Source organism: Melitaea cinxia, chromosome 9 (assembly GCF_905220565.1).
Source record: "Melitaea cinxia chromosome 9, ilMelCinx1.1, whole genome shotgun sequence".
In the NCBI taxonomy this organism is placed as follows: Eukaryota; Metazoa; Arthropoda; class Insecta; order Lepidoptera; family Nymphalidae; genus Melitaea; species Melitaea cinxia.
Window position 1 is genome coordinate 10,889,890 of NC_059402.1, and position 72,089 is coordinate 10,961,978.

At 33.2% G+C, this 72,089-nt stretch overlaps 1 protein-coding gene and 1 long non-coding RNA gene across 2 annotated transcripts; one reads left to right on the forward strand and one right to left on the reverse strand.

Annotated features, from left to right (window-relative positions):
* Positions 1-11,468: 11,468 nt before the first annotated feature.
* Positions 11,469-26,607, reverse strand: LOC123656321. Its single transcript, XR_006743518.1, has 2 exons — positions 26,515-26,607; positions 11,469-11,959 (listed from the first exon to the last, which is right to left on the reverse strand). It is a non-coding gene; the product is annotated as an uncharacterized LOC123656321 (long non-coding RNA).
* On the forward strand, positions 20,231-28,826 carry LOC123656320 (protein hairy-like). The gene is given in 5 exon segments (XM_045592022.1): positions 20,231-20,260; positions 20,956-20,969; positions 27,197-27,290; positions 27,611-27,905; positions 28,148-28,826. Coding segments are annotated over 5 exon segments (714 nt in total). The 3' UTR covers positions 28,429-28,826.
* Positions 28,827-72,089: the final 43,263 nt, after the last annotated feature.

Below are 72,089 nucleotides of genomic sequence, written 5' to 3' on the forward strand. Positions count from 1 at the left end.
GTTATTGTTAGTTATCTCGATTTCTCTGAGATCCCGTCATCAAATCCTGGTTTTCTTATCATGGTACCAAACTAGGAATATCTTCGTTCGAACAAAAAAAGAATTATCAAAATCGGTACACCCAGTAGAAAGTTACGCGGTATAATACAACGTAGGTCGACGAAAAAAGCGTCAAGTAAAAACGCATTATTAGATATAACTCGAAAAGTAGTTGTTAGATCTCAAATAAATTTAAATGGGACCAAATACCACACACCACCTTTAGATTAAAAAAAAATGTCGAAATCGGTCCACCCAGTCAAAAGTTCTGAAGTAACATACATTAAAAAAAAATACAGTCGAATTGAGAACCTCCTCCTTTTTTGGAAGTCGGTTAAAAAGTGGGTCTATTCTGTCCCACATTGTACGTTATGACCACAGACTACGGTAAAAAAATGTTTACTATAGTCTGTGGTTATGACGAACATAGAATGTACAAACTAGAGACAGAAAGTAGAATATTCATAGGTGTTCACTGTAATAAGGTTGATATTTGCTTGCGGAATGATTTGATCATCATTCATCATAGTGGACTGTACAAATGCACGAATAGATAGTTTCTTTTTAAACATGTCTATAGGTATACAACACAAAATTTTAAACTATTTGGACAATAGGCAATAGATAAAAAAATAATAATAATAATATTAACACAAGATATACTTTGGATTAGAACTTATATAAATAAAAAGAGTAAAGTTATTGATAGATGATGCTAACTAATTTCACAGAAAAATCGTCTCTACAGTAAAAGTAAAACTGCAGGTACCTATTAGGACGCTACTAGCTCATAAAAGCAAGCTACCGCTATACAATCTAGCTTAGCTTTTTGAAACATGTAATTGAAATCGGGTTTTTTTCTTACACTTGATTCATTGATCTATAAAAAACTTGAATATAACAATTTTCATAAGCTCCCTGTTAACTTAATAGTGAACGTTAAGTTAGTGAAAAAAGCTTATTGTATCTTTAATATTCTTACATGATTGATCAAATAAAAAACAAAAGCTGAAATAGTTGAACACCGTCTAAGTTGCCTGGTACACAATTATGCATTTAAAAAGTCTGATTATGTCCGACTTCTTCGAATGCCGGGTAACAGAACAGTACCATGATGATGATATGAAAACAGTACAATATTGACTTCAAAAATTTTTCTTCATACATAAAATTTTAAACTTTTGCGAAAAGTAAACTTTCATTTTAACATTTTTAAACTTATATGTGAAGTTGTAAAGTACCTCACTTAACGTGCCTAACAAAAGTGTTATTGACGTACCCTTGCATTTCTCTGCTAACAATACAATTCATCGAGTTCGGCTCTTGTTTGCAAATACATTGAGGCGGTTGTCCTTTTGTTAATTTGTATCCAACCCGTCATTTTTACAGCAAAATTTTGAGTTAAAATTTTAATGTCAAGCATAAAAAAAATTTATGACCCAACAAAGCTTAACGACATGTCTGTTTATGACATTTTATGACTCTATTTAACAGCGTCTTACAATGTGTTCATCTGTTTCGTATTATCGCGTATTTGTCTATTGTGCTATGTTAATTGTACAAAAAAATGACGTTTATTCTGTGGCCAAGAAACAAAAATTCTTTCATCCCTGGTTTCCAACTCTTTATTGTTGATCTGTCGACAAATAATTTGTAAGAGGGTTTTTTGTAATTTTCGGTTAAGTATAATAGAACGCTACCTAGAGGGATATATTAATATCGTGGTACATCTTAGCATATCAAAATTTACTTATAATGTTTCTCGACAAGATAATGGGATACCAGTGTGTGTAATTCAATGAAACAAAAATGTGTAACTACTCAAAATGTAACTCTTTCCACTAGAGGCGGTTCTTGACATATTTTGATGGGGGACATAAAAAAAAGGTTGTGTGTACTTATTGTACGCATGTAAGAAGTTATATGTACTTCATTCGCTAGCTAACTAAATGTTGGGTTTTTGGGACGGTGTGCGCGCGCATTCATTGGCTAGATTCACGTTGCTAACTTCTTCTTCGTTGACTAGCTAACTTCAGGGTGTCGATTTTTTATGACTAATCATTTTTCCCTAACGCGCCAAAAGAAGTTTAACTTCAATAAACGAAAAACTAGGGCTTACTATTTATTTCATTTGTACAGAAAATCCATTTAGTCCACGCCGATTCACCACCACTGCAGGCCAGCGCCAAACACCAGACACGCATTTTTTTTATTGATGTAACCAAGAAGTTTTGAAATATTGTTCAGATTTAAAAACACGCGTAAAAGATTTAGTTTTCGTACTACATTTTTGAGTAAGAACAATTTCAGTTCGAGGCGCATTTTGAGAGTCTTTTTACGTTGTATATTAAAAGACATACTGTATTGTTCCATTTTTAACACAATGTCGCGCATAAACTATTTTTTAATACTTATTTAAAAGAAAAGCTGCAAAATAACGGCCAACACAAACAGTTCGTATACATAAGAATTGCAACAGCGCATTCGTATATTCGTTCGTATATTCTCGTGGCACACGGCCGCGGTTCGGTTACGTCGCACGTGAGCCGCGCTGCAAATTAGGCTATTTTTTAATACGAAATTTTTTGTTTCACGCGTCGGCCTGTGTCGATATTTCTCTTTCGTTCTCATTGAATACAGTACTAGTAATCGTACTAAACTTCGTTTCATAGGTGCGCAATCACTGGCGCTTCATTCGTTACAACTTAAATGTACGTAATCTAATAGACTATTGTATAGGTATAGTAAAATAGAAAGGATGTAATGTAAGGAAGAGCCGCCTCTGCTTTCCACACAGTCTAGCTTATCTATACATATAATAAAATGGTGGGAAAGTCAAAACTGTACATTAAATATTTTTTTAAAAGAATACTTGGGGTGTGATCTACAATCGATACCGAATCCAAAAATATGGTTTTTAGAATTTTAATGTTATATCGCCTTGTTGTGGACAAAATGAATGATGTTTGTTACCATATAATCGTCTATTTATTACATAAAGTATCTAGTTTGTCCACAACAATTAATTTCTATGTCGTATTTGGATTTTAAATCATGTTGACATTACTTATTAGTTACATATCACCTTATCACCAAACTATAAAAATAAATAAAATTGGAGCTCCTGTTTGTAAGCATATGGATGTATACACGTTACATATACCAAAATAACATTTTTTACAGTTTTTGTCTGTATGTCTGTTTGTTCCAGCTAATCTCTGTAACGGCTGGACCGATTTTGACGGGACTTTCACTGGCAGATAGGTGATGTGATAAGGATAGGCTATTTTTATTTTAGATTTTTTGTATAACTGCAAACTGAACAATAACTATTTTGTTAAATTCCACGCAGACGTAGTCGCGGGCACAGCTAGCTACTATAGTCTATAAAAATATTCAATGTTCGCAGATTTTTAAACAATTTTTTTTTAATATGTATAATGTATATGTTATGCATTGTAAGGAGTCTGGATAATAACATAAAAACTAAAGAAACTAATGTCTAATTCACGTAGTTTTCGTAATTTAGATACTTCTTCTTCTTAAAGTGCCATCTTCTCACGAAGTTCGGCGATCATTTTGGCAACTTGTATTCTTGATACCGCAGCCCTGAATAACGAACGGGTGCTTTTTCCAAACCATTGGCGTAGATTTTTTAGCCAAGATGGTCTTCTAGATGTTCTCTTCTTCGTAGTTTAATTAAATTTAGATACTAAGTATATTTATTTACATTTTTGTGTAAAGTACTAGGTATTGAAGAAGAATAAATAAACTATTACAGAAGGAATGTAGAACAGTGATAAGTAACGGTCCAATTTTTAAAATATTGCATGGGATTTACCGCTGTTTTGTAACAATAAGGCTAAACTATTTCAAATATTTTGACTATTTAATATAGAACAAATGGCGAAAAAGTCTTTTGTATGCTTTCTACAATTGTTTTACAGTTTTTAACGGTATGGCTATTCTAAAACATTACTTTATGCAGTTTTTTGAAATTGCTAAATTCTAGTTAATGATAACAATATCAAACATGCATAGATTTTATCGAAATAATATGTAATTTTACAATAAATGGATTGCTATAATAATTGTTTATACTATTTTTTATGGGAAACCTGATTCTCCTTTTTTAATATAAGTGTTAAAATGTTTTGGGCTAAAGACTTATAAAGGTGAGAAGTTTATTATTTTATTTATAAATGATTTATTAGGCTATAAGAGTGTATTATACTGATTTAATTTAAGTTAATTTGCTTATAGCATTTATAAAAATATCCGTAATGGGGATCGTATTTACTAACATTACTATTTTAAACGTCTATAGCAAATATTAGATTACAATATTTTATTATAGACGAGATTTTATGATTAGATGACAAACTGGCGTTTTGTCGGCTACTTTGATCTCAAATAGTTATTTCCGAATTCCAAATTCAAATTTATACAGCTATTTACTCAGGCATTTGCGTTTTGAAAACCGTAATTCATTTGTTTTTTCCCCTTTTGTTTTTCATTTTTGCGTCACTGAGTTTACAAAATGGAAAACTTGAAATATCGTGTTATTTACGAGTACGAGTTCCACGTTCCAAGTTAATTATGTGTATAGCTGCGGTATCGCAAAAGAAAACACGTGCGTTTTTGGTTCTAACGTTTTCGTTCTGGAAATTTCGACCTGCAGAACAAGCCCCGTGGACGGCCGGAGACCAAAGTTGATAATGAAGAATTGAAGGCGATTGTGGAAGCGGATCCATCACAACCAACCGGTGTGTTTGTGTGCGGTGCGGAGTAAAACAAACCGACAAACGCGTTTAGACTGCTGCGTTACATTACTCAACCGGTACAATAAGATGAAGAAATTTTAAGTCGAATCATTACATGTGATGAACGATCGTGTAGGATAATCGGAAGTGCTCATCGCAGTGTTTAAGCCTTGGCAAGCCAGCCAAATCCTGCATCAGGCAAAAATTGACTAAAAAAGTTACTTGTGAGCTACTTACTACAGCTTTCTTAAATTTGGCCAGACGATTCCGGCAGATATCTTTTGTCAGCAGCTGCAAACTATGAGGGAAAAGCTAGCTGCTAAACAACTGATGCTAGTCAATCGCTCTAGGCCACTGCTGCTTCAGGACAACCCTAGACCACGCATTGCACAACAGACGGCTACCAAATTGCAGGAGCTTCAATTGGAGTGTCTAAGACATCCACCGTACTCCTCGGGCCTTACTCCAACAGATTGCCATTTTTTTCGAAATTTCGACAACTTCTTGCAAGGGAAAAAATTCAACTCCGATGGGGCAATCCAACCCGCCTTCAAACATTTGATTGAATCCCGTCCGAATGTTTTTTTAGTAAAGGTTTCAATGAACTACCTATAAAAAGGTAAAAGTGCATAGATAGAAATGGTACATACTTTGATTAAATAAATATATTATTACATACAAAAAACTCCCCTTAATGTTTCGACAATACAAAACGCAAATTTCATATATAAGAACCTACCTATATGGTTAAATATTAACATAAACATCGTTCACCTTTTTTTGACAATACTTGTTACCATTATCGTCTCATTTTTAAATGTATCTGTTTCACAGCATTCCCGTTTTAATGTAATTTATTCAGTACAATTGTCAACGCGGTGTTTTAAAAGTATTTTTTTCCGAGACTGTCTCGGGTCTGGAGCTAATGACTGTCTTCGTTACATTGTGTTCGGAGACAAACCGTTCGCTTCGGTCGACTCACTACCTCGACACCAATTGACTGTTTATTTATCTTCAATATATTCAGTTACAGCGGTTGTGTGGCATTTCAAAGAATTTTAAAATAAATCCTTTAGTCTTTCCGTAACTTTTATTGCCACCGAGACTGTATTATTATTCGAACTCTTTCAAAAGTTTCGTTGTTAACGATTGCTAGGAAGGGTAACTCTTGTCAAATTACAAAAAAATAATTCATCACATTGGTTACGGATGTTAAAGAAAAAGTATCTTTTATCTGAGAATTTTTTGTAGAAAGTATTTGCTTAAATAAAGAAGAAATAAACAATATTTCTGTACGCTTTCTATCGAATTTTTTCCTGTCTACTTTACAAATTAGTACTGAATTTTAATTTTTCACTCGAATGCAGTTAGAGAACTTGATAATAATAATTATAATACCGTAAAACATGGCAACTTTGCCCTAAAAGTTAGAATATTTTTGCATTAGTTGAGTTATTTTGGAAAACGTATTTTTATTTCATATAATGTTTGTACCACACAGTACAATATGTTCATGTTTCGATATTTATTACTTAAAATATCCTGAAAAATGTATGTGTGTTCGTACAATTACAATTATACCTACGTGTTAGGCAAAAAATCATAAGTTCTTGGTAACTTTGCAAACTTGAAATATCTCTGAAATTATAAACCGTATCATTATTTTAAAAATGGCTAAATGTAAATACAGGGCAATGTCGTACAGTATCAAATTATGAAATGAATAAACACATTTGTTGTCTTTCAAAATTGAGTGGGCAAAGTCAAAAAGCCACTTAGAACATTTTTCGTATCATACTGATCAATATCCAAAAGCTGTCACCATTGAATAAATGCTACATTTAAATTCTTAATGAAAAACTTTTTAATGTGGAATATTTTATTGATTCTCCGTGGTATATCAAATTATTTTTCGGTTTGTCTACTAAAAATATTTTTTTTCTAGATCTAAAGCTACATCCAACACAGAGACACATCCAACACAGAGTAGTTTTGTAATTTCTGGATCCTAGTTTCTTTCTGTGTCTCTTTTTCTTTCTCTTCGTTGTAAAAACAATCGATTGATTATTATATTTTATCCTAAAAAACAAAAACAATAAGAAACTGTAAAGTAATAATGTATAGCTTACAAAACACGGCATCATATTGTAACATGCGTACAATACAGAAAGTCTACCGTATGTCATATACCACTAAATAGCAGCCACTGCCATATACATATAGAACATAACTATTTTTAATCAATAATTGTGTTTCCAGGCAAACGAAGAAAAACCGACTTCAATTATATCGACAAGTAATACAACGTAGGTAGACGAAAAAATAGTCAGGTAAATATTCATTTTCAAAGATTACTCCAAAAGTTGTAATCAGATCTCGATGAAATTTAAATGTGACCACATGATAAACATCGGTTTTCGACTAAATTAAAAATCACCAAAATTGGTACACCCAGTAAAAAGTTATGCGGATTTTCGAGAGTTCCCCTCGATTTATCTGGGATTCCACCATCAGTTCCTGGTTTCCTTATCATGGTACCACACCAGGGATATCTCCTTTCCAACGAAAAAAAAAAAATATCAAAATCGGTTCATAAACGACGAAGTTATCCCTGAAAATATATATACAATACGGTCGAATTGAGTAACCTCCTCCATTTTTTTTGAAGTCGGTTAAAAATAGCAAGTACCTTCCAACTTCCAAAAAAGGGGAAGGTTCTCAATTCGAATGTATTTTTTTATGTACTTTGACCATTTCCATGTATATTTTTTATGTACTTTGTGACCTTTCGACTTATATTTTGACATTAACTTTCGACTGGGTGATCCAATTTTGATGTTTTTTTTTTTATTGAAAAAGTGGTGAGTGTCATGTAATGCCATTTAAATTTAATTAAGATCTGACTAATACTTTTCAGTTATATCTAATAATGCATATTTACATGACTACTTTTACATCAACTTACTTCGTGTTAAACAGCATAACTGTTCACTGGGTGTACTAATTTTAATAATTATTATTTTAATTTAAAGCTGATGCTTATCATGTGGGGCCCATTTAAATTTGATCAAGACCTGATGACTACTGTTTAAGTAATCTTTGATAACGCGTATTTACTTGACAATTTATTCGTGTTCCGGCGATACTTGTCGATGTAATTGAAATCGTTTATTTTTTTCGTTTGCAAGCAAATACAATTTATTTTGCAATTCATCAACCGGAAGGTATGAGCAAAATAAATTTTAAAAATTACAGGAGACAACTTTACGAGAAAAAATTTGGAGGGCAATGTCGTCAACAATGCTTAAAAACATGCATGTGACTTTGCCCACTAACGTATTTTACGATTTTATAAGATTTATTGCGTATAGTTTTAATGCATATTAATCATTTCATACATACTAACGGTGGCAAAAATATTAGCTGCAACTTTAATTTTTTGGCAAAGTTTTTATATTGGTTTTTGGCTGCGTTTTTGACTACCAACTTCTACAAGTTCTGACAGGCAACTTAACTTAACATCCACTGATAATACCGTCACTTAATATTGTCAAAAAATAATGAAGTTTCTACTACAGACATAAAAATACTTCTAACTACGGACACATTAGCTATGTGTCTGTAGTTAGAAGTATTGCTGAAGTTGGAGTATGCTGTCGAGTTTATCAAAAAATACCCACTTGGGCAAAGTCAAAGCTCAAGGGCAAAATTGCCATGTTTTACGGTACGTACCTATCTACTTAAGAAAAAGAATTCCTCCTACTATTACTACTTTATTACAAGAACCTACCTACCTACTTTTATTAAAGTAGTAGAATAACTTTTACATTTCAATTCCTATTCATCGCTAGATACTATGTTAAAAAACTAAAAATAGGTTTGTGATTATTGAAAAAAAACTTGCCTTCGTATAGTTTCGATAAGAAAAAATGCATTTAAGCAAGTTACAGTTATAACGGCTTTTCAACAGTTTTTTACGGTAACTGCTCTATTTCAAATTGTAATTTTTTTGAAATAGGCCAATTCCTTTGTTTATGCAAGCAGATGTAATAAAAAACAATATGGTCAAAAATTGGGTCCGTTATAACCGTACAACTTTTTACTGTAAGAAATATTGTTTAAATTTTTGTTAAGAATTTTTTGTAAGAAGTTCCTAATATTTTAACAAGGTTCCACAACCACCTTGGAACTTAAGAAGCCGACCGATGGCGGGATAACCATCCAGCTGCTGGCTTTGAAATACACAGGCCGAAGACGGGGCAGCAGCGTCTTCGGTGCGACAAAGCTAGTACTGCGGTCACCAACCCGCCTGCCCAGCGTGGTGATTATGGGCAAAACACATGAGTTCACGTTATTTTTGGCGTAAACTTGTGGAGGCCTATGTCCAGCAGTGGACTGTATAGGCTGTAATGATGATGATGACCTAATATTTGTGTAGTTATAATTCAGGTACAATGTATGTACAATGTATAATTAAATTACCATTCATTTTTATAGCTGAATACATAATAATCATTCAGGTTTATGGTGGGTCACGGTACGAAGTCATGTATACAAATAAATAAAATTGGAGTGTCTGTTTGTAATGCTAAAATTACCGCTTTTAACTAAATGCATATACCAAAATAACAATTTTTATAATTTTTGTCTGTCTGTCTGTCTATTTGTTCCGGTAAAATCATTCCGTTTCCGTTCACTACACAGAGATTACTCTGAAACGGCTGGATCAATTTTGACGGGACTTTCACTCGCAGATAGCTGATGTAATAAGGAGTAACTTAGGCTTCTTTAATTTTAAATTTTGCTTTTTATAACTGCGAACTGAACAATAATTATTTTGTTAAATTCCACACGGACGAAGTCGCGGGTACAACTACTGTATAAATATAATTTATGACAAATTGCTATTTATCTCGGACTATATTTATATAGTTTATACTTTGACATTTTAATGATAACAATCTTTTATGAATGAGAAATTTTAGAAGATCAGAGTTAGTACCATATAGAGATTATATTTTCAGGTCTAGGTTGGGTATTGATTTCATAAAATCATATTTTTGAAGGTCGATCAATTTACGTTTAGTGTAAATTTACGGAAATGATATGAACGTATTCAAAACATGAATGTACGTACAAATATACGCCTACACATACAAGTACATAAAACTACTTGTTATAATTGTGTTTTAATTTGAATGAATTTTATTTTTTAAAAAGGTAACTAGGTACTTAGACATATTTATAATATCAATATAAAATTTATAATCATCAACGCTCTAATGATGCTTCTGGTGTTACAGGCATCCATAAACAATGGTAACTATTTACCGACTAGGAGGACCGTACTCTTGTTTGCCACCATAGTGATATAAAAAAGAATATAATAGAAATAGGGCAAAGTCCCGTTTTGTAGATAGAACTACATTAAATTATGCGTAACTGTCCTTTGGATACTTTTTTAACATGCCATAAAATTATTGAAAAAGAGCAGTCATATTGAAAAGTTCTGCCGCAATAAACAAAAATCAAAATTAAAAAGATCACTGTATGGTGGACTAAACTGTAACATTTTTTACGTAACCATGATGGCTCATTTTTTATCATAATATTATCTTTAGACTGTTCATTGTAACTGAACTGCTCCGCCAAAAGAATTTATTGTTGTGTGCAATGGGAGGTCTAAAAATGAAAGGTTCTTTTTATGTCTGACAGTTTTGTCATATGACTGTACCTTCATTAACTGAAACTGTGTAAGCATTTCCACGACTTTATATTGGTGAGGTCGTAATCGCAATAAATAAAAATAAAACGTAGTTATAATTTTACCAATATTTTTTAGTTTAAATTTAAATTAAGTACCAAACTAGGGATATCTCCTTTTACCGTAAGTAGAACCGTTTTTTATGTTTGGTACATTTTTTATTTTCGTATTTTATACATTGTAAAATATTGATACAACATATTTTTTTTATATCTTATGATATTACTGATGCTGATTGATGTAGTTGAAGTAGTAGTGTCAAATGAACTAAAAGTAGATTTAGTCAAATAGTTGATCAAAGGAACACCTGTCTTAAGTAAAAACTGGAATGTACAGTATATTTTTTTCTTTTCAGAGAAACCTACATTTTGTTTTGATAACGTGATATTTTTTTAAAAACTTAGTTTATATTTCGTCTTTTTTGCTTTTGTAATTTTGCTAATGTAAAAATATTTATTCAAATACAACTTATACAAAAAAAGCAACAACAACTTTACGTTGTATATTTGACGTGCTCGAATTATAAAAGTACGTTTCTTTGACACACATTTACAGCTTTCAAAATTTGAGGTGATATAATTTTGTTGCGGCAAATGTTAATTCAAAATGGCTGGCGTGGCAGTTCTTGACTTGTACTCTTTACACCTTTTGTATATGCAGTGTTTGTCTGATACTTTAAATCGCCGCGCGGGCAAGGGGCAATATAAGCCAAATAAGAAACATAAGAGGCTGCGGTGGCGGAGTGATGTCAGCGTTTAGAGATTTCGAATTACCGGAATTTTAATGTAGGTTGTACTTTGTTGTTAGTTTATTATAAACTAGCTGACCCAGCGAATTTAATATTTTCTTGGTACCGTCATACTTTTGTTTTCGTAATATTGTTTTTTTTAGTTTCTTTTTTACAATCCTCGTTGTTATAATAATGAACACAAAAAAGAACTTGGTAATAAATTTCGTGTAATCGTTCGACAGATATGCGCGTACATACATTTCAAGGATTCATTTTTATTTATATATGTCCATCTTATAAAATCTATTTATAATTCTGTGAAATTAATATTGCTTTTTTCTAATAATTTAAGTAACAATGTGTATAATATTTTCTGAGTCTTGAGCAAGTGACACGCGTCCCGCGTCGTGCCCAGAGGACCTAAGAGGCACGCGACAGCATCGCTGCACCACGCAGGTCGTACGCGTGCCCTCGCCGGCTGCCGAAGTGCCGACTCGCGCCAGTCGTGTGATCATGTCAGTCGAGTCGAGACAGACGCGAGCGACGCACGTGGTACGTGATAATATGCAGTGACAGTTCACACGAAACGTGTTTAGTGATTGTTCGTGATGGTGACGGGCATCGGCAGCCCCCAGCAAGGGGTGTCCAACGTGGCCATGAGTCCTTCAGGGATGCAGGAGCAGAAGAAAACAGGAGATAACAGACGAGTTAGTTTACTTTTTCTTTTAAATAATTTGTTTAAAAAACTATCAAGATATTTATTGTTTATATGTACGTTTTTTTTAAATAGTAATCAATAATTTTAAACCAGGTTTTTTTCTTTATCGCAGCATTCAAACCGTACGGATTAGAAAATAATTTAAGGTTTTTATGTTATACTTAGTAATATTATAAATGCCAAAGTAACTCGGTCTGTCTGTCGCGCTTTCACGCCTAAATTATTACCGATTTAAATGAAATTTGGTACACAGATAGTCTTAAGCCTTTGAAAGGACATAGGCTACTTTTTAATGCGAAAAAAGGGATGTAAGGGGTTGAAAGTTGGGGATGAAAAGTTCCATGGAAGTATCGTCATTTTTAGAGCTAGAAGCTTGAAACATGTTTCATATAAAAAAATATGACATTCAAAGTTTGCAAAAGTTTCACCCTCAAGGGTGTAAAATAAAAATAGGGAATAGAGGATAAAAGTTTGTATGCAAATATGTAAGGTGTGTATGTTTTATAAGTTTGCGACAAGAGACAAAATATTAGAGCTATTCTGGTGTCCAGAATAACGAAAAAAAATTAACCAAAAATACTGTCAGAAGTCCACGCGGAGAAATTCGCAGTTAGTAGTCCATATATTTTACTTTTCGTGCTATCATTTTTGACAATATTAAAGACATCAACGCGTATGTAAAAAAAAAATCTAGGTATAATTGAATACTTTACTTATATATTTCATATAATTAGTTTGATTTATTTATAAATCAAATGTAGTTTTTTTTAATAATCAGAGATATACCATCGATTAGAAAATTTACATATTGAAAAAGGTATACAATAGGATTCTATAATTCTTTTTTATTTTATGAAACCCTTGTATGGTTAATAGTTACACCTTTACAATGAATAATTATGTAAACCTTTATACACTAAAAAAATTATACTTATTAAGCCATAAAGTAATTACTAACGGAATCAGTTGATTATTTTTGTTAATCCGTATCTTAAACTATCTTCGTAGTACTCAGATTTGTAACTAAAGGTTAAATAGTTTTTACGAATGAGTAATAAAAACACATAGGTACTTCCTGCCTATCCAGCTAAAACATTTTTTGTATCTATAATATTTAGGCATTATTTATAGGAATATACGGATATAATACCGCTGTCTTCAGTCTTCCGCAGACGCAAGACGATGAAAACTGCAAAAAGAAAAGTCACGATTATTTAAAAATTATTCCACGATTTCTACCTCCATGCCGTTCTCGTTAAAAATGTATTATTCGAACTTAAATCAAACATGTACAAAAACAAAGTTTGTTGATTTATTTATAGAACTAAATTATGCGTAGGTATGGTTGAATGGAAACACGGCATTATTATTTTATTGCATTGGAATACTAAGATGTCATCATCATCATCATCATTTCAGCCTATTGCAGTCCACTGCTGGATATAGGCCTCCATAAGTTCGTGCCAAAAATGCCCACAACTCATTTGTGTTGCCCATAGTCACCACGCTGGGTAGGCGGGTTGGTGACCGGGGGGACTATGGGCAAAACACATGAGTTCACGCCATTTTTGGCGCGAACTTGTGGAGGCCTATGTCCAGCAGTAGACTGCGATAGGCTAAAATGATGAATGATGAAGTAGAAAAAAAATCAATGCATAACTGATAATTTGTTTTTTAGTTACAACTGCAGCAAATTTGAAAAATGTTGCTTCGAAAAAGAACGCGTTTAAAGATAAAATTATTGATTTCTTTGTGATTAGTAAATGAAAATCGTACTAATAGTTAATTTGCTAACCCAGGTCCATATTATAATTCGCCGGCATCGTCTTCATAATGTCTCTCTTTTGTGGCAGTTCGTACAGTTTCGTGCTAAATCCATTCAACCGCAAAATATATTAACTCCGTTTATTCCCTTACCTAAAAGAAGCATCACAACCACTAAACTATTTATATCAAAATCTGTTTTTTTTTTTCGGAATTGATGTACAACACACCGCATTCTTATATCACTTTGAAGCATAGATAAACCTCGCTGACTTGCTTGAATAAAAGTCACATTTATTTTACATAATTTATTATTATAATATATAATTATAATTAATTTAGTAATGTGTAAAATATATTTACAAATTACCAAATTACTAATTAATTCGTAAAAAACTAAAAAAAAAAAAAAACTAAATAATGAAAACCTATTGGAGTAGAATCAATCACAATTAGTGTTGCCCAAATGCAAGAACAAGACGAGACTTAGCCAGTCTTGGTCTTGCGCCAATACACCTGGTCTTGGTCTTGGTCTTGGTCTTGCGCTCCCAGTCTTGGTCTTGGTCTTGGTCTTGCAGCAAGAGTATTGCAAGTCTTGCAATTACCTATTAGTCTATTACTATTTATTAAAGTTTACTTTAAATCTTAGAAAAACGTATTAAAATTGGAACATTGTGAGCTTGAATTAACATAGCCATAGTAAAGATCAAGCAGATTAATAAATAACTGAAGATTTGATAAGAAATTCGAAAAATCAACTGACCTATATGTCGTTTTCCATGGAAGTAACTGTTTCTTAATAAACATTTATGATTTATAAGCTTACATTTGCTAAAACATGTAAAAAAACAAATTAATTACAATAACTTGACTGTGTTTTAAAGAACAATACTTATCTGTCTAGAAAGAGATTGAACCCTCAACTTATAAGAAATTTAATAAAAGAGTTTTACGATTTATCATTTATTTGAATAAAAAATAAAATACAACACAAATCAACAGCTTTATCATTAGGTTATGATACTTTATATCAATTTTTTTGACCATGAATTAATATGACATCTACTACCTATCCTTACCATTTTATCCTAATCATAATACTACTTGCGTGATCAGTATAATGTATTCATTTTCATTCTAAGCACTCTGAAACTTATTTATTCTTTGGAACACCTGTAGGTACTCTTAAAATTCGAAATTATTTTGCATGAGTATACCTACGCCCTATGGCGGCAATCAAATAGTGTCAAATGTTATGATTTCGGCGTGGCGGCAACGATTGTTTTAGATTTCAAAAGAAGCCGCCGGCGCGTGTATCATAACCATGTACTTCCGAAAAGCGGCAAATTTCTTTGAGAAGTAAGTACAAAACCTTTGATGCCGCATTATCAAAGTGCCGATGGTTAAAACATAACTATGCATGCACTCAGTTTGATTTTAATAGATATTTTTTTATTCGCTATGTTTATGGTATTAGTCGTAATGCGCATAGGTCCAGTTTTTCATATTCTTTGATACAGTTTTTTGCGTCTCATAGAATTTCTAAGCGTACCTACCTATACACCGAACTGTTACACCTAACTACTCAGTGAAATAGCGCTAAGTCCTAGCTGCAAGACGCAAGAGTCTTGCAGGCTATGTCTTGTTCTTGCTCAAGTCTTGCACGGTCAGTCTTGGTCTTGGTCTTGCTAAAAATACGCGGTCTTGTTCTTGGTCTTGGTCTTGCAAAAACGCAAGAACAAGACCAAGACTGCAAGACCAAGACTGAATTTGGGCAACACTAATCACAATATTTTCATCTTTACTTCGGACGTAATGGTATTCGCGGTAGACTGTTCGTATGTATATGGCGCAACGGTTACAGCCATGGATTGTACCTGTTGCGCTGGCGGTTGCGGGTTCGATCCCCGCACATGACAAACATTTATATTGGCCATACAGGTGTTTGCCGTGGTCTGGGTGTTTGTGCAGTCCTTGTGGGTCTCCCCACCGTGCCTCGGAGAGCACGTTAAGCCGTCGGTCTCGGTTGTTATCAAGTACATCTGATAGCGATCTTTACTCATAGTAGGGAATATATCCGCCAACCCGCATTAGAGCAGCGTGGTGGATTAAGCTCTGATCCTTCTCCTACATGGTGAAAGAGGCCTATGCCCAGTAGTGGGATATTACAGGCTGAAGCATATGTGTATGTTGGTTTCCTGTTAACTTCCATTTTTGTAAAACTAATCTACGCCTTGAAGCGTCTTTTGTACCTTTTAGGTCTGAATATAAAAGTTTTCAAATCCTTTTTACCAAAACAACTTACGAAGTGCTCAGTGTAACGGTCACAGTACATGTGACGTAATTATAAACGAAAAAAATTCGCAAGGGTAACCATATACATACATTTCTGTATACCTGAAGGATAACAATATAAACCGTAAAATATTATAATGGGTTGCGATGGCCACAGGGCCCTAACAATAACTCTGGTTGGCCCCGTATAGCAAAGGTAACTTTCTAATACCTGTGTGGCTACACTTTAGAAGGCTGTAACTCAAAAACTATTTGAAATAAATATATGATATTTAGTATATTATTTTTAAATATTTATTTATTTATTTTATTTATTTATCCATTAACAAAAACTTAGAACTAACATTACAGTTACCCAATGCGTTAGTTAAGTTTATCACAACAAGTAACATTAAATTTAACAAACGATTTAAACAATTCAATAAAAAGAAATAAACAAAAAATATAAAATAATCAATAAATAATCAATAAATATAAAATAATCAATAAATAATCACACTTAAAAAAAATTATACTTAGACTTCGAAATATGTAAAAACAAAAACGATATTTTCAATATTTCACCTTCCCCTTTCCCTTAAAGAGTTTTCTTAGAACCCATTAAGAATATTTATAAGCAAATTAAATAGTTCTTAGCATTGTTTACTACAAAAAGTGTAGCATACTTGTTTAATGATGTAAAGTTTTATTTGACTCAGTAATGTCTATTAACAAGTAGTAAGAGACTATTATACATATATATGTATATGTAGTTTATGCGGGCGCTATGAGTCAAAGCGCGTGGGCGGCGCGACGCGGTCATCTGTGAGCTAATTATCGTGGGAACGAGCCCCACGCAACATTTGATGATGCGTCGACATTTATCATTGAAGTACCTACACTCAAATTTAAAACGCATAATATTAGCATTACGCATAATTCTATACACAACTGGTAAAAATATTATAGTAACATATGTAAAAACGAGTGCGCAATCAAATGTTATAAAACATTACAGCAAAAAATACCTACCTTAGTATCACGGGCGTGCCAACACTGGGGCAAGATAGGGCGTTTGTCCCACCCTGACTCGAAGCTAATAACAGAAATTTAAAATTTATAATATAAATTTTAGATTAGCCACAAGTTCCCAAGCTATTTTTGAAATAATAATAATAATATTATCTCTTTATTGTAAAACAAGAATGACCAAAATTACGAAAAAAAAAGGAGATAAGTACAAAAGGCGGCCTTATCGCTAATAAGCGATCTCTTCCCTGGTAAAGGTAATCTTTGAATAGAGGATGTGGTATATATGTAGATGGTAGAGGTGTAACGTTTTTATCTAAAAACGATACATTCAGACAAAACGAGAATGTAAAAATAAAAAAATATATATAAGTTAGGTACATACAAGTAAAACCTAAATAAATAACTAAGTATACTATAATAGTAGGTACGTATATAGCTTTAACTTACCGTTGCGTTGATTGTTCCGCACTGCACTAGGATATACAAATGAAACTCCTAGATAGATATACCTAGGTGTTTAACTTCGATATAACTTCGGATTTCGCTAGCTGTTTTTGATGACCTCTGATCCCGATGTATGTCGCAATAATTGTGTAAGCAATTATAACCAAATCTTATTTATTATATAATTTATATCAAAAGAAAAGCCGATTTATTCACATTTACATGTTTACTCAAAGATGATACTTAATTCATTGAATCAAGGCTTATTTTGCAAAACTACGGTGTAGCGGTAAAACAAAAATTGCGGCACGCGTACACAAAGCCTTTGAAAATAACCGCTGCAAAGTCCCTGATAATTTGAATTTGAACTTTATATTATTCTAATACAGCCGAGTTAGCAATGATTGTCTGCGTGTTTTCAAACGAATCAAAACAGTGCCGGCACGCGCCTTCGGTAGCGATGCGACACTACGCCGATATAATACTTAATAATTTGTTTTAAGGCTGATTTCACGTTGAAACAAAAATTGTTGTGTAGAGTAGGTAAAGACACAGCTTGTGGTGGCGCGCTTTGTATTGCTACTGCGCACCCGGCATCGGCCGTAACACGGGCGCAGGGTCTTTGAGAGCACCGGTGCCGCGAGCGACACATCTTTGCAGGTATTGCATTAGAAGGCGCTCTGTGCCCCCTTAGATCTGGCGCCCCCTTAGATTCGGCGCCCCGTTAGATCCGGTGCCCCTGTGCGCCACACTATAGGTAAAGCCGCCTCTGGGAGTGGGGAGGAATTTTAAGGAGTAAACTATAGTCGGAGCGAAGGCTTTGCTCATGGGACTCGTTGAGATTCTTAAAACGTTCTTGTAGGTAAGGAGTAGCAGGAATAAATAGTATGCAATATAACAAAGTAAGAATGTGTGTTATTTAACTGCTGGCTTTGAAATACATAGGCCGAAGACGTGCTGCGGTCACCAACCCGCAGTGATCCCAAACGTACGATAATTATCGTATATGTACGATAATTCAAGCTTACGTACGATATACGATCCGTAGGACCGTACGATTTACGATCCCCGGGATCGTACGCGATTTGTACGATAATTCTGTCTGTACTATCGAAATACTGAAACGCAACGATTTCTCCACAAATTATGAATTTGGAGCAACGACCTTTTCTTTTTTAGCCAACTGAAATTTAAAATTTGATGAAATTTTACGATAATTTGAAGTAACGACGACCTTTTTTTTTGGGCGGATGATATTAGAAAACACTTGTTCAGATTTTTTTTGGGTGGACGACCTTTTTTTTAGCCGACTGCAGTGGCGTAGCGTGGTTGTCGGCCGCCCGGGGCGGAAGAAAATTTTGCCGCCCCATTATTTAGGTATTTCAATTTAAAGTATACTAAAACTTACTTAGCTGAGTGGCTACGACATATAGAATTTAGCCACCCCCTTTCATCCCGTGGGTGTCGTAAGAGGTGACTAAGGGATAGAAAGTTCCAATAATAATAATAATAATGATAAAGCTTTATGTAATTCCATGCAAAATTCAATAATCCTTATCTCAATTTGCCCAAATCAAAATTTCAATCAATTAAATAACAATACAAAATAATTAATAGTACTTATTAGATTTTATTAGATTAGTGATCATTATTAAGACATACTATTTCATGTAAAATAAATAAATTAATCTAATATATAAAATTCTCGTGTCGCGGTGTTTGTAGTTAAACTCCTCCGAAAGGCTAGACCGATTCTCATGAAGTTTTGTGTGCATATTGAGTAGGTCTGAGAATCGAACAACATCTATTTTTCATCCCCCTAAATGTTAACTGTAGTCCACCCCTAATTTTTTTATTTTATTTTTTTATTTTTAGATGAATTATTTATATTTTTATTTTTTTTATGATACATCATTAAAAAATACATACAACCCTAAATTTTCAACCTTCTACGATCAACCCCTATATTTTATTTGTTAATTATAAACTTTATTTTTTTTGGCAGGATTTTTATATTTATTTTGTCATGACTTAGAATAAAAAAAAATTATATTACTCTTAATTTTCAACCTTTCTACAATCAAGTCCTATTTTTCCATCGCAATTTTTATTTTTTATTATTTTTAATAATTTCCTTTAATTGTGATTTTTTTCTCAATTCAATTTGATCTCCTGCCTTCGCCGGTCGATAACTATCAATCGATCAGTTATCCCCGCTAGAGGTTTACATTACGTTGTCACCTCTCATCCAGCAAACATCACGGGGATGACAATAAAGCCGGTCTCCTGTCTTACTCACTATACTGTTTTCGGCAATCGTTTTTTTTTTTTTGTTTTATTTGTGTACCGATCGTAGTAGTGACTGTTATACGTACATATTATTTTAATTTTTCTGTGCACTAAATAAAGCATACTTTCATTGTCTACAACGCTTTCGTTTATAAGTAAATCCCCGCACACTTATAGTAGATAGTTTATTGGCAAAACAACGTTTGCCGGGTCAGCTAGTTAATAATACGAAATAGCAAAGTTCCAATACCACTGTGGAACTAGTGAAGCCGACCGATGGCGGTATAGCCATCCTACAGCTAGCTTTTTAAATACACAACCGAAGACGAGCAGCAGCGTCTTCGGTGCGACAAAGCTAGCCCTGCGGTCACTAACCCGCCTGCCCAGCGTAGTGACTATGGGCAAAAACCCTCATGAGTTCGCGGTAGAATTTTAGGCCCTCAGTTGTCGGTAGCCCCACTATTCCCGGCTACAGCAGCGGCCGCGGTAACGGTGGGGCGGAGGGTGCTGAGGATGACCGGGATACGGGAGGCTGCCACTCAAAATTACAGGTACTACGTACCGGTTACGTATAATGGAGGCATGTTACGGCTGGACCACAACTTTACCGAACTGGAAGTAAAATCGAGTCTTAAACTTAAACTTAAGTGAAGTATACTGGGGTTGTCTGAAGTTTGAAGAGAGGGCGAAGACACGATGATCCTGGACTCCGGGCACTTGTTCTGCTTCCGTGAAGGTGATGGGATTTCCCAAGGTGGTGTCGATTTTCTGGTCCACAAGACTCTCACTAACAACGTTGTGGAAGTCAGCAATGTGTCGAACCGGGTAGCGTACCTTGTACTTAAACTCACTGACAGGTACTCCCTAGAAGTGATACAGCTCTATGCGCCGACCTCAGCACAATCTGACAATGAAGTCGAAGCCTTGTATGACGATATTACTAGGGCCATGCATGGGACTACTTCGGCCTTCTACAACGTTGTTATGGGAGACTTCAACGCTAAAGTGGGAATACAAGACCGCGACGAATCGAGGATCGGACCACACGGGTAGGGGCACAGGAATCGCAGGAGGCAGATGCTCGTCAACTACTACGAGTCAGAGGGGCTCTTCTTGATGAATTCAGTTTTTTGAGAAGAAGCCCCAAAGGCGGTGTACCTACATGGCAAAGCCCCAACACTATGATGAGGAACGAGATAGATTCATCATAGCGGATAAAAGGCATATATTCAGAGATGTCTCCTTGGTTAATTGGTTTAACACTGGCAGTAACCACCGGCTATTACGGAGCACTTTAAATATATATCTTTCGAAAAGAGCGGGCCCGCTTAGTGAAATCTACTCTCCGACGTACGCTGCCCCAATTACTATGTGGCTCCGAGCAGTTTCAATGGGAACTTCGAAACCGATTCGATTCGCTGGAAACTACTGGCAACGTGGAAGAGATGACCGACAACGTGGTGAAGACGGTGTGTACACTAGGTCGTAGGCACTTTCCGCCGACGAAGTCAACAAAGCAGTCCAACTCTCTTCCGAAGCCTTGGATCTAATGTGGCGGAGGCGCGAGTTGCTCACTGCTCAAGCAGCTTCGCCAGAACAGAGGGCTCTTTCCAAGAAGATACGAAAACTTGTACGCCAAGACCTCCACTGCTCAAATACGAGAGAGATTGCTACTCTGATTGAGCAGAATAGGGATGACGTAGTTACGACTGAGCTACTTAAAGCCACAGGGCGACCTGCCCTAAAAGTCTTGGCGAGACTCTTTCACGCCGTCACCCACCGAGGTACCACGCCAGAGGTGTGGTCCAGTGTGTTTGGTGCTGTTCTTTAAGAGAGGCGACAAGTCTCTGTCAAAGAATTACACATCGATCTCACTTCTGAGCCATATCTATAAGCTGTTTTCGAGTGTTGTTACGAATCGTCTTGCCAGAAGACTCGACGAATTCCAACTACCGGAGCAGCGGAGTTTTGAAATGACTACAGCACTGTAAACACCACATCCATACTGTTCGGTAGATTATACAAAAGACAGAAGAATATAATCAGCCGCTGTGTATGGCATTTGTGGACTACGAAAAAGTCTTCGACTATTGCTTCTCAAAATGGAAAAACAAAAAATACTGTTTATCCAAATGTCTTGGATTAAGTTTTAAAATAGCCTAGCAATTAATATATATATATTTTTTTTTGTATTAATCAGTGAATTTGATGTAATTTTTTTTTATTATTTCACTTTATACGTAGCGAAGCACGTACCGGGCCGCTAGTATTTACTAATTGTTTTTATTATTTAAGTGTTGTTCAATTTTGCCGCCCCCTAAAAAGTGCCGCCCGGGGCGGGCCGCCCCCCCCGCCCCCACTACGCTACGCCACTGGCCGACTGACATTTTCAAACAGCTGTTCAATGTAATTTACACTTAAGAACTTGAATCTTAAATTTTGTTTGGGTGTACGATCAGACGGGCAAAAATTTCTGGTAACACTGCAGTGGACTGCGATAGCCTGAAGTGATGATGATGATGATGACTTATTTTATTTTTATTTTTTAATTCATGCTTTCCTACCCTTTAAGAATTCAGAATATGCCCCTGATTGGTGTAAAATACATAAAAGCATAATTTATTTCAGTTTTATAACAGGCATAATTCATATTTTAGTGAAACTCTACACCTTTGCCATTTACGTTATTTAATATGCGTCGAACGACTTCGCATTAAATAGCTCATTAGAAATGCAATTACACGGCGGCAGACTACAAATAAATCAAAAATGATCCGTCAAGAACAATATCTGCCTAATGTATGGTGCTATAACAATCGGACGGCGGAGGGTCGTAAACAAGGCGCGTGTAGGAAGCTATTAGAGTAGGCGAGCGATCTATCATCGTACGATAAATATCATCTCGGCGAGATTAGACGGCGAGCGATGCGGCCGCAGCGCCTACGCGCCACTCTCCTGTGCCGCCTACAACGAACAAACGACTGCAGATTAAATTAAACGTTGTCATTCAAAATTCGTGCGCATGTCGTATTTTATTAGTATAATTGTATGCAATCATTTCTTTTAATTTAATTATTCCTTTAAAAATGAATTTAAAGAAAAATTATGCGGTGTCATGGGACACCTGGTAGGGACGAAGTTCCTTCGAATAGTATAGAAGCAACACAATTTGAAGAAAAAAAAAATGTTGAATTTTATATATATTTTTTAGTTCTCGATTTTTTATTTTTATTTTGTTGTTTGGTTTTTAATTAAGTACATATAAGTATTTAGGAAATTTAGTATTTTAGAAAATAACAAATACCGTAAAATAAAATAAATCAAACAAAATATTAATAATAATAATAATTCAAACTATTAAGTGAAATAAAAAAAACCATATGGCTTTATTTATTTTTGTCGACAGTATAAAATTACATAAATAATTAAAAAAAGTTTACTAGTAATATTTTAGTTTACAAACGTCATATTATATAGTCGTTGACTGATATTACGTCACTTCCGTTATATATTTTTCTTACGGTTTTAGTATCACATTTTTTCCAGTTCGCTCGCCCAGCCAAATGTCAAGCCTGCCTGCCTGCCGTAAGGAACTTCGTTCCAATATTTTTAATTTAATTGAATCATTTATTTTATTTTTTTTTTCTTTTAATTTTATTAATCATTTTTGGACCGACGATCTACGTAAGATTACCGGTGTAGGCTGGATGAGGATTGCGGAAAACCGGGATGTCTGGCGCGAACTTGAGGAGGCCTATGTCCAGCAGTGGACTGCAATAGGCTGAACTGACTGAATTCTTTATAACTAATATTTTAATTTTGAAATTACTGTCCTGCGCTGTACGCGAGAGCTGAGTACATAACGCTACAGTCTTAATTCAGTTTTTATGATATACAAACCTATAATGGATATAGGTTTGTATAAAAGCTTAATAACGAAATTAAAATTTTTTAAACGTCGATGGATTCATTGCCGCATATTCCATGTAGTGCATTGCAAGCGCGTGCCGGAAGCGGCGTCCGCTCCCACGCCTTGGCACGCGTCGCGCTATCGCATGCCAGCAACTACCGGCGACTCGCCTGCGTGTCCTGCCAACTAATGCGGTACATCGGTATTGCGTTCCGGCGGCGATATTTCGGGCCTAAGACGTTTATTAGTGCAATGTAATGGATGTGGATTAGCTCAGGCTATTTAAGACGAGAAATGCATTGCAGCAATTTCGGTTTGATATCGCTGATAACTTTAAAAAAGTATTTATGTAGTCTATAACGTGAAAAATAATTATAATATAAACATTAGTTTTAAAAAAATTTGTTATAAGTACATTTTCTAGTTCTAAACATAGTATTTTACTGCACCATTTTAATAACAAAAAAATATAATATTAATTCGATGAAAATGCAAATAGTAAGTGCAATATTATTTATAAACGGAAAATGTGTCATAGCGTCAAGAGAGTGGAGGACCCTTGGCCGCACGCGCTCGGCGCGGGCGCTAGACGCACGTGTGTCGGCGGCGGTGACGCGACGCGGCGCCTCGGACTAATTCCGTGCTGTTAGAGCGTTACGTAAACCGCACAACTGTCTGGACTGTGACTTTTGTATATCCGAACTACGTAACACGCAGCGATCTACGATATTCTGGATCTGCTTAATAAAAAATTTGACCCATTTATCCTGCTAAATTACCTCATAACCTGGACCTGGACATAACCTGGCTGGAATATTTTTTTTATACCTTTCTACTATGTCAGATTGTACTACAATAGATTATAATTTTTACGTTCCTTCGTATCATATAATTTTTATAATTCCGTATAGAACAATAAAACATAAACAGAAGAGACTTACTTGATCTGTCTTTTACTTATTTATATAAACAAGTACCTTACTCCTACGCGAAACGTGCAAGGAAGTAGATAACAAAGGCGATACTTGATAGTGCGGGCGGGAACTGCCTTACCGCCGTATCGAGCGACTGACGCGGGCGCCACGTGCCGCCTCCACGTCCTTCAATATAACCAGGGCTGGTACTTGTCAATCAATAATTAACACACCCACTTGAAATGTACGAGCTTAAGGTTTTAAAACAACAATGGAAAGTCAATTTGAAAATGTAACTTTGTTTGAGTAAAATTTTTAGATGAAAAATACGAAATACTGTTAAGACTTACTTTATTTTCTTTTTTAATTAGTATCTACCGACACAAAGCGCGACGGATTGCTTTTATAGATAACTAGTTTTCCTTGAATAAATTTCGTGTCGTATAATTATACCCTTAGACCTTCCTTCCTTAATGTAACTCGGCAAGCAACGACTGTAATATTCAATTACCTAATTATTATTATATATTCTCACGGCGTAGAGATATTAATTTATTTATTAACCTGAATTCTTTATTTTATAAAGCGAATTTGGCTTTAAAAAAGAAATCTTTTTTTTTACAAAAATACGCCAACTACGAAAATACGCTATAAAGTGAATAAACGTACCAGCAGTGAAGCCGCGCTGTTCGACTAGACTATAAAATTAAATAGGTATTTGTAGATGTAAATAACTACGTATTCAAATGTAGTAAAAACAAGCACTATGGTGATGGCTCCAAGAGCTGCCTTCATTTGACTGCTTTATTTGTTCTTAGCAAACATGAAATAGAACAAGGCGCCCGTTTTGCTAATCCTTATTGTATTCAAAATTGCATTGTCCTGTCAACTGCACGTATAAACCCGACGTAAAACAAGATAAGAAGATCTTGTACTAAATGATAACAAGGTCAAAATTATCTTCACTGAAAATACAAATTAAACACGATCATTTGTCTGAGAAGTATATTATAATATACTCTCTAAAAATTTTAGTTCTAGTAAATTCGTAAGTTTCTACTTCATCTGTTCTGCAATATATTAAATTTTATATTTGATACAAAAATAGATTTTATAATTGCAGTTTGAAAAATTTAATGATATTTACATTGTTTATATAAATCGACGTATATTGAACATTATTAAATAGCAATTTGTAGGTATCGCTTAGCTGTATTAACATAAATGTACCTACGTTTCCTTTATATTGCTCAATAGCTGTGCCCACGACTTCGTCGTGGAATAGGTACTTTCTGACTTTGGAGTTTTGGACAGTATTTTTTGGAAATATCTTTTTGTTTATTTTAGATTATAAACATTTTCGTTTGGGTATTTACATGTTCAACGTGATTCTTTAAATTGGCACAACTTTTTTATTTATAAACCGATTGATATGAAATAAACACTATATGTCAAGTGAAGCTTACCACAATATATTAGTGAAAACCACATCTAAATCGAATAAGCTGTTTCTGAGATTAGCGTGCGCAAACATATTACATTTACAATTTTATTATATGTATGATTATAATGATGATTGAAGTATTCATTGATAACAACCAGACATTAATAAAATGTGATCGGCCACGCATCGGAGGTCGACTGCCTGAATCTTGTCGGCTACTCTTGTCTCCTTATAAAACATCAATTGTTGTAATCGATATGACTTCAGGGCTAAGTACTTCATCTCTGCTCGAATAAGACTGTCAAATATTTTTTGTTACAATTGCTAATACTACTACAATGTAGTGATGATTTCACTTACTAGGACTTGAATTTATTTTGAATTATGAAACAACAAGAAAAAGTGTAAAAAAAACGTTTAGATACCTACTATATATTATCACTTCTTATTGTATACACTGTACACAAAGATGACAGGTGGGATGATCAAAAAACCTTGTACACTCAGAGCATGCGAATAGTCAAACATGAGTCACGTGTCGCGCGTGACACGGCGTCACGTCCGCGCCAATCACGGCCTTCACCTTGAGCAACGCACGCGCTCATTGTCGATTAATGGACGCTTTTGTCATGCGTCTTTCTTTGATAACCACCGATGATGGTCAATGACAAATTTTGCAATGCTTTTTATTGTCAATTTTTATTTACTAACTGCCGAAACAAAGAAACATTGTGTAAATTAGTACACGGAATAAAAGCCGATAAATAAAATTAGAAAATACAATTTATTACTATATGTATGACTACCTCGTGACTATATGTATAATATAGCGGTATAGTCAGGCTTAGGTAGAGGCAAATTATGATATTTTAAACATATGTGCAACTAATACGTGACCAGGCAAGAAATCTAGCATTTAATGCGAAATATGATCGTGTCCGTACCTACGTTTTAAAATTTAAGATTTTCCTTTTCCGTCTTCCTGAAATTAGAGGCTACCTCAAACAAAAGAAACAGAGGCATTCTCTACCTCATTTTTATGTTACTATTTCCTAATGTTATGTAGTCGTAATAAGTAAAATTTATGTCAAGTTTTTTTTTTGTTACAGAGTAACAAGCCTATAATGGAAAAGAGACGTCGTGCGCGAATTAATAATTGTTTGAACGAACTGAAGGCTCTTATACTTGACGCGATGAAAAAGGATGTAAGTATTTTGTGCGAATATGCTATTGGCACACAAGTCCGTCTAAGTATTAAATGTTACAGAAACGTGAAATGATGCTTGTATGACTAGAAAAAGTTAAAAAGTTAGATATATTTTTAAAGCTTTATAATGACATTTCTAAAACTTAAATAATTTATTACTTATATTATAATCTGTTCTTTTTTGATAAATTTTATATCTATTAAAACTTAAAGAAATATGAAAAAGTTAGAATTTTTCCTAAAGCTAAATTATTTCAGCAATATAAGCCTATAATATGTATATGATTAAAAAGTAATGGAAAACTGTCATTGTTTTAGCCGGCACGCCATTCAAAATTGGAAAAAGCAGACATTTTAGAAATGACTGTAAAACATTTAGAGGGTCTTCGTTCTGAAGGAGCTGCTTCGCCGGATAGATTTAAAGCAGGCTATAGACACTGCTTATCAGAAGTCGCTAAGTTTCCTGGTCTTGATTCGGGACTTAAGAAACGTCTTGTCCGACATTTAGAAGGATGTGTTACAAACCCTGGTAGACCGTTTGCCGCGCCGACGCCTCCATCGGATGCTGAGGAAACAGTCGTGTCTTCTCAACATTCTACTATTTTTATTTCTGGTAAATATTTCGATACATATATGGAGTCAAAATCGCGTTTCCCAAACAAAATTTGTCGTATACCTTAAGAACTTTTATATTTAAAATTAAAGCTGAAATTTGTGCAATAAAAATATCATGCTTGATGTTGATGATATTGTACTAATGTTTTACTTATTTACAATTTTGTGTAATTTAAAATTTAAATATGCATTAAAAGTTTTTTTTTTAATTCTTCGAAACCTTACATGTTTTGTTTACAGCTGGTCCTGGTTCAGGAGTTCGTCTTGTCCCGACAAGACTGTCGAACGGGGACATCGCCCTCGTTTTGCCAGCCGGTGTGAGTGCGAATACCCTCGGGGCTGTTCCAACTCTCGTACCTCTTTCCCCTCGAGATGCGTCTTCATCGTCATCAGAGCCTCGATGTTTCTCTCCAGAGAGCTCTGGTTGGGGAAGCCCGCCTCCCCCTTCGGAGGATCTCGCTCCCCTTGCTTTAGTTACTAGAAGACAACCTCAAGAGGAAAAGCCCTGGCGACCTTGGTGACACTCCATACTCTTATTTTAGTTTATGTATAAACTGTGATATTTGTCTGTAATTGTATAATACGGCTTCCTTTTGGGTACTACATTATAAAAAGTTCCTATAGAATTGTAGAGTTTATAGTTAGTTTTAGATAGTTCGCTTGGTCAGTACTTTTTCTGTGTTATAAATACTAGAGTTTTTAAGAGATATAAATTCAATAAGCCACTAAACAGATAAATCTACTCTTAGTCTTCCTTATAAATTAAGCTAGATTTAGTACAAATGTAAATTTTCGAATGACATCTAAGGCAGTATTTCATGAAAGTGACGATTGTCATTATTATAACCAGAACTTAATATATTTTATATTCATTTTAGCACTTCGTGCCATTTAAGTAGATACATTATTTATTTAATGACACTAGGTTTTATTACGTTTCATTTATAATTAATACATAACCTTAAGGACGCTATCACATTTTTCACTCGCTCAAGTTTAGGTATTTAAATCGCAACACAATAACATTACGCGTACGCACACATTGATACCGCTATCTGCTCGATTTTGTACCGACGTAACTAATCTTGGTACTTGAAAGTATTAATTTTTAATTTTACTGGTATTGATTTGTAAATTTAGTTGTAAGTTTAAAGTCGAACTTGGTAACTGTTACTAAGTACCTACTATTCACGGAACCTCTCCCCTACTCTGTTTATGACGATGTCTTAAGGCGTCAGGGTATCTACTACTCGTTCGTCGTACTATACAATAAAATATAATAGATAATAATACGCTTATTTTTATAATTCAAAATCACATACAATTTTAAGTTATATTATTATAGTTTTAACATTATAATAATATAAACATAACATATTTTACGTAAACAATCTATACAAATAAATAAAATTGGAGTGTCCTTTAGTTATATTAAAATACTGCTTTTTACTAAATGCATACGGATGTATACACGGTCCATATACCAAAATAACATTTTTCCAATTTTTGTCTGTCTGTCTGTCGGTATGTTCCGGCTAATCTCTGAAACGGGTGGACCGATTTTGACGGTACTTTCACTGGGATATATCTTATGCAATAAGGAGTAACATAAGCTGCTTCTATTTTAGAAATTTATTTATTTTATAACTCTGCAAACGGGACAATGATGATGATGATTAATGTAAATTTAAAATAAAATAATTTTTAACAAAAAAAACCGACTTCAAACAGGAAACTTCTTCAATATTATAAAATATTTATTTAATCATTTCTGATTAACTAAATCAAAATACGAATTACTTTGTACTAATTAAGTTTATTTTTCACTTTTTAGTTTCCTGATAGAAGTCGGTTTTTTTTGTTAAAAATTATTTTATTTTACAATTTTTAGTGATGGGTAGACCTAACAAGGATGCTTTTTCTCTTGTGTCGGGGGTCCGGAAACATACACAATACACAAGCACAAACACCCAGATCATGACAAACATCTTATATGGCCAATACAAATGTCTGTCCTGCGCGGAGATTGAACCCACTAACGCCAGCGCAACAGCCAGTGCTGTGACCGCTGCGCTAACGCGTCGACATACTATGAGTAAAGTTCGCTATCAGGTGCACGTAATAACAACCGGGACTGACAGCCTAGCGTGTTCTCCGAGGCTAGGTTGGGAAAACCACAAGGATTAACAACTAGACTGAAAATAAATATTTGTATAAACATAAATATCCACTCCAAGCGGGAATTGAACCCGCGACCGTCAGTGTTTAGGCGCCGCCGACGCGGCACATGCACCATTATATCAAAGCGGTCGTCAAACAGCAAAAGGTAACTGCTGTAAATTGTTGAGAAATTCCCTCGAGTGTTTATGGGCTCCATCATCAAACCTGGTCCTGTGACACAGATGACCACACAGCATGTAATTCCTCGAATATCTTTCGTCTCCATCATCAGACTGTAATGGCACTTATAACTCATATATATGCAAAGTTCTCATCGATAGAAACGAATTAAGTTCAAACAGCAGGTAATTGCTATAAATCGTTAAAGAGTTCCCTCGACTATCTTTTGTCTCCATCATCAGACTGTAATGGCACTTATAACTAATACAGGTGCAAAGTTCTCATCAATAGAAACGAATTAAGATCAAAAAGCAGGTAATTGCTATAAATTGTTGAAGAGTTCCTTCGACTATCTTTCTTCTCCATCATCAATCAGATCGACTCCAGACCTTTATTAAATAGTAGTGCTTTATAGTACTTAATGAAAACATGATTGAATTTACTAGTCACCCGTACGATTTTTGAAAGTTTCCCTCGATTTCTCTGGGATCCCATCATCAGATCCTAGTTTCCTTATCATAGTACCAAACTAGGGATATCTCCTTTCCAACAAAAAAAGAATTATCAAAATCGGTTCATAAACGAAAAAGTTATCTCCGAACATACATTAATATATATATATATATATATATATATATATATATATATATATATATATATATATATATATATATATATATATATATATACGGTCGAATTGAGTAACCTCCTCCTTTTTTTGAAGTCGGTTGAAAAGAAGACAAATGCAAAGATTACTTATTATTATTGATTATTATATATAAACCAGATGCATAGCAAAGACAATCGATTGTGAAGTATCAATTTCGTCCAAGCACAGTACACACAAAAAACTCATTTTTTACGTAATTATTATTTGCGCTGAAGCGATACAGCCGTGCTTCCATGAGCGCGTTTCGGCGCGGAATGACGAACGACGATGGTTCACTTGTAAAAAATGTATGAAGAAATTTGAGAGCGTTTCTTATTTTTCTCATAAATGGAAATATTATTTATTTTTATATAAAATATCTAGCGCTACGCATAGAGGACTAAATAAGCAACAATTTCTTAGTGTATTTATTTTTCTTAGTGCAGTGTATTTAGGCTATAATGGTTCCAATTCAGACCCGTCTTTTTTTAATTTTTTGCGATTTCTGTGATGGTTAAACTGTATTTGTGTGAAAAGTTTGTATGGGGCTATAGAATTTTTATGATCTCACTCGGAGATGAATATATTATCTTTCATTTGAAACCAAGATATCCTCTCAGGGTGACTTCTAATTAATTAAAATGGTACGTGAAAAACACTGATATTTGTAGAAAAATGTGATAGCGTCCTTAAAAGTAAACCGTGTTTTGTGTTTCAATAGTATGATAATTATAATTTAATTCTATAGGATAATATAAGAGAATTCTTAGGGCCGGTTTTTTGATCCCTAGTTAAGACAACCATTAGTTAAAAATTGCAACAAATAGTTAAATTTCTATAAAATACGTTTTTTGACCCATAGTTAGCTTAACTAATGGTTGAAAAAGTAACCAAATAGTTAAAATATTTAACCACAGCAACGTCGAGGGTTTAGCCATATGACTAATAGTTAACTTTTGTTCTCACAAAATCAACATCTGTTCTTTTGTTTTATACCGTGTCCATTGATAATTTTGTCTTCAAAGCAAGGTATTGGGTACCTATATCATTTCGTAACTCGTTGAAATTGAATATCGAGTTCAGTATTTACGCCGATTTTGTAGGTACCTAATGAATTTAAATATAACCAGATAGTTTGACATATCGGAGAGTTCATCTGATGATGAAATAGTTACGGAGTACGTTCTAATGAGAAGACCCAAGGTGTTAAAAAAACGTAATTCGCCGCTGGAGCATTGGGATGATGTCGAATTTTGCAATTTGTTTCATAGTGCGGAAGCGAACTGCGTCAGAGTTAAACTTTTCGGCTAGTGATCGCCAGGCTGCATCTTTTTGCTGATTACTGGCATAATCAGTTTTTTTACTGGTCAATATGGGGTAATTCTAAGAAGCAACGTTAATTTAGATGTCTCATCCTGGTTAAAGTTGGCATTACGTTCTCTACACAAAGAAATGGAGAATATTAAACATATTATGATCTTCAAGAACCGCTTTACATTATAATAAAAAGTTAAAAACAATTCTTGCACTTACTTGTTGCTTGGCGTCATTATTTAAGTTTATTTTAAGCTAGTCTTTAATCTTTAATTAATATTTGTGTTTGCAGGCAAACGAAAAAAAACCGCCTTCAATTATATCGACAAGTAATTAAAAATCATCAAAATCGTTACAGCCAGTAAAAAGTTATGCGGCTTTTCGACAGTTTCCTTCGATTTCTCTGGAATCCCATCATCAGATCCTGGTTTCCTTATCATGGTACCAAGCTAGGGATATTTCCTTTCCAACGAAACGAAAGAAGAAGAAGAAAAGAAGTATCAAAATCGGTTCATAAACGACGGAGTTATCCCCGAACATACATTAAAAAAAAAAAAATAATATATATATATATATATACCGGTCGAATTGAGTAACCTCCTCCTTTTTTTGAAGTCGGTTAAAAATACAATTATTATAATCTTTTGAAAATTCAGTGAATTTACATGAATTTGACATATCACGTCACGACTAACGTCAAAATGCATTCGGATCTACAAATGTTACCATATGAAAATAACGACTCCCTCCGAAAAATGACCTTACCCTAGGTTCATTGCAATGGCAATACTTTAACTATTCGTTAATACTTACTAAAGTTAAAATAGCGATCAAAAAACGAAACTTCAGCTTAACCATTAGTTAGTGTCTTAACTATAGTCAATTTGACAAATAGTTAACTCTACTTTTACTACGGATCAAAAAACCGGCCCTTAGTGCCTCATACAGCAAAATCGGATAGTCTTCCATTTAATATTAAGCGTGCGAATGTAAATTACATGTATATACGTATTATTAAATAAAAACCAAGAAATAAAATACTTATTTTATATTTAAACAACACGATATATTATTTATAACTAAATAAACATATTTTTTGTTACCATCTTTATCAATATCTTCCATTTTAAGTTACCTATTCGGAGTAATGGAGTTTAAAACTAATTTAATATTAGGTCACAAAAAAATTAATTTTACAAACGAGTAAAATATCTCTATCAAGAGTATATCCGCCAAACCGCATTAGAGCAGCGCGGTGGATTAAGTTTTGATCCTTCTCCTACATGGGGAAAGAAGCCTATGCCCAGCCGTGGTATATTCCAGGCTGAAGCGTAAGAGTACATAGTTTTATTAACTGTTTATAATAAGAAAGAGACTGACAGAAGACCCACGAGAATCAAACATCCAGACCACAAATAAATACAATGTAGGTATAATAAAAATATTTTTTCCGACGAAAAAAGTAATAAAAATGATATATGATAAATATATATGATAGCCCTCATAATTTCAGTAATTTAGAAATAAACTAAGAGTACTTGTACTACTTACAAATATCATATGTTCTGATTTTATGATTACTTATATTTTTCTATAATTAACAATTGTTTAGTTTATAAGCGATGTGTAAGTTTAATATGTAAAAACTGATTTGTACACAAATGTTTGTATAAAGTGATATTATTTTAAATTAAGATACCTAAAAGATATGCCATTTAATGTACAAATAAACATTAAAAAATTGAATTTGTCTTTTTTAAAAATTTTAATTTTAAGATTTTAAATTAACATGATTATTTTCATGACAAATTATTTTAAACGGGATGTTCACCATGTTTTTTATTTTTATTTTCGGAGCTCGAAATTTCGACATTACCTTTAGTCATAATTTTAACTTTTTAAAACATAAAACAGGAATAGAAAAATGAAAATACAATATCAAAGTGGTAACATCTTATTGCCTAAATTAGTTTTAGTTGTTAGATGTAAGTTTAGACTTATATTAAATCTTTTGACTTTCAAACGCAATGTTTCAGAATTAAAATTTTAGTCGTATTTAAATAACAATTAGGTATATAAATTACTAGCAGTGTCCTTGATTTCGTCCGCATGGAAGTGAAAAGTTATTAAGTAAGTAAGTTATTGTTCAGTTCGCAGAGATAAAATAAATAAATTTCTAAAATAAAAGTAGCCTTAATTACTTCTTATTACATCAGCTATCTGCCAGTGAAAGTCCCGTCAAAATCGGTCCAGCCGTTTCAGAGGTTACCCGGAACCAACAGAGAGACAGCTAAACATTGTAAAAAAATGTTATTTTGGTATATGTACCGTGTATACATCCATATGCATTTAGTAAAAAGCGGTTATTTTAATATAAAAAAACAGACAAATTTTATTTATTTGTATAGATTTCAGATTATTCCCATTACAATCGTCTTTGACTGTTGACTACAAACACACAAGATATAATAAAGTTAGATTAAGTCCATTAGTCCCTTATTAAGGCAAATAATTGTTATTTTTATTTAAAAAAATATGCCAATAGATCATAGCTGACGGATTTAGACCCTTTCTCTTATTGTGGAAAAGGGACAATGAAAATATTATTCCACAATGTTCTTATTTTACCATAAATTTAAATGGCATCCTTATTCTTAAGCAATAATTAAGTAAATAAGTAATTTTAGTTTATCATTGGTTGAGGGTATTAAAAAACCATACGTGCAAAATCATATTAATTTTGTCTGAAAATAAAAAAATGGCGCACAAGTGAATACAGCGGTCGAGCTAATTCGCCAAGAGAGGTTTGATTACATCTGTTTGTTTGCACTGTACCGACGCTAATGGCAGGGTATTGAGGAGTTACTGCGGGAGCAGCAATTTACCACAACTACAGTCTGAGTCGCGTTATTAGTACCATGCAAACGTACCACACAAGTAGCATTCCGAATTAATAGCTTTAAAACTTTTATTTGGATACGATATTCATCCCGTAACATAAAATGATTAGACCGTCTACCTGTCCGTATCTAATTACTAGTAATCAGAAATTTTTGGTGTAGATCTGTTTCACAGGTTAAAGATATTTATTCAATTTTACGCAAGACATGGATCTTTTATTATACTATGAACTTAACTTGATTTGTTATAGTATTCCATTATTTCTTAGAATAATTGTGTTTGCAGGCAAACGAAGATAAACCGACTTCAATTATATCGCCAAGCACTTAATACAACGTAGGTAGACGAAAAAATAGTCAAGTAAATACGCAGTATCAAAGATTACTCCAAAAGTTGTAATCAAATCTCGATGAAATTTAAATGTGACCACATGATAAACATAGGCTTTCGATTAAATTAAAAATTATAAAAATCGGTACACCCAGTAAAAAGTTATGCGGATTATCGAGAGTTTCCCTCGATTTCTCTGGGATCCCATCATCAGATCCTGGTTTCCTTATCATGGTATTAAACAAGGGATATCTCCTTTCCAACAAAAAAAGAATTATCAAAATCGGTTCATAAACGACAGAGTTATCCCTGAACATACATTAAATATGAGGTTAATGAGGTTACTCAATTCGACCGTATATATGTATATATATGTAATTGAGTAACCTCCTCCTTTTTTTGAAGTCGGTTAAAAAATAACGTATATTTTTATTCTATATTGTCCTTAATTTATGCATGTGATGAGTACCTAGTTTTTAATGTAATTCCAATAAAACTTATAAGACAATAAATACAGAATCGCTCTCAAACGATCAGTGTCATAATTGAAATGTTATCTTTTATAACTTTTTGAAACATCTGTCGAACCACCCAAGTGGTCGCTAAGGCACCTCTCCCAAAGTTTACCGTTTTTTCCAACAATTTTAAAATATTCGTAATTTGGTATAATGGCGTGTAATTTGAACATATTAATTGTTCGGAATATCTGACGCTATTGATCACTTCTCAGTTGATACTGCGGCCAGGGCGCGGCTAAAACTTTTTGTGACGGTAAGAAATCATTTGGAAAGTAATCTGTACGTACCGTGACTTTATTACCTATCATTCAAACTGGGAATGCATGTAGGCATCAAGTTGCACATAAATTGAAGTTGTCAAGCGAATCGGCGGCCCTCATGCGGCTCTGAGTGACAGCTCCTCGTTACCGAAAGGTCGTTGCTTGGTCGCTATCATTCTTTTTTCTCTTTTGTTCGTATCGGTGATGGAGGCCAATTAATCAGTGTTATGACGCGTGACAAGACGTAACGAACGCTCGGATTGGTCTTTCATGCGGGGAATATGAACTGTCCATGCTGACATTAAAATTTAACTTTCCACGTAGTCACTAATTTAAATGAAGCGAACGTGTTTCGTGCATTATAGATCAATGATTCTGATTATCTCCAAAACAAAAGTTTCAGCTTTCTTTGGTCAAGGAATAAGAAAAAATGTAGTATGCTTAGAAATACGGATTTTCCAAATACTCAGCTCCATCCGTTCAGTTCATGGCGGTGGTCTAAATTTGTAATCTTAAGGTTTTTATTCTACATTTCTTTGTAGTCTGTTAGACATATACTATCCTGGTGGCCGTTGTAGGCTACTATCAAAATTCTTCGACCACCTGAGACGAATTGACTAAAATGTCTTCCCATTACCTACCATACGCAGAGAATTTTGCATAATATTTAAAAACATAACGAAAGGAGTAACGCAAGATTGTGCAATATTGTTTCAATTTATGTTAGATTTATATAATTAAAATATTATTATCTACACAAGATAGACACAATCATAAATTATACAATACAAGTATAAGTATATAAAACCTTAAAAGGGACTAAAGGTAAAAAAATACAAGGAATTAATAAATAGTAATTGATTTGGTAAAAATAGTTATTAAATACCTAGTAACATAACAAGTAAAGTAATTGTATTGATATCCAGTCTAAAGCTTAATTATAATGGGCAAACATTTTTTGTTGATGTTAATGTTAAAAATATTCGAGTCAAGAAGTCTTAAAAGATCAGCAGACATTAAATGTCTGCTATATACACTATGTCGTATTCATAAAAAATCATGACAAATTTTTTGTTATTAGGGTTGAGACATCAAACCGAACGTAGTATGCCGCTGAGGTTGCTTACATCACGTGTCAACTTAGAAAATAATAAAGTAAAAACAAAACAGACGATTCACCACCCACGGCGGCACTGTCTGACCCGCACGTGCGGGATTTGACGTGTCTCATCTCAGGTTTCTCTGCTTTACACTGATTTTTTTATCAACATACGTGCAAGAAGAGCCTTACCGGACTTTTAGGAATACATGAACTCAAACAAATTTATTTTAAGGCTTACAAATACATACTCGAATCATTTAGAACATGTTTAGTAGTAATTTATATTGCCATTTTACTACAAAATTTCTTTAAAATAATATGCGCAATATTTGTTACCCGCGAAGATTCATTAACGATTTTATCTCTATTCTTCAAAGCGTAGGCAGTTAAGTTCAAGTTCGATTCATTCCAAACATGCCTTTAATATGTCCGCTGTCGATACAAAGAAAGAATCGATCCTTTAGAGCGTGCATTAATCGTACCAATTACAGTTGCATTCCGCAGCTGGAAGGTAAGCTATCCCTTCAAATTAATTGAATTGATTAACCAATTGAATTTAACGCAATTTAGTTTCTATTCGCACTTTTTATGAGACAAGCTGTAAGTTTGCGAGAAATGTTGACTCGGATCACATACGGATACGACTACTGCTGTCAGAATTTTAATGATTAAATGGGAACATAATGCTTTTTTCTTTTCTGATTTTGAGGTGATACGTCGTTCAGTAAATTTCGTATTTTTACATTTCAAAGTTATCGGTGTGATCGCGTTAATGTAGCCTGTGTAGAGGCCATTACTTAGGGCGACGCCTCCGTACAGAATGGCAGCGACATTTCGATGCTTAATTACCGAGCTGTTAATGCGCGCCTTAAAATAAAATGGCCAGACGGAATTTTATCGAACGGCGGTGACTCCTCGACAAGGTTCGCCACCACTCTGCCTCTTAAACTACGCGTCATTATTTTTTTACCTAATTTAATTTTTTCGACCGTTCGGCTTGGTATTGTAGCTGGAATGCGGTGATTAAAGTTCGAATAAAACTCAAAATATTCGGAAAATGTTTAAATTATATTTTACATCAAAATCAACTTGGCTACCAAGAGTTTATCAAGTAGATAATGAGAAAAAAATCTTTAAAAGTCATTCGTGTGTAAGTGCGACTAATGATTTTTCGTTTAAGATAGTGTAGGACAGTCTTTAGTCTAGCTCTACTAAATATAGTCGTTTACAATAGTGACAAATTATGATGTAATTACTCTAAACATTTTTAAATATCATATCAAAAATTGACCGCTCCAGCGGGATTCGAACCCGCGTCTCCGACTGACCGTGTCGGCGCTCTAGCCAATTAAGCTAATACTTAATTACTCTAGTCATTTTTTTCATTAGCGTGTAAGTTGTTCTTAAATCTGTTTTGTAATAGACTTAAAAAGGAGGACGTCCTTAATTCAGTAAATGAAAACAAAAGTATGAGAAGGGGAAAAGGGCTATCCTAACGACATTGACTAACAATAGTAAAAAAGTTTAATAGTGTTTGAGATTTTTAATTGTTTAGGAAAAATGGAAGTTCTAATAACTTCTATATACACGATGAGCAGGCGGATTGGTGATCGCAGGGCTGACTTTGTCGCTGCTACCCGTCTTCAGTCTGTGTATTTCGAAGCCAGCAGTTGGATGGTTATCCCGCCATCTTACGATTGGGCACTTTAAAATATAAAGCACTGACTAAGTCGTTACAATCAATATGTCCAGCCAGTATATCATATAACATAAACATATCACATTGCCGACGTCTGATTTCTAAAGCTTCCATTTTATAATGTTTACAGGTTTCTGTATAATTTTTATATTCTCTAAAATCTACAAAACACAGAAATTTTAGAAAATGTTTTTGAATCGCTTCTAGTTTACCTTTATACTTTGCATAATTTAGTGACAATATGCTACAGCAGTACTCCAAAACACTTCGAACGTATGAAAAATATAACATTTTTATGGAATCAACAAATAGTTGAACGTACTCCAGCGTGATTTTGCGCAGCAGTTGTCTAAGGCATACCATACCGTCTTCTGAACCCAGCACTGTTGCCCGACCCTCAAGCTGGGTTTTCTGTCTTATACTTATTTGTTGTATTATACCGTCTACCAGGCTGAACTCTTGGCGATATGCAAAGTGGCGTGGATGACCGCCGAGCGCAGTCGATTAGTCGGGATTTTGTTAGAAAATATGAACCCCACGATTGACTAAGTAGAAACTCCGCATGGATATGGGGCATAGATAACTTAAAAATTGCTTAGTCTCATCACATATTTACTCAATTAGGCAGATGAGAAGTCCTATATAATTAAAACAGATGCTAGTAGCTACACTATCAAACCTATTTTATTGCAATGGGAAGAATGAACACCCAGTTGAATACGGACGCTGGCAAGGGCTTTACTCAAGATCCTATGGGCAGGCGTGGGGTCCCAGCCTATTGAATAGTGACACAAAAAAAAATCGCAAGTAAACTGCTGAATCCTGCCGAAATGAACTATTATACAACCGAAAGAGAAGCTCCGGCCGTAGTTTTGGCAGTAAACAAGTTCGGAGGTTACTTTGAACGAACTCCTATTACTGTACTAACAGATCATCAAGCTTTGAAGTGGCTTATGTCATTAAAATCACCAACAAGTAAACTAGCAAGACGGGCGTTACCATTACAAGCCTATGACCTCACCATAAAATTCATAAATGGCAAAACAAGTGTGGTTGCAGACGCTCTGTCACGATCTAACTGACTGACTTAAAGTCGCAAGAAAAGAGATTCTCACATACTGATTTTTTTTACATATGTTAAGCTTATTGTTTTTCGTACTCATGTTATACTTTTGTAAGATTTTGATCATTTTCGTTTTTTTAGTAGTCAGTGGTGTATCACTATCAAAATTACTCGTCATTTTTAGTATTAAAATTTTCTTTAAGCTGAATTCTATAATTTTAAACAAAAACTACGGTAAATTTTTTGTATATGTCGCCTGTCATTATCACATTCACATCTGACATGAAACATTCCGTTCAGTAATTATAAGTATATCGTTTCTATAATCGGTTTTAATTTATGTGCATCGTTAAATAGTAAGTACTTACCCATAATGAGTGTTATGTTTTACGCATCGTAGTAAAGGTTCGAAGTAAATAAAAGCAATATAAAAAACAATTGAGTTGGATACGTTATTATAAAGTATGATTGGCAACGCTATTTATATTATACAAGAATCCTTTCTTATTATGCTTTGGCTGCTTTGCGCTGCAGCTATCAGTTTCAAGCGGTTTGGCTACTCTTAGAAGATGGACGATCGAGCACGTCGAATGGTTAAAGGTGAATGTGGAGTAATATTCAGAATTCATTACATGTGTTATTTTCTTTACTACATTATGATAATCTATCAACGTTCTTCCTTATCATCTTTAATTTATTTTGTAATTAACGAAGTAATATGATGAAAAATATTTATACATTTATTACGTAACAATAGTATAGGTATAGGTTAAATTTACTTGGATGGTTTTTATAACTCATTTTTGTTATACGACTATAAACAGCATATGATTCAGTTACAAATATATAATTTAATAGATATTTTTATTTTTAATACCTAATGGTTGTAACTATTTATACTTATATTTTTTATTGTATCTGCTACAATCTGCAAGTATCTATCTGTACGAGTAGTTATAACCTAACAGATCAAGGACTGACATTGGAGATAAGTGGTGAAATAAAGAATGATAACGAGTTCTATGAATAAAAAGATTTTTGTCTTCTACTATTTAACACGCTTCAGCCTGTAATATCCACTACTGGGCATAGGCCACTTTCTCCATGTAGGAGAAGGATCAGAGCTTAATCCACCACACTACTCCAATGCGGGTTGGCGGATATATTCGCTATATGAGTAACGATCGCTATCAGGTGTACATAATAACAACCGGAACCAACGTCTTAACGTGCTCTCCGAGGCACGGTGGGGAGACCCACAAGGATTGCACAAACACCCAGACCACGGCAAACACCTGTATGGCCAATTCAAATGTTTGTCATGTGCGGGGATCGAACCCGCAACCACCAGCGCAACAGGCACAATCCATAGCTGTGACCGTTGCGCCAACGCGGCGTCATTTGACAATGTCTAAATAATTTTAATCATTTATAAAATGCTTGACTGAAATTGTTTTCTTTTATTTGAATAACATTTAGCCTCTGCGTCTTTGTTGCCCTAGAACTTCTTAATATAATCTGCTCTTTAACTATAAATTATTGCATCTGTTCAAACTACAAAGCCTACGCGGATACGAGTGGAAACTAAAGCCAAGTGAAAAGCTATATAGCTTTTAAGATGAATTAGTTTCATGCTGTAATCTATGTCTGTAACATAGGTACAAATTTTAAGCCAGAATTTTTTCCTATTACAGACATTATAACAATATTTGTATTTACTTGTTTGTTATGTAAACGCGAGAAACATGGTTTCAGAGTGCGTCGAAATTAATTTTATTCCATTTTATGATAAAGTGAAATATTAAACTTCGAAAATTGAATCGTGAAAGGGTAATTAATTTAGTCGTATGACACATACAATTAGTATGACACGTTCATTAGGCCTTTGGAGTACTGTGACATACAAAAATTATGTTTTCTGTTGTAAATACGAAGGCGAATTTTTTTTACAACTGCATGAAAATTCAATCGACCTTAAAATCGTATGCGGTACGGGCACGCATTCGTTGGTTTCGTAAGGACGAGCACGTCACGAAGTGGACTTTTAAATGATTGTAAGCAGCATCTACCCAGTTTATGACTGATACTTGTATAATTCAAGTCTAAAGAGTTTTTATTTTAACAATACAAGTTAAATTCTATTCTCACAAAGCCTACAAGGGTCGTTAATGTTTTCGCGTGCGGAACTGCGCGTGCGGTCGAGAGGACGGACCCGTCACGAAACAAACAGCTGAAATAATAATAGACGAAGCATCATAGCACCACAATTGGTGCTTGCATCGATTTAGTTTTGTAGTTTATTTATTGAGGTATGAAAATACTGTTCTAATAAAAGTATACTAGCGTTCGTCCGCGATTAAACTCGTGTTAATTTTTGTAAACTACTGAGGTTACTTTTTGTTTGTTATACTTATATTTCTGCTCAAATAAGTTATAAATATGTGTTATTATTTGATTTATTTTCCAAAAATTTTGATGAAGAAATGGATTTGATCTACATCAGTTATTTTAAGTTTTGTTGTGTAAAATTCTAGTACTATTTCAGTAATATCAATGTTATTTACAGTAATGCCTATACAGCATGTCTATACGATCACAGAATAAGAAAGTGTGCGGTTAAAGGCAAGTTTTTATGTTATAATTGGTGTCAGGATAAGCATGGGCGGAAAGATGGTTCACCGAGATATGGATGTTTGTATACATTCCTATTAATATAAAAATATTATTTTATGACGACCTATTTATTATAATTATATCCTTGTAACACGTGTAGCTAAAAACATAATATTTAATGATATATTACACAAGTTTTCCCCATTAAAAGCGTAATGGATAAGTGGAAAACAATTTGTATATTTTTACTACTGTAATCTTTTCTTACAAAAAATAAAATAAAGATAAGATAGAGATAAACCGACATATACATAGTTAAACCTATAGATTCTATGAGACAGGTACGTATATAATTATGTATGGAAGATCTTATTTATTTACTAGCCGTTGGTATAGTAGCCACATATGTGATGAAATGCGTAACCAGACACATAAATAAACAAGAGGTCTTTGCCAAATATGTTATAAAAAAATTATTACCTAGAACCTATTAACTAAATAGAAAATAAAAACAAAAGATATTAATACAATTATTAATCCTGTAATTTATAAAAACTAAACGCAATCAATCTTAAAGTTAACATGCGTGTAAAAATCGTTTCAACTTTTAAGAGATAGACACAGTCTATTGAAAACAAAATATAAGATTCAGATAGCAAGGTATCGTAGGTGCTATTTAGCTCTCTTGGCACCGACTTCGTGACTTACCGCTCGCAATAAGAAATAAAACGCCCACGCCGCTTTAAAAATGTTAAAATAAATAAAATGCACACGTCCAGGCTTATCTTGCGTTTGCGCATAGCGAGGACAGGCCCAGGGCGCACGTGCAGTGCAACCAGTTTTTTTATTATTTTGTGTTCGTAACATAGGGCTAGATTATGTAGATACATTAACTCTTTATAAGGTCTATTTTTTTTTTAATATTTTTTAATAAATAGACTTATGTTTACGAGTAAATATAAAAACACTAACTTTTGAGTTGGTAGTACAATAAAGATTAAATAGAAGAAAAAAATGAAAAATTCACGTCTTTAAAATCTTTGATATACTTTTAATATTACGAGTAAAATATTTTAGATTAAATGTGACATAAGTGTCAAGTATTTAAATTAATATTGACCGTCTCAGTGTGTGCGAAGCCTTCGTGGCGTGTGCCAAGGGCAGGTGCTCACGACCGGTCCTCTGCGGCAATATGGCACACGTATGTAGCCTAACAAGCTACCATAATTCCAGTCGTACTCTATTGTTCTACATAAAATCATAATTTCACAAGGCCCTATAAATGCCATAGGCCTTATCTTCTACAAACCCGCCAGAAAGCATTTTAATGATACATCATAATTTACCTAACAATAAGAAAATAGTACAAGTAAAAGCTTTTAAAGCATCGCACTTTATGTTTAATATGTTTTGACCTTTAAATAAATCTAATTATTGATCCTTATTGTGTTTGACTTAGTAATTAACGTCTACAATACAAATACAAATGTGTATACGTCCATATATATATAAAGGTATGTTAGATTTGTTTAAACTTTGATATGGGCAGAAATTGAACCCGCGACTGTACCGCAACAGTTAGTTGATGTAATATAGGTATATTTATAAATTGTTTCCAGTTTCACAAATGTGCTTGCTCTCTAAAAGTATGTCGAGTCATATTGTTTCAAATATCACGACGATGTCGTCGACAAAACCAAAATGTCAAGTTCCCACCATTTATAATTAAGCTCTATCTATCCTGGTTCAGTCGTCTTTAACGTTCACAGCTTCAAATAAATTAGAAAATTGTTTTCGCGTATGGTATTAGCTTATCTTATCCTTTTGTTTCGTTTAAACTATCGATGAAAAGTCTTGACAGTGGCGTTGTAGTAAAGAAGGATGTATTTATAGTAGAAGAAAATATTATATTTTTATTTATAATTCAATAATTATTGTTTGATGTAATATAATAAATGACTCGAGAGGAAAACGTTATACGGTTCAAGGATTCAGTGTGGTAAATTTCAAGCGGATTTATTAGCAACAGGAAAAGCTTTTCACAAAGCTGAATGCGTGTTTCGTCACTGTATTTGAATTTATTCACGGTCAGCTAGCCACCGTAATCGCATCCTGCACTGCAATGATGTATGGTGAATATATTTAAGATTAGAATTTTACAATTATTCTTATTTTTTTCATTTATTTAATGTAGTCATATTACATTGTTTTTTTTTTAAATAACTAGCTTGGCAAACAAGCGTACCTGATGGCTAGCAACCGTCGTAGCTTATAGACGCCTGCAACATCAGAATCATCACAAGCTACCTCCAACCCCCGTAGGAGCTCTGGTCACCTTACTCACCACAGGGACACAACACTGCTTGAAAGTAGTATTATTTAGCTGTGACCTTCTGTAGCGTCGAGGTAGGTATCTTCCCAGTCATTCTGCTCCAGATTTTGAGCAAGATATTTCCTGCTGTACCCTAACTCAGTTAATCCATATTTTGTACTATATTATTGTGAGTAAAGGTTTTATTGTAGGGAGTAGTAAGGAGCGTGGATTCCATAAAGTTGGTTATTCAATTAAAATGTAACCTATATTACTCAGTGATGACGAGCATTCTACCAATAAAAAAGTGTGTGTGTGTGTGCAATGCTCACATTCTATATTTTTGTGTTTATTTCTTTATCGTGACGCACTTTCGTTTCATCGAGTTCAATTACAACGATTCCAAAGAAGTTTCACTTCAAAAATCAAATCTTTCCTCTTTACAATGTTAGTATGAAAGCATAAAGCCTGAAACTTCTTAATTATTTTTAGATCTTCTTTCATCATCAGAAAGTCATTATATCTAGAGGTAACAAAACTATTAATTAAATAGTTAAGTCTTTTTGTAGTTTCAGAACTGTAGCTATAAACTAACTAGTCGCTGCATACCTAGAATGTCAATAAAAAACATGATAGCTTTGTTGTTAATATGTTTTTATTTAGATTTTTATGAGTGTACGATGATGATACCTACAACAAAGTATAAAACAAAGTCGCTATCCGCTGTCTATATGCTTAGATCTTTAAAACTACGCAACGGATTTTGATGCGGTTTTCTTTAGTAAATAGAGTGATTCCAGAGAAAAGTTTATATGTATAATACGCGCATAATATAGCAGAGGAACACTGATTGTTTTAGTGGTTTCTAATGTGATGCCATAAATAAACACATTTTTTGCGCTTATAAGGTGACGGGGGCATAGTGCGCCATACTTTTTTCATAGTTGACTTTGGTGCAATATTACTTGTGTTTAAGTTCACGAGTGACACAAGTAGGTACCATAAGGATCTGTGATGTTTTGCAATAACAACCAATGTCGTGTCATTAAAATCTGACAGCAAATTAATGAATTTTAGCATAAAATTTGAAAACAGTCTGACCAGTCGCACTTTGCCGACAAATCGGGGAAGTGCGCCTTGTATTAATAAAACGCAATAATAAAGCATTAGAATAAAAACAGCCTTATATTATTATAAGAAAACAAGCAACAAAACGAATGACATTTAATTTTTTTTCATAGCCACATTCTAGAAGAATCTGTGTATTCAAAACCAAATTTCGGGTAAGTGCGCCATACAATCTTAAGTCAGAGGCTATGAACCTTTTTTCTAAATATTGATAATCGAGTGTCAAATATATTTACTACCATGATATACCATGGGAATACCATGGTATGGAACTTGTAGTGTAGTAACATTTAGTTTATAAGACATGTATTTTCATTATATGTAGGCAGAATAAATCAGAGCGTTGTCCGGAACACTTGTGCGCCTTTTACTGTATCTCCCCGTACCTCACACCTCATGGCGACCCTGCCATGCCGTGGCGGTTGCGAGTGTCGGGTGACCGACGCAAAACGCAAACGCGACGGATTCCAGTGTGCCTCGGTGCAACTTTTAAAGAATTTATAATTTATAACGAGCAGTGAATAAAGTGAGACTTTCATTAAAACTATATCTAATTAATAAATAATATGGGGAAAAATTACTCGAAAAACGAAGATAAGGAAATATTAATAACGCAGAATGCCGCTGCAGGGAGTAACACTGGAGGAATTACAGAAATCGAAAGTAACATAAAAACGAGTAATATTTTAATCACCGTGGCCCTAATAATTTTTATTTGTACTATGGTTTACTTGGCATGGAAAAGCTGGAGAAATAAAGAAAGGAAATGGATAGAAAAAAGAATGCAGTCTGAATTTTTTACGAGAATTCGGCAGAGGTTTTCTGGCAGATTCAACCCTACAAACGCTGACGGAGGAGATACGGTATAGTGAAAAGTGAATAGTGAAAGTAAAAGTTAAAAAGTAATAATAATATAAATGAAAAGTGAAAATATGTGAAGTGAAAACCTTTCCCTCCCCTCTATTGTTAATTTCTATGTATAGATTTCATACCATATTTACGTAAAATATGTAAGAACTATGTGTAATATTGACTGTAAGTTTAAAACTATATGGAAAAAGAATTAGAAATTATTTTAAATAAGTTAAGTGAAATTCAAATTGATTTAAGGAAATTAGGTCCCACTAGAAGATTACAATATACAGATAATGTGAATAAAAAAATTGTAAAAGCTGAAAAACTATTTCGTGAATATAAAGATATTATTAATATTTTTAACGAACAAAAATGTAAAGTTGAATTAAAAGATTATGTTTATGGAATATTAGAACGCATTGAATTAGTATATAATAAAATTTTAAGTTACAAAATTAATTGTGTGGATAGTATAATGGAAAAATCGGAAATAACAAAAATGGATAGGTTCGACTTAAAAACTGCTACTTCTTTAATTCCCGTAATGGATAATACGGAAGAAACTACTGAAAAAATTATTGACGGAATTGAAATGTATGATGAATATCTTGTAGATTTCACACAGAAAAAATTATTAATTTCATTTGTATTAAAAACCAGGTTAACTAAATGTGCTAAATTAAAATTAAAAAGCGAATATAGTGATGTAAAGAGCTTAATCCATGATATTAGAAATTCTTTATTAACAAAAAAATCAGCAAATGCGATACTTAGCCAATTAAATAACTTATCTCAAAATAATATGTCAATTCATGAGTATGGAGATAAATTATCTGAGTTATTTGTAGGCCTCACTATAGCACAGAGCAACGGAAACCCGAAGGCTTGTGAGATATTGAGACCTATTAATGAAAGATTAGCGATTAAAAGATTTGCAGATGGATTACGTAATAGGCGACTCAGCACAATTATATCAGCTCGAGACTACTCCGAGTTGAAGGATGCAGTCCGTGCTGCTGAAGACGAGGAGTTGGGACAACCTTCATCGTCTAACAATATATTCAACGCGCAAAGAAGAGGTAATCGAATCCCCTACTATAGGTCTTCCCAAAGAGGCAGAGGCGGACGAACCAATAAAACTAATTTTTACTCACATCGTGGACGGAACAACAATCTCAATAATACCCCTCGTACAGGTATGTATGTTAAAAATAATTATAATAATTCAGGATATTATTCTAACAAAAACCACTCGACCCCGACTCGAGGTCCCCGTCGAATTTACAATAGTAGCGGTAACCGTAGTAAGCAAAATATTTGTTCGGTACAACTTGAAGAAGAAAAAACTACTGAACCGAAACAGTTTTTTCGGGACTAAAAATTATATTTTAAATTACGAAAACAATGTAAAATACATATTCTTAAATATCTATAGAAAAAAATGTTCGTGGTTACTAGATACCGGTGCATCTTTATCGGCTATTCGTAGTAGTATATTATCGAAACATACACCGATACATAAAGACCCTATAGTCATTAACGGTATAGGTGGCAAGACATATTCAGAGGGTTATGTTTATTTAACTTTACAGGCGTTAGATGGAACTAATTATGAACACAAATTTTATTTGTTTGAGGAATTACCTTGTAAATCAGATGGAATAATTGGGTTAGATTTTCTAAACAATTTTTATTCGATTATCGATTTAGAGAAAAATATATTAATGTTAACAAATGAAAAACAAAGCCAGATACCATTATATACTTCACCTAAATTATGTACAGACTATATAACGATACCAGCACGATGCGAAACTATTCATTATATAAAGTTAAATTCAGATGTGAAAGAAGATAGTGTGATTGTACAGGAAGAATTACAAGAAAATTTATTTTTAGCTAGTTTAATAGTAAAACCAAAAAATAACATAATACCTATTAGATTAATGAATACTAGTGACAAAGAAATTATTATTCCAATTTTTCAACCTCAGCTATTACCATTAAAAGAGTATAATGTTTGTTCTTTTGATAAGTGTACTTCGAACTCTACACGTGCAAAAACATTGTTGCAATCTTTGAAACTTGATCACTTAGGTACAAGTGAACGTAACAGTATAGAGAGTATTTGTTCAAAGTATGCTGACATATTTTATTTACCCGGTGATAAGCTTACGACTACTAACTTGTGTGAACAATCAATTAATTTGAAACGAAATGTAAATCCAGTTTATATAAAACCATATAGATTACCACATAGTTTAAAACCTGAAGTAGATAAACAAATTAAACAAATGTTAGCTGATGACATAATAGAACCATCACAAAGTGAATGGTCCAGTCCGATATTGTTAGTACCCAAAAAATCAGATGACAAAAATAATAAAAAGTGGAGATTAGTTATAGACTATCGAAAGTTAAATGAAGTAATACAGGATGATAAATTTCCATTACCAAACATAACAGAGATATTGGATTCGTTATCAGGCGCAATTTATTTCTCTCATTTAGACCTAAGTCAATCATATTATCAATGTTCATTAAAACCCGAATCTAGACCAATCACATCATTTACAACTAGTACAGGTCAGTTTCAAATGAAACGTCTACCTATGGGGCTAAAGATCAGTCCCAGCGCTTTCTCTAGAGTCATGTCAGTAGCTATGTCAGGTCTTAACTATATAAATTGTTTTATTTATTTAGACGATTGTGTTTGCTTCGGAAGAAATTTAGAATCACATAATAAAAACTTAATAGAAATTTTCGAACGCTTACGTAAAGTCAATCTCAAACTAAATCCGAGTAAATGTCAATTCTTAAAAACAGAACTATTATATTTAGGCCATACGATATCCTCTAAAGGAATTCAACCAGACCAAGACAAAATTAAGACTATTCAAAATTACCCAATACCGACGAACGTCGATGAGTTGAGACGTTTTGTGGCAATGTGTAATTACTATAGAAAGTTTATTAAAAATTTTGCTGAATTAACTAATTGTTTAAATAAACTTTGTAGGAGGAATGTCAAATATGAGTGGACTGAACAATGTGAGATATCATTTAATATTTTGAAAAATGCTTTAATAAATCCACCCATTCTACAATACCCTAATTTTTCAAAAGAATTTATATTACAAACTGATGCTTCAGGGACAGCAATAGGTGCAGTACTTTGTAATAATAACATGAGAGCTGTAGCATATGCTAGTAGACCTTTGAATAAAGCTGAATTAAATTACCCAACTATACAGAAAGAACTACTTGCCATAGTTTGGAGTGTAAAATATTTTCGACCATATTTATTTGGACGTACTTTTACTATTATGACGGATCATAAACCCCTTATATACCTATTTGGACTAAAAGACCCTTCAAGTAGACTTTTAAAATTTCGGTTAGCACTAGAAGAGTATGATTTTAAAGTAGTATACGTGAAAGGTAAAGAAAATGTAATAGCGGACGCTTTATCACGAATAAGTATGACTTCCCAAGATTTGAAAGCTATGAATGAAAGGTTATTAGCAGTAACAACAAGAGCACAGGCTAAGAAAGTAAAAGAGGCAGAAAGAAAGAATGAAAGTGGAGATGATAGAATGATAAGCGATATTCCAAGTATTGACCCGAACAATTGGCCTGATCAACCAAGTGTTGTGGAAATACTTAGAATACCGAGTGGATCAGTTGAGTTAAGTTTAATACAAGGAAAAGAACTAAGAAAAATGAAAGAGAAAAAATATATGGATGTCGAATCTGAATGTTTCGCATTTAATAAAAATAAAAATATATTATATGTTAACCTTGATTTTAAAGCACATTATACGCGAGACGTTTTTGTGGAAAAATTGAGGAAAATATGTGAAAAGTTAGAAATTAGAGAAATATGCATTATAAAGAAAGAAGATAACGCGTTATTTATAAGGAGTCTTATAGAAGAAATAAAAAGTAAAAATAAATATAACGGTCCAAGGATTTGTATTTTGAAAGGTATAAAAAGAATAGATAGTGACGAGGAAAAACAATTTATTATGAACGACTATCATCTGCTACCCACAAGCGGACATGCTGGGATTCGCAGAATGGTAAATAACATAAAACGTAAATTCTACTGGCCAGGAATAGAAAATGATGTTAAGAGTTACGTTAGAAAGTGTGAAAAATGTCAAAAAAGTAAACATTCTAGGCATATTAAGGAACCCCTAGTTATTACAACCACAGCTAGTTCTGCTTTGGAAAAAGTTTTTCTAGACATAATAGGTCCATTAGATAGAGATTTAGAAGATAATAAATATATATTAACAATACAATGTGAATTAAGTAAATTTGTAGAGGCATATCCTCTTAGAAATAAGGAAACGGTAAGTATAGCTAAGAATTTTGTGAATAATTTCATTTTAAGGTTCGGAATCCCAAAGGTCATCACTACGGATCGTGGAACTGAATTTATATCGGATACAATGGAACAGGTTTGTAAGTTACTAAATATAGAAAAACTAAGTTCTACTGCATACCATCATCAAACTATTGGTTCTCTTGAAAATGCACATAAACATTTAGGTTCATTTTTGCGCATACAATGTGATAACCATCCAGAGACATGGAGCCAATGGCTACCATTTTGGTGTTTTACATATAATAATACAATTCACTCAAGTACAAGATATGCACCATACGAGTTAGTTTTTGGAAAATCATGTGAAATACCTAGTAGAATTTCTTCTGACATTGAACCTTTATACAATCCAGACAATTACAGTTTAGAATTAAAGTACAGGTTACAGACAGCTAATAGGGATGCGAGAGAAAATTTGTTAAAGTCTAAAGAGAAAAGAAAACAGAAATATGATAAAAAGGTAAATAAAATAAAATACAAACCAAATGATATGTTATTAGTAAAAAATGAAACAGGAGGAAAATTAGATACCTTGTATAATGGCCCGTATTTAGTTATTGAAGAGCAGGAACCGAATGTAAAAATTTTGAGAAATAATAAAATTGAAATTATTCATAAAAATAGAACAAAACTTTTTGTAAAAGATAAATAATTAATGTTTATTTCTAAATCATTTCAAATTATTGTATACTATATTTAGATACATACTAATTGTTTTATTACTATTACTTTTACTTATTAAAACTTTTCATATTTACATTATATACTTATACAAAAAAAAAAAACTTAATTATGTAATTAATTTTTATTTTTTTTATTTTGCCCCGGTGGTGTAGTGTAGTAACATTTAGTTTATAAGACATGTATTTTCATTATATGTAGGCAGAATAAATCAGAGCGTTGTCCGGAACACTTGTGCGCCTTTTACTGTATCTCCCCGTACCTCACACCTCAAACTACTTATTTGGTATTATAATGGGACTGGAATAAGAAGAAGTTAGTCATTAAAATTAATTATTAAGTGTAATATTTATTATAAATTCTTAACAAAAGTAGGTAACGAAAAGAAAATCAATGAGAAACATCTTCTAAAAATATAATATTAATTGTAATTATTCAAAAACATTAATCAAGCAAGGCTTGTTACACTTACAACTTAACAAAAGTGAAAGAAATCGAGTGAAATAAGTATTAACAAACAATAAGCGAATATCTAATTAACTTACGTTATGTTTTGGAAAAGGCACTTGAGCTTTGGTACATATAACAAAATTCAGTAATTCTATATAGGTACCTATTTCAGTCAGTTTAACTAACTAATATTAGATAAAAATATTATAAAACTATTAAAATATTTGTAAGTTTTAAAAATAAGTAACAACATTTGAGTTTTCCTTCCATTTCTATTTCTTTGTTAAGTTTATCATTTTCCTTTTTTTCAGTCTTGCTATAACATCTTCATGAGTTATAACTTCAGCGCTTCCAGAAATCTTCACTTGTTTTTTTTTTGTTTTATAGTTTCCAGAAATAAATCTTCAAACGGTATTTTTTCAGTAGTTATTGAGTCTATGTTGCTTGTTGAAGTTTTGATTGAAATTTTGTTTAAATTCAATGAAAAGTTGATTTTGTTCAGGCACAATTTAGTTAATGTCATCGGAGAGTTTTGAGGGGGTACTTGTTTATAAGCCACCATCTTTTTTAAACGTATATGCAAATTACATCTATATCGGTTTAAGATAACTGCTTTAAAATTCATTTGCAAGATTTGACCCGACTATACAAACAAGCAAACAAACATTGCAAGTTACATAAATACTTGTAACAAAGACACACATTTTAAAAAGTTTGTAACCTCTGGATTGCAGCGAAGTGCGCCATATAAAAAGTCAGTTTGGCGCGCTTCCCCAACTATATAAATTTGAGTTTAGAATATTTAACTTGCAAAAAATATATAAATTTTACTAGATAGGAGTGAAAAAAAGAGCAAAATAATTAAATTGTGCACTCACCTCACTCGTATATCGGTAAAAACTCGATTTCTTGAGATTTACGAAGATGATTACCCCATAGTCATCTCTCCTCACCACTTTGAATATGAGTGAAAATAAAATGGCGCGTACCTCAAACTCACATGACCAGAGCCATCTGTGACTTTCACCAACAAATATGATTTAGTTTGTAGCATCGATATAAGGTGTCAATATTAGTATCCAATCGGTAGTTTTCGAGATATTTGTGGTAGGTGCACTTGCCCGCTAGGCGCACTTTGCCACCTTAACCCTACTGAAATTATATTATATTTAGTATCAGCATTGAAACCGTGCGAAGCCGGGGCGGGTCGCTAGTAAATTTTAAATATCTTAAGCGGAATTGCGTGCAAGTTTATACGATATAGCCTTATTCGTAACTATGGACTAAGGACCGATTCCACCAGTTGTCGTTAAGGCTATCTGACGCAGGTCTGTGATTAATTTGTGATTTTTTTTTAATCATTGAATTCACCTTTATTTATGCGATATTTTTATTCGCTACCTGTGAATCCAAATTTATTAATTGAGGTAAAACAGGTCCCAATGGCCTTTTTTAATTCCTGCTTTTGAAGTCTATTCTTAACTTAACTTACATGCAAGAGAAACTTTTCTACAGGTAAGTAGTGAAACAGCTCCCTAGATATTATAATAATCTACTCTAGTTCTAAATTATTAGATTAACAGAGGCTTAGTATTATTTTGAAAATGAATTAATTTTAGACTAGCTATACCCGTGCGTATAATTCGCATGAAATAAGTATACTCATTAATTAATTTATTTATTTAAAAATTCCAAAAAAGTATTTAACTAATTTATACGTAAGATGATTTGAAATTGAACAAAAGAATTACCTACCGTTAATCATGTTGACATTGTTTCAAAATTAAAGCCTTCATATATACTCGTATATATAATTTTATAATTAATAAAATTAGTTTACATAAAAAGAAATAACAATTTTTTTAGTTGTTGTCGCCGGTAGAGCAAGCAATTAGTTATCTATGAAATTATATATGTATAATTTATGTGGAATAATGTGTGAGGCTTTTTCTAAAAAGGGAGGCAAACATCTTAAGCCTTAGTGTATTAGTATGATATATATATAAACAAACGTTGTCTTGCCGCTAAACGCTATTTAAAAAAGAGGTTGGTGGTAGAAGGGTGAAAATTTAGGGTTGTATGTATTTTTCAACGCCAAAACATAATAAAATAAAAAAATAAATAATTTATCTAAAAATGAAAAAAAATTAGGTGTGGACTACCCTTAAGATTTAGGGGGATGAAAAATAGATGTTGTTCGATTCTCAGACCTACCAAACATGCACACAAAATTTCATGAGAATCGGTCAAGCCGTTTCGGAGGAGTTTAACTACAAACACCGCGACACGAGAATTTTATATATTAGATATATATAATCATTATAGTTTTATACATTTTCTTGAGGTTATAATAGTTTTTATAAAGTTATTACATCGAGTATATTTCTCAAATAACAATAATGGCAAACAATAAGGCAAAAATCATAAAAAGTAGTAAGTACTTACACAACATTTCTTTATATTGATTCAGTAGAGATAAACGATAATGCGTCCTTTACTTGGATATTTTGTTTACGGATTATAAAGAAAAATGAAATATGTTTGATGTTTCCGCGATCCTCACAATTGCAGCGTATTTTTAACGATTATTAACGTCACGATAAAAACCCTCATTAAAAATAAATGTGGCATAAAGTGTGCACTAAGACGCTTGCCGAAGACACTTCAATCTGAATCCGGTTTCGACGAATCGTCGACCTCAGTAGTTTTTTTTTTCATTCGCGAAACTGTCTTATTTACGTTAATTAAGTGAAGTATAAGTTCGTGACTAGTTGTGTGGGAGAGACTGTAATATCGAACTGAAACGTGACGGGCGCTTCTGCTGTTGTTCTGTCAGTCATTCGATCATATTACTTGTACCTGTATGCAGCGGATACATGATTCAGTGTCTGTTTTTATACAATTGAAAGTATATCAAATAGCTGTATAACTCAATAGTTGATAAGTTGATTTAGAAATGTTGCTGACTTTTATGTTCTTTTTTTTTTAAAGAAATTCTCGTTTCTGTATGATCATAATGTGTAATGCTAAATGAATTCAACATATTGTTTCTTTACAAAATCTTATGGATTCTAATCCTGAATATCGCTATTGTATTTTTATAGTATAGGTACAGATATACCAACACTATTACAGTATGAGACGTTACGTGACGTCTTGATTACAATACAAGGCTATGGGTTTAAGTATTAGTCAGGGTTATCCTTCATCCGGCAAATTAACAATGTTTGCTTAGATGAACCTAGATATAGTGACAAATACATAAAAATATTTAATTTATTTATAGTAGAAAATTATTTATTAAAAAATATAGGTATATCAATTAATATTTTATAGAAAATATTGCTTTTACTTTAAGATTATTATAGTTCCAGCCTATTACGATTTTAATAAAGCGGTTTTTGGAACAGAATTTAAAAATGGTGTAATATCTTAAGATATTGTTCGGTACTTTTGTTAAAATGAGAACGGAGATCTGTACACGGCAATATGTGACTTATGGGCCTCGTACACGTACTTTATTACAGTTATTACACGCCCGAGGCCCACACGAATTATAGAATAACAGCTTCGAGAAACGAAAACCTTTTTTATCTACTCCATTTCACCTTAAGGGTAAGCAGCTCTCGTCCATTGTTCGGTATCGCATGTACCAATTACCCTTCATATTAAACCGCAACATAGTACAAATGTCAGATAAAATGTTTCTGTAAATAATTATAATCGGGGCCGCCAGCTAAAATAGCCATCATAGCATGAGTTCTGACGTTTTATATCTTTAGTTTATGGCCTTTTTCATGTTATTTACCTTTATTAGGAACCCGAGTAAATTACTTCAATCTATATTAAAAGCTAAAGCGCCTTAAAGAGATCAGCAACAATAAGTTATATTATAAAGTTATATTATTATACTTAACTATGTAACTTACAAATGATTGCTATTAAAAACAACTTTAGATCTTGTTTTTATCAAGTAATCTGAATAATATAGTATAATGAATAATGGAATTTAAAAAATGTGTCTTGTAGGAGATCCGAAATAGAGACGAACTTCACCCATCTGCTTAATGGATGATTTATTTTAGTATATTAAAAAAATCACGACACGGGTTACTGAAAAATTCCTGATCAGGTGATATTTAATTAAAAATTTAACATTTTATTAGCGGGTATAAACAGGTATATTCATATACATATATTACTACTAGTTACATTGACCCACATGTTTAATAACAAATCTTACAAAAAATTGGTGCCTTTTCATTGCGCATACGATAACATAGGGTTGCCTGCTAAAAGTCTAGTTTTAATGGCAGTTGCCCAATATAATATGAAAGGAAAATTCGAGCCAACCCTTTTGTGATTTATCTTTAAAATACTATAGAAGATAATTATTTATATGAAAATGATTTAAGAATAAAAATTTAAATGAAGATCTAGTCAGAAGTTGCATTTTTCATTATAAACTTTGTATTTAATAAACTTGATGTAACAACTAATACTAGTGATTATCACACTGATACTGAAACAATATTTAAATGCAAGCAACAGTGTAACTCTAAAAACACTATTTTTCCAGAATCGCTCCCGCAGGCGCTTATTTATTTGTTCCCTTTGCCTTTCAAGATGAGAACAGAATTTAGGATGAGAATTTCATAACACGTTTATTTAGTCCTAACTCAAACACCTTAAAAAGCCTCTTTTTACATTTCCTGTTTCATTAAATTCAAGTATTAATTTTTAGAATTGTAATTTAAGAACGTCTATAGAATTCTTCATCTCAGACATGATCTAAAATGATATATCATTTTAGATCATAAAAATATATGTAGGTTTATATGGTAATAAATAGCTATTAATATACTAGGGTACCAGCGCAGGCAGGTATTTGTCGGGATTCACTCGATGCAGCGTGAAGACAAGCGTAGCACTCGCAGTGAGCGTGACGGTTAAGGCAAACGTCACTCGCGTCAGACACGCATGTCTTGCTTCGCCTTGCTAACTGCAAATTATTTTTGCTATGTAGGAAAATAAATTGTCTTATTTTTCTTAAAATTGTCTAATTTAATAGTTTAATGAACTAGAGAGCTGATTTCATATAAAATACTATTAATTACTTAATTATTAAACACAACGTAAATAGAATATGAGAAAAACGTACGAAACTTAGGTAGACTTGAAAACGTTAGGTTAGGTAGTTAGCTTGCTCAAAATCTAGACCAGCCCGACTGGGGAAGTACCTACCTCGAGCTTACAGAAGACCAGAGCTAATTAATAATGCTTAAAAGTAGTGTTGTGTTCCCGTCGTGAGTAAGGTGACCAGAGCTTCGATGGTTTACGATATCTCTGGTGTTGCAGGCGTCTATAAGCTAAGGTAGTCGCTTACCATCAGATGAGCCGTACACTTGTTTGCCGACCTAGATGTATAAAAAAAAAAGAAAACTAATATCTAAAAATTATGTTTATATCTTGGAGTTTATAAATTAATTTTTTTAACGAAATAACTAATCGCAGTATTAAGCAATGGTATTAAGGTTTTTTACATATTATAAATAAACTTTGTGCTACTATTTAACTTCAAACCTATTTTTGAACATCTGTATAATGTTTGTGTATTTAAAAAGGTATAAAAACTAAACTAAGGTGATATATAACACTCATCACAACCTAAGTTTTTGTGGCATTGTATCGAATAAGATCGACTGTATGACATTTTTTTTACTTATAAATTTGAACGTATTCATTATCCTACGCCACCTCCTCTGTCTTTGTCCTGTGACTTTGATGTTTATTTTGTGCATAATATATGCGTCACTGTGTCTTCGACGGTATACTGAACTGAACTGGTAAATTTAATTATTTGTTACAATTAATTTCTTCTACGATGAATCTATATGGCCCATGCAAACATTCAGTATGAACGGAAATGTAATAATAGTTATACGCCAGTCACTGCAAAACTTACCCAAAGCTTAAATAATATTATACAATTTTGTAGATATTTAAATTAAGCTATTACTTTACTATAAACACCCGTGAGTTAACTACTCTTACAATGTTATTTAAATAGAATTTATGTAAACTTTTATACACGACAATACATTCTAATTAGTTGTTTTAAAATATTACGTTTATAAATATAAATAAAGACAAAGATTAGCGTATTTTAAATTAAAATCCATAATAATAATTCTTTTATATAGAATTCGAAAACAAAATACATCTGCACATATCGCAAGTCACTAAATGTAACAAGGGCCTACGCCATTACAAGATAATTACAGCATGATTACTATCACGGGTAGAAAGTTTTTATGTGCATAAAAACAAAAAATTGCGAATAACCCGTTTGAAAGAATCACAATTTCGATAAAATATCATAAATTTGTAACGAAATAACAAAAAAAAAAAACAAGAAACAGTTCTTTGTATCATTAAATCATTATCTTAATTTTATATTGAAAGTGGATGTAATGGTTAAATAATTTTATTTATTTAGATTAAAACAAATATTTAAAGTTGTTTTATATTTATTATTAAGTTTGGGCAATAACAGCAACATTTTAGTTTGAAATCCGCATGTCGAGTTGACCTACAAATGAATAGGTATCTCTACGTGACATTAGCGGAATCAACCGTGCTCGACTGGCACAACTGAATGCCATTAAAACCAATCAATCGATCAATCTATAAATTAATGCCGTTAGTTGCCATCTCTGGTTATTTATACTGTTTCTCAGCAATATTCCTAAAATTATTAAGAAAACGTAAGTTTTTCAAAAGTTTACAAGCCACTCTTAAATCTACTCTTTATTTTTTGTGTACTAAATTAAAAGCGTTACAACAGCATTTTTTCTCCAATGAAGATTATTCAAATCTTACAATCAACGTGAGTTTGACGTCTTTACACGTTATTTACCTTTAAAAAGCTTCTAATTTATTTGTTCTCGACGCGTGACTGAAGGCTCAACACGCACCAATCTACACGTGCAATGCTTTTTGTGCCTCTCGCCACATTACAGTGAGCTGCTTCTGAGAAGATTTAAAGGTTCGCCACACACAGCGCTTAGACATAGTGGCCACTAGGTTTCGTTTGGATTCCTCTTAAAACTGTCGCTGCTTTCCGCAAAGAAACGCTTATAAATATGGTTTTGAGAAAAATACGTCGATAGTTTCATATCATTTACACGAAAATGTTTTAGAAAATTTTGTCCGTACGAGATATAAAAATAGGTAAAAAAACTTTTTAAGTTAAACGGTTTTATGTTAAACATACATTGCAATGTTTTAAGATAAATGTACTAAAATCCAAAAAATAATAAAATAGATACAGTCGTGGGAATTATAAACATATGCATAGACTAGACTAAAATAAAACCGTGGGGCACGTCAATTGTCTACAATCGTTGATTAAAATGTTTGTTTTGTAATGTTACACTATAATTAGGCAGTTGTTCAACCGACAACGATGGACGTGTGATAAGTAGGGCTAGAATGTGGAAACAAGCTAGCAAGCAAGATTATAAGCGAGTTTTAGGGTTTCATAGTGGTGAGCGAGTAGTACTTTTATCATATGTTTTGTCGATTAAAGACAAACTACGAGCAGTGAAACGATTCCTCGCCAGCCAGCAGTGTGAATGTCCAACGATAAACTAGTTGAAACATCTCTTTTATTTACATGGAGTATATAACTATTGGAATTTCCATGAGCAAGAAAATAGTAAGTAATTTCCTCACCGTCTGCGGGCCAACTGCCTATATTAACGACGAATTAAACGATTCTTCTATCGCACATTAAGTCGATAATTTGTAGACAATTGACGTGCCCCACGGTTTTATTTTAGTCTAGTCTGTGCATATGTTTATAATTCCCACGACTGTATCTATTTTATTATTTTTTGGATTTTAGTACATTTATCTTAAACATTGCAATGTATGTTTAACATAAAACCGTTTAACTTAAAAAGTTTTTTTACCTATTTTTATTTTCTAGTTTTTAGTTTTTATTTCGCATTCTGTTTAATTCATTTAGTGCTTCATTATTGCAAGGCCCATCTTAAATATTGAGGTTGTATAGTGCACTGTATTCTTCTTGTCAAGCCCTTTTATTTGATACCCATATTGGTGGGATTGATAAAAAATTGTCATCAGACATTTGGTAGCGGCGGCCAGCTTAGATTTCAATTTTGCATAGTAAATTGTATTCTACTTGTTGAGACCTTTCATTTGATACCCATGTTGATGGGATTGATAAAACCTAAGTTATCCGCCATTTTGTAGAGGCCGCCATCTTGGATTTTAATTTTATATAGTACATTGATTATACTGGTTGAGCACTTTCATTTGATACCCATATTGATGGGATCGATAAAACCTATGTTATCTGCCATTTTGTAGCGGCCGCCATCTTGTATTTCAATTTTTTATAGTATATTGTAATCTGCTTGTTGAGCCCTTTCATTTGATACCCATATTGATGGGATTGATAAAACCTACGTTATCCGCCATTTTGTAGCGGCCGCCATCTTGGATTTCAATTTTTTATAGTATATTGTATTCTGCTTGTTGAGCCCTTTCATTTGATACCCATATTGATGGGATTAATAAAACATAAATTATCCGCCATTTTGTAGCGGCGGCCATCTTGAATTTATAATGATAATGAATAAACATAATTGTATTGTCACCAAAATCCAAAGTGTATACAAAATTTCAGATTAATCGGTTGACAGGAAGAGGGTGAAATTTGAATTACTAAATTTGACCCAAGAATAAATAATAAAAAATAAAAAAAACAAACGGGGTGAGCTAAATAAAACCGTTTAAAAATAGATGTGACAAAATTATTAATTTACTAGCTACCCGGACAGACTTCGTTCTGTCAAAAATTGATAGATTTTTATTTATGTAGATTTTTTTGTAATAAAACCTTCCGTCATTCCGTGGGCCTTAAGAAACATACAAAATAATTGTGTTTGCTCGCAAACGAAAAAAAAAAACGACTTCAAATACATCGACGAGTAATACAACGTAGATCGACGAAAAAATAGTCAAGTAAATATGCGTTATCAAAGATTACTCAAGAAGTAGTTATCAGATCTCGATAAAATTTATATGTGACCACATGATAAATATCAGCTTTTGATTAAATTAATAATTATCAAAATCGGTACACCCAGTAAAAACTTATTGCGGATTTTCGAGAGTTTTCCTCGATTTCTCTGGGATCCCATCATCAGTGCCTAGTTTCTTTAGCATGGTACCAAACTACGGATATCCCCTTTCCAACAAAAAAAGAATTATCAAAATCGGTACATCCAGTAGAAAGTTATTGCGAATTTTCGAGAGTTTCCCTCGATTTCTCTGGGATCCCATCATCAGATCCTGGTTTCCTTATCATGGTACTAAACTAAGTATATCTTCTTTCCAACAAAAAAAGGATTATCAAAATCGGTTCATCCAGTAGAAAGTTATGCGGTATAATACAACGTAGGTCGACGAAAAAAGCGTCAAGTAAAAACGCATTATTAGATATAACTCGAAAAGCAGTTGTTAGATCTCAAATAAATTTAAATGGGACCAATTGGCACACACTACCGTTCGATTAAAAAAAAATTGTCGAAATCGGTCCACACGGTCAAAAGTTCTGATGTAACATACATTAAAAAAAAAAATACAGTCGAATTAAGAACCTTTTCCTTTTTTGGAAGTCGGTTAAAAACAATCCGAATTGGTCGAGCCATTCTCGAGTTATGCGCTTAGCACCATTCATTTTTATTTATTTAGATATTAATATTATCGTTTAAGAAAAAACACGTGTCATAAAGATTATATTAACTGAATAATAATCATAAATCACATACATATCTTTATTAATTATTACAATCAAATATAAACCTATTCAAACAAAATAAAAGAATTTCTAAACTTTTTCACAAAAAAGGAAAAGACTGAGACCCTTACTGTCTCCGCTACCATTTCAAATGTAGCAACTTGTACACGACTTATAGATCTAGATACACAGTCATCCAGTTCATTGTAAATCGGCTGTGTCGGTGTAAAGAGGCGGCATCTAATTCCCGGCTGAGCGAGTGCGTCACGACTCATCTGTGCCGCGCCGCGGTAGGCGAGGCGCACACGACTCGGCATAAATTACCGCACGCTCCCAAACAGGATTGCGAAAGGTGAAAAAAATACGACGAAATCAAATGCGCTAGCGAAGGACGTCTCTGGAGCGATTTTAGTGTCGGTATTGTTGTTTCCGAAAATCTAAATGGATTAGTGAAATGTGCTATGAGTACTTCTAAATTTATCTCTGTAAATAAAGCATAATTAGAGGGCTGAAAGGTTTTATTTTTTAGACTTTGCTATCGTAAGATTACTTAAGTATACGTACGTATCTAGTATACTATAATATATTAAATATATTGTGTAAAGTTATTTATACATTTGAGATAAACAGCCCTTTAAATACCTTATTATCAAATAATAATAATAATAATAATAATAATACACTTTATTGTACAGCAAAAACAGAAATGATACATATCAAAGAAAGAAAAAATATTGACAATATATTCATTAGGTACAAATGGCGGCCTTATCGCTAAAAAGCGATCTCTTCCAGGCAACCTTAGGGCAAAGGAAATGGTCTAGCGTCAGCATAGGTGTACAAGTTACAACAAATTTATTATAAATATTCAAATAATTAAACATATACATACATACATAAATAGATACATAAATACATACATACATACTAACATATCGCTGTCCCGGACAATTAAGCGGTAATATCAAAAATCAAATTTTACAGGAGAAATAAAATAAGCTAATTTGTTTATAGTGCAGTGTACAGTGATCCAAAACAGACGTTCAATATGTCAAATGAAAGCTATTTTTTTTTACCAATTTAAGCTTTTAAAAATAATTTTTTAAAAACAAATCGTATAATTTTTTAATGAAATAATTAAAAAAATGTATAATACAATTCATAGATGATACTATTTTAATTGCAAGATCATTAACACTGTAAAGATGTTCACCGGTTTTTTGTGTTATTTTTCTTAGAGTAATGCAATAATACATAGCTTAGTCGTAAAAGAATTATCCATGCAATAAAACGGTTATTGTCATTTATTCTAACGAAATATTAATTAAAAAAACTGAAAAAATAATAATTAAAAAAAAAAAAAACCCGCCTGCGTGAAGAACAACTAATAGAAAATCAACTGAAAAAGCTGGAACAAGATAAAAATTCAATATGCACACAAAGTCAGCGAAATAAATAGAAACAATATCAAACATTTTGTGCTGTACATTTAAAATATATTAATACGGTAGTCCTTCGAAACTTTATGCAACGTCGTACATAACATACAGTCGGAGACATGCACAAAGAGAGAATGATTTGACTTATCCTTCAATTTCATGCCTCCGACTGCATATTATCTACGACGTTGCATAAAGTTTCGAAGGACTACCGTATTAATATATTTTAAATGTACAGCACAAAATGTTTGATATTGTTTCTATTTATTTCGCTGACTTTGTGTGCATATTGAATTTTTATCTTGTTCCAGCTTTTTCAGTTGATTTTCTATTAGTTGTTCTTCACGCAGGCGGGTTTTTTTTTTTTTTTAATTATTATTTTATTTATGTCTTTTTAGTCAGACAAATTACGTAATCGGTTCAATTAATTAAAACAGTTTACATCATGTGGTTGATTAAGTAAATTTTTAGGGTCAAGAGAACTGATAGCAAGCCCGGAGAAAGATCTCACTCTGCTCAAAGCAACGTAAGCCTGACCTTTAGCAAATAGGTGACTGCTTAAATCAACAACTATTAGTTTTAATATAATGAAATTATTATTAAAATTATTTGTTTGTATTTGGTATTATGTATTTGTTATTAATTTTATTAATGTAATTGTAAATTGGTGTGACATTTATTAATTTTTATTTGTAATTTTAATTGTATGTTTTTTTTAACCATTGTATTTTATTTGAAAGGCTACACCCCGAAGTTGATCGTCGCCTAGGAGGCGAGTTTGACATGGCATAGGCGTGCGAAAGAGCAAAGTCCACATTTTTTAAACTTTAATATTGTATTTCTGTCTTAGTATTACGGTAATAATAATCATGATATACCTTTTTAAGATCCTTGTATTCTGCCCTTCAATTTGATACCCATATTGTAGTATTCGAGAAAAAAAATTTTTTTTTCATTAAATACAATGGCTTCGCACAGCCGCCATGTTTGATTTTTTTTAATGTCACCTATCTAAGAACACTTGGGCAGCAAAGACGAACCTAACGATACCTCAGTTATGTAAATCCGTTTAGTGGTTCTGGAAATATGAGGTAGTAAAGAATATTACATACATACATACATACAAGATACGCGCGAAAAACATAACCCTTCCTTGGCAGTCGGGTAAAAAATAAGAGTGATAGATTGATACTCAGAGAAGCCAAAAATTAAATAACATTAAAAAGGGTGTAACCGGCGTATACCGCTTTATTGCCCGGGGCCAGCGATATATACATATATACGTACATGCATACATACATATAAATACATATATACGTTATAATTATGAATTACTTGTTTATTGTTGAGTTTGAAGAAAATGCTTCCAAACAGTCTTTTAACATTATTTTATAACATTTATGTAAATTATTTTTTGATTAATTACTCCGTTAAAATAATTCTTAATGAAAAAAAAATGTTAAACAACTACCTACCTACAAAATACTCTATTAAATTTGACACATTAAAATTATCCAATGAAATATATCAATATCCAATGAAAAAATAAATGAAGTTCCATTCTGTAGGTTTATTTAGTAATACCATTATCTTTTTTTTTTCAAATTGTTAAAAGCCCTATAGTATTTAATTTTTTATTTTATAATCAATCAGGCACAATCATTTTTACAAAGTGAGTCCATTGTAAGAAGATAAAATATTATTAATAAGAGTGCGTAGGATGCGTATCGTGTATAAATGTACACTAAGAGCCGCGCAGATATTAATCGACATCTTTTTAGTAGTCTGAAGGGACCATTTCTATTAAAGAACAAATTATAAATCACTTACAGATTATCTTCCTCTGAATAAATGTGTAGAGGACGTTTCCATCGTTCGATATTTACATAGTCCACGGACAAATGTCAAGATTGTCTTGACTAATGTCTGTGCTAGTCCTAACATTAGTATCGTCCCACGATTGCAAGCGGCGCGCGACCGCAACGACCTCGCCGACTGCGCCTCTGTAGTTGTGAACACATACTTACATGTGGTGGATTTCTGACTTGAAAAAAAAAGAAAACAATAAATAGTCGTGCGTTGTAAAGTTTGTTAATTGAATTATCCATTGTTAACCGACTTCCAAAAAAGGATGAGCTTCTCAGTCTGATTGTACTTTTTAAAAAAGTTGGAGGTCCGCAATTCGACTGTACCTACTTCTTTTTTAACATAAATTTAGAAATCGACAAACAAAATTTATTTATTACGAAAACTAAATATAAGAGTAATTAACAATTATTCTATTGTTAACGCAATAAGTTATACCAGTGTATCGGTATTTGAATCAAGACATAAGTCACGAGAGTGTACAGTCGGCTGTGTGCGCGGGCGCAAGGCGCGGGCGGCGCGTGCCTGGGAACCGGCGGCGCGCGCGCGTTCTCACGGCCCGTCTGACCCGCCCCGCGCCGCCAGCCCCGCGCCGCGCTCTCACCTCTAAGCAACCGGCTGTGATTTATAGACTCGCTGAATTCCGCCTCAATTAGCTTGGATTAGTCGGACGGTGATAGTGTAGTTTATGTTTTAGAAAGGCTGTTTTTATGCTGCTTGTATTAGCTAGCGGAGAACATATTATTTATGCACCTTTTGTACGAAAAAAATTTGCTTCCTGATGACATACGGTTTATTTAACCTGTTTTTAATCATACCATAGAGTAGAATAATTATATTATATCTTTAAAAAATATTGGTGTTAACGACTGTTAGTATATGTAGGTAGTATACTCGACTATATGTAGGTATACTCGTAAATACGTAGTTATAGTTAACTATAATCACATGTTGCAGCTTTTCGTGACGACTGCTTTCATCGAAATGTCATTCTAGAGACGAGAGACGAGTAATTAGTTCTATTATAAATACCACTTTTGAATCATGATTTAAAATCTATCGAAATTAATTATTTATGCGTAGATACTTATCCCTAAGTATAATTACATTTAATAATGATAAAATAGACATTTAGTAAAACACCATTTGTCGAGATTAAATAGAAACTTACATTAGAATTATTGTAAGGAATATTTAAATAAAGAAGCAAGCCAAAGGAGTTTACTGAACGTGCCGTGTCAGCGATTGTCTCGCAGAGTTAGACCTCTCGACTCGCAACCGTCTAAAAAAAAACAGCTGTTGACATTTTTTTTATTAAAAGCCGGATAAACACACGTCACTCAACGTTTCGGCGGCTTTTGAGTCCGATTAAAATATAAAACTAGGGGCCTATTTGAACGGGGTTACCCAATAAAAGGACTAGATGTTTAGATGAAACCTTCTTTTACCAGGTAGCTTCGATGTGTGTTTGAGTTTTTTTTATAAATTTATCTCGTGCTCTGTGATGAATAAATATGTTACATCAGGGCATTTGCATTTTAGAAAATAGTTTTAATTTGATAAGTTAAGTACCTATTTGTGGCATCAAATTAGGTAAATACTATTATTTTAGGAGTGATGTAGATTTACACTTCGCGAGGTTTTGTGATGTTATCCCAGAAGACTTCTTGACTAGTCCCGGGATTTTCGAGAATTATAAAGAATTATTAATTATTAAAGCTTTTTATAACACACGATAAGTTCTTTTTTGCCAAAGTCTAAAAAGCTCGTAGTTCATGTAGCTAGAACACAAATGAGCTTTCGGGGACCAAAACTTTGGAGGTATAGGTATAAAACAGAAGAAAGATGTGTTAGCAGCGCGTAAGTGAAAGATAGCCGCTTCTGTACTCACCAAGTCACCAACCTCCCTGAGGTATTGTGTGTTACTAAGTGGCTATAAAGCCATATAAGCCAAAATTTTAAAGTATTGTATGACGATATTATATTACAACAAATAACTTTTGTTACCAACATTTGGTTCGAACAACATTAGAAAATACTCATTATATATAAAATAACGATACTAATATTAAAACAAAAAGCATATTTTAATATTCTTATTTAATACTAGGTGTGCCCGCGACTTCGTCCGCGTGAAATATAATAAAAAAGTTATTGTTCAGTTCGCATAGTTTTAAAATAAATAAATTTCTAAAATAAAAGTAGCCTAAGTTACTCTTTATTACATTAGCTATCTGCCTCAAGATTAGCCAGAATGTATGTATCAATATTAGCCGAAATAAACAGACAGACAGACAGACAAAAATTGAAAAAAATGTTATTTTGGTATATGTACCGTGCATACATCCATATGCATTAAGTATAGAGCAGTTATTTTAATATCACAAACAGACACCCCTATTTTATTTATTTGTATAGATGAAGACTTAATATTTATCTTACATTTTACGGTTCGAAGTATAAACTAAAGATTGTACGTGCGAGCCAGTGATAATTTTGCCGAAGAGGTCACCATCTATGCGACATACTGAGATGCAATCTATTTGTTTAACGACGAGCCTCACGAGCCTTATGATTACAACATAAAACAAACACAATGCAAATCTGATTAAATAACTTTATTCCAACTTACGTACCGTTTGTGATAAACTTACTGCCACTTTTGCTATGTTTTACTTATATTTAATTTAAATGTACACGGTATTATTTGTTAAAAGTTTCTTAAGTCTAAAAAGTTTCGCTTCTACAAATCGTGTTGCATCAAGTTTTTAGGTGGATTTGGATAAAATTACTAGTTATCAAGTTATTTTTTCGAGTGCACAAATGCGGGCATTGGTAAGTATAGCAAATATATGCATAGATAATATAAAGCAGTAAGTAGCATAGGTAAGTATTACAACGACTAATAAATTATTTGCCTTAAAGTATTCAAAGTACAGAAATATATGTTATCGTTTGCAGATGTATTTATATATATAATGTATGAAAAATAAAACATATTTAATATAATTTTATTTATTTATTTATTTATAGTTTATTGTACACCACAACTACATTTTAAACAATAAGCACATAAAAAAAAAACATTTACAGACTGTGTAGTACAATGGGCGGACTTATGGCTATTTAGCCATTTCTTCCAGACAACCCAAAATTTTTAATTATGTCTTTAAAAACAATAGAAATATGTCAAACTTTTTTATTTGTTCTTATATATTTCGCTATGTGACTATGGTCGCTGTGTGGCTAGGTGTCGTAAGAGGCGAATAAGGGATAACATAGTTCTACAACCCCTTGGAACTTGAAAAGCCGACTGATGGCGGTGTAACCATCCAACTGCTGGCTTTGAAATACACAGGCAGAAGAGGGGCAGCATCGTCTTCGGTGCGATAAAGCCAGCCCTGCGGTCATTAACCCGCCTGTCCAGCGTGGTTACTATGGGCAAAACACATGAGTTCACGCCATTTTTGGCGTGAACTTGTGGAGGCCTATATCCAGCACTGTGATAGGCTGAAATGGTGATGATGATGATGATATTTTAGACAAAAACTTATCTTAAATAGCTCATGTCAGCGAAGTTAGCAGAAGAATGCACTACACCTTCCACTCTCGCCTTCGCCACTCGCGCCTTCAATATTTTCTTCCATTTAAAACCAAAATTCTGTTTGCGCAATCCCTTCTTTTATCTATCCTCGACTATGCAGATGTGTGCTATTTAGATGTGATACAAGAGCTGCTTAATAAATTAGAGCGCTTACAAAATCTTGCGATACGCTTTATCTTTGGTTTACGTAAATATGATCACATATCCCAATTTCGTACTCAACTATATACTTTATAACCAAAATTCTCCCTCCTCCCTTCGGTACCGTTCCCATCTTCTTCCTATCCCAACACGCTGTAGGATGCCTTGAGTCACATCGATGCTTGATGTAACCAGATACAACACCAACTTCCTACTCAATTCCTTCACAATACGTGCTGCAACGCTTTGGAATCGTGAAATTTGCATCGAAAGTGCTCCAGAAAGCACTTCAAGGACAAGCTGAGGAATCATCTTTTCTCCGAATCTCTCATAATAAATTGTTGTACTAATAATGTATGTATATCTGCATATATGTGTGTATGTAGTTAAGTATATATATATACCTATGTATTTTATATTACTAATTTTGAATGTAAATATTACAAAATAAGTTTATTATTATTATTATAAACCTTTTGTTGCTTTATCACTCTTGCATTACGGCGTCCCGCGGTTACATCATTTTCTCACCACGTAAATAATATTAAATTCGCCCTTGCCAACATTTTTTTATAAATAAGATGTATAATTATGATTTTAAAGTGCAATAAAGAAAATATATACTTATATTAAAGTAAAAAAAATATGTTCCCGCAGTGGAGCAGTGTGGTGGATTATAGATAAGCTCCGAAAATGAAGAAAAAGGTCCCACCCACCCATCTGTGGGATGTTTCAGACTAAATCAATCATTATATTTTTATTTGATTTAAACCAGTTTAATTAATTATCGGGTGCATATTCTGTGAACTCAAGTGAGTAGGTACCTTTATGTATCAAACCATCTATAGGTATGTACCTATATCTCTCAAAATCAAAAACAAAAACCTAAGATGTAGAGAAACGAAATTTACTTGCGTCGCAGTCTTAACAGTCAGAAGATAACTTAAAAACAAGCAATTAAATGACCGTAGATATGCAAATAATAACTGAGATAGAGTTCTTAGATTAAATTTATTTAAATACATGCTGATATCTTAGTTAGCCGACATTATTCTCTTTGCATACTGTGTGAAGCTCGTGCTGAGCTAAAAGATAAACAAAATAAAGTTGGTTCAAATTAAACGAGATAACTCGGCAAAAACGAGCTACCTGCGCTCACCTTCCCCTGGGTCCTTATTGTGAGGACACCACTTTGTGTGTTTCTAACAAAATTACGAAAACAACCTTAGCCACGAATGAGATAGAATTATATAGTTCATCTAATGAAAAAGAGAAAATGAGAAAAAATTCCTTTCTTTCCTAAACTGAGGTTTATGTCAAAAGCAGTCGGTAGCCAGAACAAGTTATTTAAATTTGGTGGTCGCCAGGATGCTACGCCTACGTGTGCCGCGAGCGAGTCACCGAACCGCCGACTCAATCGCAACTTTTTTTAAAAAATCAGTATCATTAGTGCGCCCGTGAATTGAAATTAAAATGCCTTCGCATATTATGCGAATATTGTACAAAAGGAAATCGTGCTGATATATATGCGTGTGACCAATAAAGTAATCATCGGGATGGTCTTGTCAATTACAGCGTTGGCGGCTTATTGGCAGAGATCGAATTTTTAAAGTTAATTGATAATAACTCGTGATCGCAACACTTGCAGCGCACGCCACTCCGCGGTGGTTGCAGAGTTTATGCAAAATATATGCTAATTCAATTTGCGCTCAAAGATAACTTCGTGAACCTCTACAGTACGTTCAAAATAAAGGTACATTATCAATAATACCATAAAATATCCCAATGCGACGTAAGAGCCTTAATTGAAATGAACAGAATATTATTCGAACCGAAAAAAATGCGGTCTCGGTCCATTTCAAAGCTACCTTTGGATGCAGCAATTTGTTTTTGACTGTCTGCGAGTGAATGAGTGTCGGCGTTGTGAGGCACGCTGTGCATACTAATGCTTAGAACCGCATAATATAGCTATTTTGAATAAAACAATTAAAACAGTAATATTAACATACAAAAAGTTTTTCGGTTGTAAATGAACCGTTTGTCAACTTCATAACATATAATATTTCCGTTACAATATTTCTTAAATACTGAACTTAACTTTTTACATAAATAGTAAAGCGAGCAAAAATTTTATATGTATATAGAGTTCTTTCTATTTATATACATGCATTTAAAAGTAAAAAGAGTAGAGAGAACGAGTAGAAAGAAAGAATAACTAAACTTATATATCATATGTTAAATAAGTTTAAAATTCATATTTAACATTAATCAAAACAGAAAAGTGTCTAAAAAACAAAATAACAATACTGGTATCATGTACACGATAAAATAGCGCAATTTACTCGCCCGAATTATTCGCCTCGCGTCGTCACACTCGAATGGAAGGTGAAAAAATAATCGCCCCGAGTGCATTTTCGAAAATCGATTAAGGAAGACATGATTGAAGAGGTTTTTGTAGGTTCGATACTTGTATAACGCTTTAACTTAAAATGTTAGCATACGAAGTCATAAAGCAATCTGACTGTGAAAAATTACATTAGCTCGGTAACCTCCCATTGTACTTCCATAACGCCGTAATTATTTCCAATCATATAAACTGTCAACTGACATACTCGTATAACATACGGATATATTTTTGTACTACAACGCTGCACTTCTTCAACGTACCGTAAAATTATTGCTGCGAATAATTT